Source organism: Coffea arabica, chromosome 2c (assembly GCF_036785885.1).
Source record: "Coffea arabica cultivar ET-39 chromosome 2c, Coffea Arabica ET-39 HiFi, whole genome shotgun sequence".
In the NCBI taxonomy this organism is placed as follows: domain Eukaryota; kingdom Viridiplantae; phylum Streptophyta; class Magnoliopsida; order Gentianales; family Rubiaceae; genus Coffea; species Coffea arabica.
Genome location: NC_092312.1, coordinates 25,726,361 through 25,796,553, shown reverse-complemented (window position 1 = coordinate 25,796,553; position 70,193 = coordinate 25,726,361). Strand labels below are relative to the sequence as shown.

At 35.8% G+C, this 70,193-nt stretch overlaps 6 protein-coding genes across 17 annotated transcripts in view; 3 read left to right on the top strand and 3 right to left on the bottom strand.

The window, feature by feature from the left end:
* LOC113732188 (protein EMSY-LIKE 3) overlaps positions 1–5,881 on the top strand; it is a 6,348-nt gene extending 467 nt beyond the window's left edge. Inside the window, exons 2-10 of the mRNA XM_027257841.2 lie at positions 2,131–2,345; positions 2,440–2,549; positions 2,670–2,922; positions 3,007–3,228; positions 3,305–3,373; positions 4,413–4,655; positions 4,735–4,803; positions 4,887–4,950; positions 5,485–5,881. Of these exons, the coding sequence (XP_027113642.1) occupies positions 2,131–2,345; positions 2,440–2,549; positions 2,670–2,922; positions 3,007–3,228; positions 3,305–3,373; positions 4,413–4,655; positions 4,735–4,803; positions 4,887–4,950; positions 5,485–5,528 (1,289 nt within the window). The 3' untranslated portion in view covers positions 5,529–5,881. The remainder of the gene's footprint in view (positions 1–2,130; positions 2,346–2,439; positions 2,550–2,669; positions 2,923–3,006; positions 3,229–3,304; positions 3,374–4,412; positions 4,656–4,734; positions 4,804–4,886; positions 4,951–5,484) is intronic.
* Positions 5,882–9,070: 3,189 nt separating this feature from the next.
* LOC113732187 (uncharacterized) lies at positions 9,071–15,812 on the bottom strand. Its single transcript, XM_027257840.2, has 3 exons — positions 14,941–15,812; positions 14,133–14,802; positions 9,071–10,367 (listed from the first exon to the last, which is right to left on the bottom strand). Exons 1-3 carry the CDS (start codon positions 15,462–15,464, stop codon positions 9,324–9,326), a joined length of 2,238 nt encoding a protein of 745 aa, XP_027113641.1. The 5' UTR covers positions 15,465–15,812; the 3' UTR covers positions 9,071–9,323.
* A 9,052-nt stretch (positions 15,813–24,864) lies between these two features.
* On the top strand, positions 24,865–28,804 carry LOC140035264 (zinc finger CCCH domain-containing protein 14-like). Its single transcript, XM_072075520.1, has 3 exons — positions 24,865–25,319; positions 26,294–26,354; positions 27,781–28,804. Exons 1-3 carry the CDS (start codon positions 25,241–25,243, stop codon positions 28,523–28,525), a joined length of 885 nt encoding a protein of 294 aa, XP_071931621.1. The 5' UTR covers positions 24,865–25,240; the 3' UTR covers positions 28,526–28,804.
* Positions 28,805–30,413: 1,609 nt separating this feature from the next.
* On the bottom strand, positions 30,414–38,361 carry LOC113732185 (protein N-terminal asparagine amidohydrolase). 5 transcript variants are annotated; one of them, XM_072075516.1, is made up of 10 exons: positions 38,095–38,361; positions 37,824–37,936; positions 35,498–35,686; positions 34,489–34,553; positions 34,289–34,388; positions 34,146–34,184; positions 33,866–34,051; positions 32,083–32,261; positions 31,866–31,985; positions 30,414–30,781 (listed from the first exon to the last, which is right to left on the bottom strand). In XM_072075516.1, the coding sequence occupies exons 2-10, from the start codon at positions 37,875–37,877 to the stop codon at positions 30,631–30,633; spliced, it is 1,083 nt and encodes a 360-aa protein (XP_071931617.1). In that variant the 5' UTR covers positions 37,878–37,936; positions 38,095–38,361; the 3' UTR covers positions 30,414–30,630. The 5 variants fall into 5 exon arrangements, with proteins under 5 accessions (XP_071931617.1, XP_071931619.1, XP_071931616.1 ...); XM_072075518.1 differs by having other exon boundaries at positions 35,498–35,683; XM_072075515.1 differs by having other exon boundaries at positions 37,824–38,361.
* Positions 38,362–42,190: 3,829 nt separating this feature from the next.
* LOC113732183 (uncharacterized) lies at positions 42,191–52,737 on the top strand. 8 transcript variants are annotated; one of them, XR_011839281.1, is made up of 7 exons: positions 42,191–42,931; positions 47,428–47,480; positions 47,586–47,640; positions 48,348–48,425; positions 49,648–49,757; positions 50,977–51,056; positions 52,329–52,418. XR_011839281.1 is itself a non-coding variant. In XM_027257833.2 (7 exons), the coding sequence occupies exons 1-6, from the start codon at positions 42,281–42,283 to the stop codon at positions 51,006–51,008; spliced, it is 927 nt and encodes a 308-aa protein (XP_027113634.1). In that variant the 5' UTR covers positions 42,193–42,280; the 3' UTR covers positions 51,009–51,056; positions 52,329–52,737. The 8 variants fall into 8 exon arrangements, 5 of the variants coding, with proteins under 5 accessions (XP_027113634.1, XP_071931614.1, XP_071931615.1 ...); XM_027257833.2 differs by having other exon boundaries at positions 42,193–42,931; positions 49,700–49,757; positions 52,329–52,737; XM_072075513.1 differs by having other exon boundaries at positions 42,195–42,931; positions 49,700–49,804; positions 50,971–51,056; positions 52,329–52,737.
* Positions 52,738–62,370: 9,633 nt separating this feature from the next.
* LOC113724100 (homeobox-leucine zipper protein HAT14-like) lies at positions 62,371–64,773 on the bottom strand. Its single transcript, XM_072075512.1, has 4 exons — positions 64,200–64,773; positions 63,694–64,049; positions 63,479–63,558; positions 62,371–63,304 (listed from the first exon to the last, which is right to left on the bottom strand). Exons 1-4 carry the CDS (start codon positions 64,618–64,620, stop codon positions 62,854–62,856), a joined length of 1,308 nt encoding a protein of 435 aa, XP_071931613.1. The 5' UTR covers positions 64,621–64,773; the 3' UTR covers positions 62,371–62,853.
* Between the last annotated feature and the right edge of the window lie 5,420 nt (positions 64,774–70,193).

Sequence of the window (70,193 nt, the reverse complement as noted above, 5' to 3'; positions counted from 1 at the left end):
AATTTTAGTGGTAAGGAGTAGTTGATTTTGTGGGTTTTGGTGTTTTGGTCTTTGTAGTTTTTCCAGACTGCGAATTTGTGGTGGGAAAGGGGCATATTGGTTCTACTCTTCTGTGAAAAAGTTTGTTATTGATGTACTTTATCGAGTTAAGCTTTGTCCTGTTGAAGATCAAGTTGATTTTCTTAGTTTTTTTTTTTTAAATGAAGTTGAGCTTTTCTTCTGATAGAGCTAGAAGTAACTCCAAAAAAAGCAGAAAAAAAGGCAAGGAAAATATCTTGGACCTTTTATGGTCATTGGGATTACGAATGACTATGAAGTTTGGTGATTGATTTAGACCCTAACATCCTCTAAAGCTATAGTCAAGTTGTTATTTGGAATATTGAGTGGTTTTTGGTCAAGAGCTAGTTGGCATTATGGGTGCCTTGCATCTATGGTTTCAAAATTTATCATAATTTTTAATTGGAGAGGATTGGGACTTAGCTTGCGAAGAGCTGGTAGTTCGTTGATTCATTCTGATTTGGTGTTCCAAGTTTTTCTATAGCAGTGAGGTGGTTAAGGTAGTCTAGACTACTAAGAGGAAGCTGTCCTGTAGAATGTGGGGCAATTCACATGGAAAGCATTAATGTTGTAAAACTGCCTGTGGGATGTGCACTAGGATGGGGTTGTTGTGCATTTTGGTACTGTACTGTAGTACCTTTGCTTCTATATGTTGTTCTTTGCATGTTTAAATTGTTATTGAAATCTTTTTCCATCGTACTAAAAGTATTACTATCCAAAATCTTTAATAAAAATTAGTCTTCTAATTAGAGTTCCTCAAATACATTGAAGATGTCACCTCTCTGACAGTCTAGTATACGTTGTTGATGGGCTGCAACAGGAACAAATGTTGCAGATATTAAAGCCATAGCTCACATCGACTGTATGCATCAACACCTTTAACCATAGGTGTTTCAGAAAGGAATAACGTTTTTATGAGAAAAAAACATGTTTTAGTAGTAATCTTCATTAAACATGTGATAATTTGAGCTTATGCATTCTATTCATTGGTACTGGAAATGGTTATGTACTTTTCTGAGCCACTGCTCTGTCAAGTATTTTGCTAAACTTTACATGTTTCTCGGGGAGAATGAACAGTAGGAGATTTTTTTAATGAGAAATATATGTTGCTTGGAGGGTATCAATTATTGAAAGGATTGTGGAAAAGTTCAGAGCTTAAACTGGAGTTAAGTTTATTAGTACCTTAAGTTGGCAATAGAAAATATTGATCAGATGGAGAAGCACATTGTGAGATCATCAACTTTTCTGAAATTTGAAATATGCACTGAGGTATTTGATTTTTATATATTACTGAATGTCAATGTTCTGTTAGATGGAACAGGCTCTTCTCCAGTAGAGTAACAGGGTTGGCACTTCTACAGCTAAATTTTTTTACTGTGCTTTTTTGTACTGGTAAATATATCAAGTGAATAGAATGGGTCACTAAATTGATCAAGTAGAAGATAAGAAGGTATAAAACTTTCAGGTTTGTAATTTAGTTTCTAAAATCTCAAAGTGTTTCTTTTCTTCTTAGCTTCACATTATGTGTATCTAAGAGAACAGGACTATAAAGATATGAAATTGCTATTTGAGGAAGTAGAAGAAAGAAACTTTAATGCTAATGCTATTTTTTATGCTGAAGATCATCTGCACTGTTCAATTTTCCTTTTATTTATGGGTATCTTCTGGGTTTGGGATGCTAAAATCCTCTTTTGATGAGACTTCTTCTTGGAAATTTGAAAGCACACGTCTAAGAATTTTGTATTGTATTCTGTTATGTATAGCTATGGTGTTATCTCTAAGCAGATTTTAGGCCTAAAGGTTTCACTGGGATCACATAAAACCATACGCTGCATGGAGAAGTGTACCCTTGATGCTGGCATTGAGTTTAAAGATAATTTATGTAAGATGATCGCAATGAAATCATGTAATAATTTAAGAATACTTTAATGAGTAAATTAGTTGTTCTAAATTGCAGAGCATACTTAATCGTTTGACACCATTCTACAGACAAAGTACTTTCTTGTTCTGTCCTGCTTGACTGCTTCACCATCAAGTAAGATAACTTCTCTGTGAACAATGAATCTTATGCAGGAACAGATGATGATCTCCCTCCATCACATCAGAACAGAATGCCAAGAGGAGGTGCCCGTGTTGCAGGGAATGGTAGGCCACCTGTTATGGGATCTGTACCATATCCTAGGATGATGGGTGAAACGGATATGGAGGCCCAAATTCACCAGCTTGAGCAAGAAGCATACAGTTCTGTCCTAAGAGCCTTTAAAGCTCAAGCTGATGCCATTTCTTGGGTACTTCTTGATTTAGACAGCTGCATCTAATCTCTGTATATTTGCTTGATCAGGTTGAAATGAGTGGTTGCTTAATGAATTGTACTTTCTTCAGGAGAAGGAAAGTTTAATTACTGAACTCAGAAAGGAGTTAAGATTGTCAAATGAAGAGCATAGAGAACTTCTTGGCAGGGTTAATGCAGATGATGTTATCAGAAGAATAAGGTCTGGTTGTTGTAAAACAGAATTCCTTTTGTCAAGAGTCATACACTAATTTTTGACTCCTTAATCAATTAGTTGTACCTGTTATCTTTCATCTTTGTAATGTTTGATAAATGTGATCAGGGAGTGGAGACAGTCGGGTGGGCATCAACCAGCCATGCTTGGTGCAGGTCAAGCTGTCCATGATCCAGTGCCCAGTCCCTCAGTATCAGCTTCTCGCAAGAAACAGAAGATAGCACCTTCATTACCTTCTCAATCTTTTGGAGGTCCTTCTCCTTCCTTCCATCCCCAAGCAGTGGCTGGAACGAACCAGCCATCTTCATCAGCTGGGAAGCGTGGACCTATGGTTGGGACAAAGGGCAAGAAGCACAAATCTGTATGTCAGAAATGTTTGATGTTCTGTAACTTAAAACTTCTGATTGTCTTATTTGAGCCATTTCTCCTATGGTTTTCTTCACAGGGTCAGATGCTACCTAATGCTTCTTCCATGAAAATGCAATACCCTCCCTCGGGTCCAACTGGGAGGAGTCAATTTGGTAATCGGGTTAGTTCTGGTGGTCATGCAAGTGAACCTGCTGAAGCAGGATCATTCAATCAATTGATTGGGAGGAAAGTGAGGACGCGATGGCCAGATGACAATAACTTTTATGAAGCTATTGTAGCAGACTACAATGCAATTGAGGTATATCTGAATTTTGAATCCAAATTCATGTCTCTGCTGGTCCATTAGTGACAGTTGTCTTCTGTGCCATCTTCAGGGCTTGCATGCTCTTGTCTATGATATGGGTACTGCAAATGAGACATGGGAATGGGTCAATCTTGCTGAGGTAGATACAAGTTTTGCTTTTTTTATTCAGTGAATTTGCACAAGAAACTTTTTATCTATTAATCTTGGTCACTCTGCATAATTGTAAGATGTTTATTAATTATTTTTTTCATGCTTCATAACTCTGAGCTGCTACTTACAGACTATGGTAGGATCAACATGTTCTCTTGCCCATTGTGTAATGAGAGGCAATCGTTTCAAGTTCGAGCCCATTGTTATGTATTCATGATTGCAAACTCCCATGCCATAAGATTATATGAACAAAAGATACTGCAGGGATTTGAGGTAGCATAGGGTTAAACATAGAGTAAGGTTAAGAGTAATTGGAAAGCAAACATACCCTGAAGTGTGGTTTATGTCTCTTGTGGCATATCTGTTTGCATGATTTTTATTGTTGGTTGATATTGGAAGTTTTGAGGGATCACCACTTCTTATGCGGCTTAAACAGCAAATCTAGAAACGTTAGCAGAAAAAGATGTTTCAAACTTTGTATTTCGGATGGACCTAACACTGTTGCAGTAGGGTTTGGGTTGGACTGCAGTTGGATTGATAGGCAGCTGCTAACAATATAAGTTTGTTAATGTGTTCAGTTGTCAAATTATGTCCAATATGCTTGAGTCTCTTGGTGAGCATGGATAGGCATCTTGTTTTGAGACCTGATTCTTGTAGCTGCTTATGTTCCACACAAGGTTCTTTGCTGATTTCATGGTGAATTTTTGAGGTCTAGTGGGGTCAGACTGGTCTGGAATTGATTCAAATGTTCCACTTCGGAAATTTTGAAAGTTTATCATCAGTTGGTGACATGCCTTGTGAACTTGGGTATTCCAAGCGCAAAATTCTGGAATGCTCCTTGGCTTCTAGCTTCCTTCAAGGGCGAAAGTTTAGTCAGACAGTATGTTGTGTTTTGTCCTATATTAATAGTCAACAGTGACTGATGATAGATTAGCATGTGATGATTAGTTCTCTCAATTTGAGGATTAATTCATTGTTTTTGTGCTGAGATTATCACGACATTTATTCATCTCTTATTTTTGGATCAGATTTCTCGTGAAGATATACATTGGGAAAGTGAAGACCCTGGAATATCTCATCATGGAGGTTATGGTGGATCAGGCCGTGGAATGAATAGAACTGTTGGACGTGATGGTGGTCCAGGTGCAGGTAGAGGTAGGGGAATGTTAAAAGGTCAGTCACGCAAGGATTTTCCACCATCACAGAATGGCATAGGAAAGAAGGGATCAGATGATATTCAGTTGCTTCACACAGATACTTTAATTAAAGAGGTAGCAACAGCATTTCATCAGTAATTTTACAGGCAAATTTTATAGCATCTGTAGTGTCCTGACTAATGATCCTGGACAGGTTGAGAGGGTTTTCAGTGCTAATCACCCAGATCCTCAAGAGATTGAGAAGGCAAAGAAAGTGCTCAAGGTAAGAAATTATGCAAATTTGGTGGTTATTCTTGTTTCTCCACTTGTTTACTCAGCAAGGATGGGATGTCTTTTTTGGTACAGGAACATGAACAAGCACTGGTAGATGCCATCGCAAGGCTTGGAGATGTTTCTGATGGTGAAAGTGGTAAAAATTTCCTTAAAACCTATATATGTAGTTTGGATTCAAATCAACCATCTTTGTTCCTAAAAAATTCCTTATGTTAACTGTACAAACATTGCTTGAAAATGTTGATGATTGCTTCATTTGTTTCCAACTCCAATGCTGTTTTGGCATCACACGTCTGAATTCAAACTGTGGAATGAGCTTTTCCAGAATATTTAGTCATAGAGAATTTGAGAATAAATTCACATTCTTGATACCCTGAAAGTGTCTTTACTATTCGGGGCACAGTAACTGTTGCCAATGACCAGATTCAAATTTTGGATGAATAGAAAAATCAGTGTGTGTGCGCGCTTATGTTCAGAAGGTGGTGTTATTCCCTATAACCAAGCATTTCAAAGGTCGATGATTTGTTTTTTGCAAACATCAACATGCTTGTCAAATTGTTGGTGTGGTTTTCAGTGCAGGCTACTGTCTTATCTGAAGTTTAATTGGTAGTAGTGTGTTTGAGCAATTCACAGTCTTGAAGTTGATAGTTCTGTTTCCTATTGATGACAGACGGAGGCCATTTCTTGCACGGACAATCAATGGTCAGAGAATGACAGCTCGATAACTGAATTGGAAAATAGTATAATAGCAGATATGGCTGAGAAAAGAGACATTTTGGTTTAGCAGCTGAATGGATCAGACAAATAGGACTGTACCATGAGGGTTGATTGTGATGAAGTGCCGAGTTAAAATCTGGAGCTCTGTTGTATAATGTGGTCTTCCATTTATTTGCCTTAGCAATTGAATTATTGTAGGCCTTCAGTAATTTAGAAACAGGCTAATTCGTAGCTGGGTGATAACAGTTTATCACGGACAAGTGATGATGTAAAATTATAATAGTTGTTACTGACACGTAATCGTGTACAAAAGGTTTTTTGTCTAGAGCTGGGTAATTTCTTTGCCTAAATTTTTGCAGCCCCTTTTTTTTTTTTTTTTTTAATTCAAAGCTGCCCCTGGAATGGTTGTGTTAAAAGTGCACTGTTTTAGACGCCTGGATCCGGGAATTGTGTTGCTTCTGTACTTTTGTATTTTGGGGACTTGGGTTTCGTCGCTCAAGTCAAGGTTTGTGGGCATCTCCAATATTTGGAACGCATAAATGTTATGCTAATTGTTGGCTTGACCATACTTTTTTTTTTTTGGTAAGAGACTAGACTATTGTTACAACAGAGAACCTGACTGAAGAAAGTAGTGTTGGCCCCGTTCGCTACATGCTAAACTCAGCTCTTCATTTTAGACTTGACACTGAAGCCACGGTGAATTGACCATTCATCGTTCTTCAAGTTTTTTTTTAAAGCACATGGTTGTGGAAATGACATACACTATCTGGTAAACAAACACAATTCCCAGCGACAGTCAAAAATCGAAATGAAGGGTTAACATATATATATATATAGTCATAGTTGAATCATGTTAAAATTGACTTTGATTTGTTTAAGACAATGAAGTTGAATCAGAACTTTTAATTAAGTAGTTTGCAATGCATGCACTTTATTGTACATTACCTTCCAACTTACTCCCACGACTAGTTTTGCAATTGAAGATTTCCTATGGACACTACTTTAGAATTACTCAAAATGAACGTTTTCACTTTTCCTGTTCAAAGATAAAGATTTTGATCTTCTTTTGCTTGTTTTTGTTTAGTTCACTACTGGAAAATTGTGTAGAACTGTTTCAAATGGTAAGTTTAGATGCTTCTTCTTGCCGCGACTTGTCACCATGTCTGCTTTGGCTAATAGATATTAATGCTTTTTTCTTTTTATCCCACTGAATGAAGTGCGCCTACTTGTGAACTAAACCTCAATTGATTTTCTAACTGTTCTCCTTCCCAACAAATTCCAGTTTCATAAGAAAATTCTCGAGTACAGTTGGTTTACAAGCCGATGGGGAATTTGTGATTGTAAATATTCTCGAGTAAAAGATTTAGTTTTGTTAATACTATGGACAAATCCGGCCAAAATTATAGCATATCATTAATATGGGCAAGTTAGTCCAATAACTTCAATTTTTTACTAGTAGGAGTAAATCTGTTCAAATTTTTTTTATGTTATTAAGAAAAACAAATTAGTCCAAAATTTAGATAATATTATAGCAAGAGACTAAGTTTGCAAAGTTATTAGAATAAAGCATTATCTATAGTATGAATAAATAAGTCCAAACAGTTATTATCCTACCTCTTACTCATTTCAATAAAACTCGTACCATCTCTTCCGACAGAATTATTTTATTGCCTGTACAGGGGATTAATTCGATTATATGAGAATGAGATATAACATGCAATCAAACATGAGATCACGCAGAATTAGGAATCCAATTATATATCATTCCTTGAACCAAATGAACTCTTTAGTACATTGCATCTATCGTTTGACATTACAAAATATTGAGTTAGGTACTTCGACTGCCACAAAGGTCACGCACGGCTTAGTCTAGCTATGCCAACTTGCCAAGTATGCAACTGTAATACTCACAGTTTAATTCCCTCCATTGTACCCACATTCCAGGTAATATACTCGCGTTTCTTAACTCTAACCTTCTTGCTCATACCAAAGTGATTGGAGCTTGTGTTCTCTTGCTTGGGACAGGTAAATTAGCTAGAACTTATGAAAAAAGTGATAATTTTGAAAATCTTCCCTGAGGTTTCTAACTATTTCACTTAGCTCTTTCAAAAGCTTTACAAATTACACTTATCTTTCTTGATTTGATACTTTTGGTAATCAAATCTTAAAATATGGTCAAAATTTTTAATGTATACCTTAAACCTTATCTTATAAAGTTTAATTTGTTCTTCTAAGTAATTGTAAAGTAATTTGGCACAATTACAAAAGAAATGAGTGTCAAGTTTTTCATGCCAATATTTGTTGTTTGATAATTAACTATAATAATAAATCTATAGTTATAATAGGTTACTTTTTATAGTACTTTATTGGGGATATAGATTCTTTTTAAAATATATAAGAAAGTGCTATCCTGATTTTTTTAAAAAGTTTTTACAATGGTGGAACTAGTATAGTTTGATAGTGATTTTAGACCATTTGTTTTTAGGTTATTGTTGATTTATTTTAATTTTGATACAAAAAAATTGTGTGATATTAAAAATTATTTTTAAAAAAAAGTTATTTTTCTTTTCACTTGGGGCTATTCTAACCTTGCGATTAGACTAATCCCCCTACGGCTGTATAGAACCTTACTCCAATGATACACAGCGAGGTAGCACACAAGAATTGATCACGAGATCTGCTGTTAATTACAAAGTTACGAAACTAGTCGGACTACTCGCAAGGGGCCAAAAATAAATTTATTAGTTGGATGTTTAATCGGAATAGAGGTTAGGGACAATAGTAATAGTTTTTTGGATGTTCCAATGAAATTATAAAGAGAAATAAATAAGAAGGAGAAAGGGAAAAATTATAAAGCCCATCCTTTGTATAAGCATGGTAAGCAATGGAGTTTTATTAGAATATTAAGACTAGTGTTGTCATTTCAAATGAGTGACGGAAGTATGTATAATTTTTGAAATCTCAAGAATGCTAAGTGAAATTGTCAAAAAGCTTAGGAAAGTTTCTAAAATTATTGCACGAAAAAAATGGTGGAGCTATAAAAACATAAAATGGACTTGGTAATTGCATGATTGACAATACGTCACTATATGTTGTATTTCTACTTCAATCTTTGTTGTCTGTACACCGTAGACATGTTTAAAACTTTTTTTTAAAAAAAAATTAATTAACAGTAAGAGTTGGCTTAAGCAATAGAACAACTTTTCACTTGAGCCACATTTCAAGGTTTAACTGTGATCTAAATTCCCTTCCACTTGCACATGCATGTAATGTTGTAAAATAAAAAATACCATAAAATTACTTTTAACTAATGCATTCTGGTCAAGGGAAATAAAAGACAAAATTTCTGGTCAGATGCCGATTTTTTTTTTTAATCATCATTGGTTGAAGAAAATTGGCTTCACAATAAATACATGTAATTGAGGAAGGAGAATTACTTTGGAGAATAGAAAGAGGAAGGAAGAAAAGGCAAGACAAATAGATTTAAATATGTAAAGTGGAAATATAGTGCTAATACCCTCCAATAAATAAACACGAAATTCAGCTTTAATCAGAGCTTCTATATGTTAATTAACATAAGAGTTCTTTTTTTTTCTGGCAAAAAAAAAAAAGAATAAATAAAAGGTCATACAGCCGAAAAAAACACCGTTTTTACATGATACATCCTACAGATCAATAAACCTAAGAAGCAAAATGCACAGCCAACCTAATGACAAGACTAACTTGTGAAATCTAATGGCTACTACAATATACAAAACCATCAATTCTGCAACTTTTTCCATCTAACCTAACCTACCTCGATCGTTTCTTAGGCCGTTTTGAGGACCCTTCCCCTTCACCGCCTTCCCTCCCACGCTTGCCCCCGGTTACCACCACATCTTTCCCTTTCTTAGGTGGCCTCCCAGCGTTCTTCTTCAACGGACTACTCTCCTCCTTTACATGTTTCCGTCCACCTCCGCCACCGCCACTTCGCCTCGCCGGCCCATCTTTCCGTTCATCAACCTTTTTCTTCGGCTGATCTTTTCTACCACCTTTATTACTATTATTTTCCCGTGAACTCTTCAGGGCCTCTACCAGCGTTCCCTTGGTGGGCGAGTTCTTCTTCATTCTCTTCAAGAAGTCTGCAGCACCACTCTTTTTTGTACTGGCAATTGCTTCAGACTTCTTTTTATCCCCTTTTGCTGCCTCTGCTTTATCTCCTTTATCCTTTGAACCCGGTTGCTGGGAGCTTGAGCTCTTGTTGTTGCTACTATTAGGAGTAGGCTCTGGCTTGCTCACATTAGGCCGCCCTTTGCTGCTCCTCCTCATGCTTCTCGCGCCGGTCACCGGCTTTTCTTTTAGCTTTAGCTTTGATGAATCCTCGTCATCATTTGTTGACGTACTTAAAGGAGACTTAATAAGAGTTTTCGAATTGATAACCGCTTTTTCGTTGGTCCGCTGCTTTTCTGCATTGTTGGCCGATGAGGAAGAAGCTTTGGCTGAAATTGAGCTTCTCTTGCGGCTGAAGAAAATGGGGTTTGTGGATTTATGCTTCGCGAGCAGCGAGTCGGATCTTTCGACTTCAGGTTTGGGTTTTGGTTTTGCAGGCAAGGAGGGTTGAGGTGAAGGACCAGATGAGGCGTTCTTGAGCTCTTTCAGCACAAGTTGACGAAGCTCTTGAGCGGCCAATGCCTCGGGAGATGATTTGGGGAAGAAGACAATGGCATTGGTGAAGAGAAGAAAAAGGTCTTTGTAAAATTTCAAAAAGCATGATGTATAGGATCCATCATCAATCCGGGCTTGAACGATTTCAAGATCTACGTGACGTCGGATAGTGCTCTTGTACTTTTCCGTTTTCTGCATTTAAAGTCAAAAGGTTTATCAGCGCATTATTCCACCTTTTTTTTTGTACACAAAGTACGCACTAGTACATGTTGGATGTGAATAAATAAGCTATAACACAAATCTAATGAAGATTTTCGATGTTGGTGGTGACAAGGCATGCGAGACAAATATTGGTGGTTATATATTATATACCTACGTATCTTAAACAATAATGAGAAGTTTTTTTTTTTTTTTTCCCTCAGTCCGACATTCACTACTTCCACCTCAACTACTACTATAATCTTCTATAAACGAAATTATGGAGCCCTTGTTCGTCCAATTGATGGTACTAGTAACTGATTTTAAGGTAAGGTTTCGCTTTTGACCTTAAAGAGTGCCATACTACTAGGTTGGACCGAAATAAAATTTCTCTTAATCCATATATATTATCTAAAGACTGAAGCATCTAAGTGATTAATGACTCCATGTATACCATTTGGCTGGCAATATTATGTGGCATATTAGTAGTAATTATTGATCAGCAAATAATAGAGATAGCTCATACCTTGTTTGGTAGATAGTAAATAATATATTATCCACCTCTATTAGAGAATAATAATAATTAATACCAGTAAATCACATCACATGACATACCATAGGATGCGTGTTGAGAATGGAATGCCTTTACGTCTTGCTAATACCTTAATTTAATATATTGTTTGACATAAAATATATATATATATATATATAGTTCTTAAGACGAAAGAGTAGTATGTGGAAACAAAAGAGTAACTATATGTATTTATATTAATCATATCAAATTATCAATATCCAATTCCACTCCATACATACACTTAAAACAAGACCAGATATTATGTCCACTCTATCAGTTAACTGAAACTCAAAACAAACATAAAATAAAACACGTGGACCTAAACGATGATGTTTTTAGTATAAGAGTTTTGAAAGGATAGAAAATAAATTTCCGATCAACCAAAATGGAAATTATGTTGGAACCTAGAAATTCGAGTAAAGTATTTAGTGTTTCGTAAACAATAATAAAAGAGCTCGAGACTTAAAAATCGTGTACCCCGTTGACTCCTCACCACCTGGACGGACTGGTGAGTGGTGACGTACACTAAATTCCAGCCGACAGCGACGGGTTAAAAAACCATCAAACCCGCTAAACTTGGGTTGCTTTCGTCGGAGACTAAAGAAGCTAGGCCAAGCCCAGTATGAATTGAATGGTATCCACACGGACTTTTGGGTAGGCATTCTATTGGCTCCAATATCCAGCAAAAACCATTGGATATCCATGGACACAAAGTCCAGAACACCTTAAAAGACATTTTCGATGGGGCCCTCAACCCAAAATCGATCTACGCCCTCCGCCACGTGTTTAAGATTACGTAGCGAACGGTCCAACTCTGATCCAACATCCACTGGTTAGCAGCATTTCGACGTACTCTACGGGGTCGCTCCTAATTTCCCCAGTCTTTAACTAACTCTCACCAAAATTCTTTCCAACTATTTAGATATTTTCTTCTTCTTCTATCCTGTTGTTGGGGTTGGGGTACCTGAGCCTATAATCTACCGCTACAAATTTTCCACACAAAGATTGAACCGTACTGAAAAGTCACGAACTGCATATTTCATGCAACTATCACTCATATCAGTGGAATAACAAATAAATTAAATCGAGAAAGCTCTTTAACGGGTGTCAAAGGGGTACTAATTCAGTATGCTAATTTGCCCAAAAATAAACATGCATACCATATTTAATATACTTCTCGAAATTAAATCTTTTTTCTAATTTTACATTTTCGAAAATATGAATTCTAACTTGATAAGGGGCTCATATTGTTATCACACACAACCGGAGCCGGAGGTATTAACAGCCAAGATTAGGTAACAAAATGCAAAATTCAAAGTCCACGATCTACAGCCTAGGCTTTTAGTGTATTTTTCGCTAGGCTATGAAAAAGTCGCAGGCTTTTACATCCTTGTTCTAAAATCATACTACAAATTTTAAATGTTTAAAAACGATTACACGTGCAACCGTTACCAGCCCACAAAGTTAACCAATGCCCGTGGAATATGCTTAGCAGTTTAAACCCTTGAACCAATTAAAAGAAGTCACCATCCAACGCCTAGTGGGGGCTAACTTTTCACTTGCTTCGTTCTAGTCACTAACGTTTCATGCTTCTTCCGCGCGAGGCTACACGATACGACCTGTGTATAGTTTCCTAATGCAAGTATTAATTTTCATGAACCCAGGCACGCAGGAGGAGACTGTTTATAATAATATTTTTAAAAAAAATACCATAACACTTTTATAATATAATATATTATATTTAAAATAAAAGGATAGTTGAAAAATTAAAATATATATATATTAAAAAAAACGTATTTGCAATACAATGGAAACACGTGTGTTTCTAGGAAGCTATCTAACCTAAACTACCATGCTGCTCAATGCCACTTCATATCTACACCAGACTAGACTAATAAGCGTCCTCCACTTGTCACCGTTATCTCTCCTCGAGATTTGAGCCAACAAGCAAAAACACAAAAATACGGTGGCCCCCAAGTATAAAAGATCCCAAAAAATAAAACCATCGAGTTTAGGCTAACAACGGTGAAAATAACTAACTGTTTTGGCTTTTTAATGGAACTAAATGTGAGGTAGTATTTATGATTTTCACAAATTTCAACTCAAAGTCTCAAACACCCTCCTATGGATATCTACCCCGAAATATCCCTTGGAAACAAATCCTAAAGATAACATATTACAAAAGCTTACCCATCCCATAGTCTAAAACACAAATATGTTGATACTTAGTAAGTCCAGATTCCATAGTCCATGCCAGGTACTTCATCTGTACGTGCCATCACGTACGGATCTAGACCCTTTGGGCTTTGATTCGTCCATCCCCTTCCACATACCCCATTTGGCCTTTAAAGTTCACACGCAAATCCCTTCTATCCTTTGTCTTTAGTTTGGTAACTTTTATTCACCATTCATTCTTCTTTCTTAAATTTAAAAAATATATATATATATATATTATTTACCATATTTTCGTCTCTTACAATTCTTCTCGTCTCCTTAGACTGATTTTAAAGACTGACTTTAGAATCCGATTTGACGATGACTCCTGAGTGTTTCTAACCTAATTATGTGTGTTACTTCTTCTGTCTATGAAAAAAAAAAAAAAAAAAAAAAACAATTCTTCTCGTCTCTTACAATTCTTCTCATTCCCGTGAGTGAGGTTTAGGACCTCGACCTAACTTCACCAGTTTAAATTTAAACTTCGCGCTGGCTCATAATTGATTGACATAGCCTGCACCAATAATATTTTCCTTTTTTTCAATAAACTCCTTGGACTGAAATTTTTAATTTCTTTCTTTTAAATCTAAAAGAATTTTCCAAAATAGGGCTAACTTATTTTAATATGGATGGACCCGTCAAATCAACCTTGTCTTTTTTCTTTTTCTTTTTCTTCCCTGAAAACCTATCAAACTTTTTAAATATTTTCACTCCTTGTTTTCTAACTTAGGCATTTTTTTCACGAAGATTTTTATAGTTGCCCCTTTTGTGGATCAATGAATTGGTAAATTTATGTGGCGCGTTTCCTTCCTCTTTTTCTTTCATAAAAGCGCACAAAAGTAGCAAAGATAATCCTAATTCCTAAGTGGGACCGATCAAATAAAAAATAAATCAATTCTATGCCACACATTGGACGATGATTAGGCATTACCAAATTGGCAAAATTGAACCGAAAAGTACTGGATCATTACCTGACTTTCGAGCCGGCGCTCGAACACCGAGCCATGTTTATGCGACCGAATTTTATCTAAAAACCCAAACGCTGACGGCTCTGATTTCACCGCTCCCCCCACGCCACCCTCCCGTTTTATTGGGGCGGTAGCGGGCGACAAAACCGCCACCCCATCTCCACCGCCGCCTCCGCCACCGTCAACTCCTCGTCTTCTCCTCTTCCTTGTCAACAAACTCGCTGAACTCTGCACGTCGCTGCTCTCCTTCGTCCCTTCCTTCGACTCGTCTTCTCCCACCGAGTCACGCAACTCGCGCGAGTCTCCCCCACCCTTCCCCCTCTCCTGGCTCGCTGAACTGTCATTGCACGAGACCTCTTCCCCGACCGGTTTCGACTCGGATTCCGGTTCCGCCTCGGCCGGTTCGTTCTTCGGTTCGACTTTCAATCCGGCTCGCTTGCTCTCCGTCGAATTAGACTCGTTGTACGACATGTTTTCGTCGTTGTCGCCGGATAGAAACTTTCCGGCGACCATCTCCGGCGGGTCTTTACCATCGTTTTTGTCGTTTTCTGATCTCTCCTGCTTTACTTCCTCGTCCAGATCTGGTTTCTTCACGTCGTCGTGTTGGTCGTCGTCCTCCCTCAGACTCTTCTCCCTCTCCTCCTCCATCGTCTTCACTTTCATCTGCAACGACCTGTTCAATTCACAGATCCGATCCACAAGCTCAATTTTTCACGTAAAATATTTTTGAAAACAAAAATATTCAAAATTTCTTAAAAATTTAAGTAAAAGCAGATTAACGTATAAATGATATCATATCCTCGAGATTTACCGGATCGAAAGATCGTATCGATGAACCTCTTGTTTAAGTTCAGCTACGCGGAGTTTTCTTAACTCCTCGAGCCAAGGAAAACAATCACCCTCACCACCACCTCCGCCGCCGCCACCACCACCAAGACCGTCGTTTTCATCATCATCATCAGATTGAGCCTCACGAGGCAGCTCATTATTCTCACTTTCTCCTCCGCCGCCGCCGACACCACCAGCTCCGGCTGTTACGGCAGTATTATTACTAGCACTACGGTGGTTGTTGGTGAAGCGACGTCTAAGGTGTTTGAATTTGTTTTTACAAATTTGGGCGGTGAACAAGGTTGGCGGCAAAGAGCTGCTGCTACGGTGGCGATGGCGGTTCTGGAGCTCCCTCGCCACCGTATCCCAGTCCTTCAAGCCATGCCGCTTCACCGCGGACGCTAGTAATAGTTCTTCCCATGTACTCCATATTAACTCCTTCGTATCCACATCGGCCGCGTTTGACATAATATTTTCCTTCACCCAGATAGCATACGCATAATACATATATACACATATATTTATATCTGTATTTATATGGATTCAAAAGACGCAAACAAACAAGTCCTTGTCTAGAGGAGGATATGAAGGAAGAAAAGTGGAGTCTGAGTCTCCATTTGTTTTTCTGAAAGTTAGGGTTTTGGTTTGGTTCGAGTTGTTGATGTTCTTCGTTTTCTTTAGATTTAGAAAGAATCTTTAGCTCTCTTTACCTTTTAAATTTTGTTAATTTTGGTCGTCTTTTTTATTTTTATTTCTTTTTTGGGTTTTAATTTAAATGTTTTCGAAATAAAAGAGGAGAAAAAACCGAAGAACAGAGGGAGTTTTAAGAATGGGAGTTACGTCTCGGCCTCGCAGTGTGTGAGTGCGTGTTTATATACGAGCGGAGAGCGGGCCTAATTTGGGGGCACGCAAGTTTTTCTTTTTTCCTTTTTCTTTTTTTTTTAAAGTACTATTATATTTTTCTACCGTGTGTTGGTGATTTTAAAGGACGGTTTTGGCCTTGGAGATTTGAAGAATTCACTGCTTTGTCCATTCTTCAAATTGTTCGTAAAGCGCCTGGATTGATATGGTTGGTGGTGTGAATTGACTAAAATGGGTTTGATTGCTATAGTTGTTTTGTCGCCGGGTTCGTTAGGTAAAGTCTTGCAATTGGATGTGGAAATAGGAGAGGCTTTTCCATCAAAAAAAAAAAAAAAGACCAAGTGGATTAGTAAGTTTTTGGTTAATTCAATTAAGTTCTTCAAAATATATACCTAATTTGTTGGAATAGCAAAAACAGCAGGAATACAAGGAAACTTTCTTTGGATAGTGTTTTATTTGCCAAATTTTATTTACTTGCATCATAAACGCATTTTTGAACCGTCTTTTTTTCTTACATACATTATATTAATAAAGTGTTACAGTATTTTATTTCACAAAAGTATCCTAAATAATCTACTATCCAAACATAATAATTTTCTAAATAATGCTTTTGGCAATGATTATAGGTAAGAGCTAAATTTGGATAAACTTCTTTTTACTTAAGTTTATTATTCAAAAGGAATACAAACATATCTTTGGTAATAAGATGGTGTATAATGTATAATATATTACCGTCAAGTTCATTTTCACAAATTTGATTCGGGGAAAAGTAAAAAAAAAAAACTCTTTAATATAACGGGCTGATTAAAAAATTTCATGGATGAAACTGTCTATAATAGCGGAGTGAAAAATTGTAAATTGACATTAGAGCTTTGAGTATATAAAATGGACATGTAAGTAGAATATTTTGAAAAATATATTTCAATCTTAGTACCCCTTCAACAGGAGAAAAGTCAATGCATGTTGTATATGAGATGGGTGGAAAAAAAGTTTACAAAAATAATGGACTATCATGGGGATATTAATGAGTGCATTTCTAAAAAAAGTTACTCTTTTATATTTTTTTTGGACAGCCAACTTTAGAATAAGAATTTTGATACAATTTCGGAAGGTAAGTTACTTTCAACCAAAAAAAAAAAAGTGCTGCCCATGTAGAACTATCTTTTACGTAAACTTGAGATAAATCGTATGGTCTGTTTGTTAAAAAAAAAAAAAAAAAAAAAGGAAAATCCTCAGGATTTGAGCATGGAGCACATGGTAATGTTTAGCTGATTTCTGTTGGGAGTATAAAAGGCCTTGTTAATGGTATTAGTGACTCGCTCCTTCAATTACAACCAAATCTTTTCGGCCCTAACCTAGACCCACGAGGATGGAGAAAATTTTGGGCCGTGTTCAAGAGAAATGGCCCCTTCTTTTGGGTTCCTATTGGCTAAGGAGGAGAAACCGAGTATTTTTTTTTAAAAAAAAATATGTGAGATGTCTTAAATTCAAAAATTCTTATTTACAATTCTATTCATCTTACCACCTAATCCAAATCTCTTCTAAGAAAGTGAGGGTATGAACTTGGGGTGCAAATGAGTCGAGTTTAATCTAGTAGTTGGCAAGCTCGCTTAATCCAAATTCAAACTCGAACTCGCATTGACCAAGTTCAAACTTGAATTCAAGTAATTCAAACTACTTGACAAGTTGAGTTCAAATTTAATATGTGAAACTTGAAAGGCCATCGAGTTCAATCGAGCGTTACATATATCTGTTTTTCTTAATTTTATTCATTTATTAGTATGAAATTTATATTTTGTCTCTTTTTGAAATTATATAAAATATAAATTAATATTTCTTAAACTCGATTAGGTTAAACTAAACTCAATTGAGCTCGAAACAAGTTTGATTTGGCTTGATGAGCATGAGCTCGAATTCGAGCAATGCAATTTATAATTGAATTTGAATTCGAGCTCAAATTTCAAGAGTTTGAACTCTTGACCAAATTTTTTAATTCAAATCGAATTTGAGCACTCAATTACACCACTAGTTTGAATTAGGAGTAGATAAATCCGCTAATCCAAAAATCCGTCAAATATGATCCAATCTAATCTGAAAATTAGGATACCCAATTCATATTATTTGATCGGATCAAAAGAGGATCGGATATCAGCTTAGATGTGGAAAGGGTTAATGTCACATAATTAAAAATTCATAAGTACCCAACTCGCCCCCGCATACACATTTTTTTTATTTTTATGCTCGTACAATAAAACAATAGTTTTAAAGCTAAATAAGCAATATCATTGAATAAATCACATTAAAAATATGGGAGACTATAGTTTGTTTATAAGTTTCATTTGTAGAGGCCATGATCTTATATTTTTTAGAAAAGAGTTTAATTAATGTGGAATATATAATTAAAAAAATGTGCTACTTATTTCAAATTTTTATTGATTTTGAACTCTTTTAATTTTTTTCCTTTTTCTAGTATCACTTCTCATGTTTGTTTCATGATGAGAGACTTTTTTGAGAAAAAATCTTTACTAAATCTTAGATAAATATGTAAAATATAAAATTAAATTAATATAAATTATTTTTAAAAAAAATTAAATGATAAGCAGAGTGGGATGGTGCCCATTGACTCGACCTTATCTCAACGGGCATCCGATAACCAAGTACCCACTAATATGTGGGGTAGGTAATGGTCAAAAAAAGGTTGATTCGCAATAAATGGGTCGGATCAGCTAAATGGAGCATTAGTCAAGTACCCCACACGTGCCCATCCCTAGTTTGAACTAGCAGGGCAAACAGGTCGAGTCAAATCGAATTTTGACTTAATCGAATCGAGTATCAATTTAGTTTTATGAAGTTCGAACTCAAACTCGAGTTTGACAAGTTCAAAATATAAAGTTCGAGCTTAAAAAATAAAAAATATAATTGTTTAATTTTAAAAAATGAATAAAATAATAAATTTTCTTAACAAATAATAATATATATAATTTTACAAAATAATATATATATATAATCGAGTTGGCTCATGAGTTAACGAGTTGAATATCTTTGACTTCGAGTTCAGCACTACTTAACAAGTTCAGCAAATGAATTTTCATTTATCAAACACTCAAAACATCTGAATATCTGAAAAAATTCAAATTCAACACTTTTTTATATTATCAAACAGACCCTTAGTCAGTTCAAACTCGGACTCGATCAACTCACGAGTTGTTCGATTCGATTGCAACCCTAGTTTGAACAAAGGAACACATGATTATCTGGATGATATATTTACTGACTTAACGAGAGTAAAAGGAAATAGAATAGACAAAATTGATGTTCTCCATGTTATTTGGATAGATACAACCAAAAAAAAATGCAAAATGAAATGTTTTGCACGCTACAACAAAGAGAAAAGGAAATAGAGTAAATGATAGCTTACAGTTTTACCTATGCTGGATAAAATGGTATTTTGTGACCTTACTACTTTTTTTTTGGATACAAAGGAGAGGCAAATGCCTCTTAACACGGTACTAAGCGCGGTCTGGGCAGATGTGATTGTTACCCCAATCACATCAGTTCCTAAGTAGTACTGTGACCTTACTACTTTAATAAAGAAACCATTTAGCTTTTTGACATGTTTAACGCACCTGAACTTATCCTCCAATGAAACCAAGCCGAGGTCTATCCTGAACCATTGTTTTAGAAGGTGATACCGACATATTACATGCAAGAATGGAAGAACCGGGGAGCGCTTGCCACCACCCATTTCTTAGATGTCTTGTACTGGCTGAAAGAAACCTTGACAAACAACAAAATAATCCATGAGCTGCAATGACTTTAACACCTGCAAAAGCGCTGAAAAGATGCAGCAAACACATAAATCGAAACAGATACCAAATTGCTTCCAGTTACCTCTTTGATGTTTAGCTTAACTATTATTCTGATTGCCTTCCGTTGGTGATTCTCCTCTATAATCCACAACTGAAACTATTTTCTCCAAGAGTACACTTTCTGGATGGGCGCCATTGAGAATAGCATTGCCTATTATTTGTCTAAACCTCTTGGAAGATTTGTTTCATCAGAGGCTGCAGGCAGGTTCATCCTTGATAACATTCTCCGTGAGGAGAAACGAAAGGTCCAATGCCTGTAGTTAAGCGTTTAAACAAGTCAAAACTTGCGATTGTGTGGCTTGATCGATCAGGAAGCCCCCTTCTAACTAACAAGTTGCCCTGCTGCTCCCGCCGCGGCTGCATTCTGCTGCAGTTACGCAGTAAGAACCATCCATTATTTGAGTCCCACGTTCTTACTGAAACAAGAACTTGTGCTTTTGCTAGGCAAACTCATTCATGACCACTGATCTACATGATCAATGGCTTTCTGGGGTTCATTATTTAGTCACATTTACTCCAGTCCAGAGCCTTTTCTTTTTTCTTTTGGTTTGCTAAAATACATAAATGCTGTTAACTTACGAATGCTCTTGGCTTTGGCCGTTCAAATTATATTATGGTGTGATTGGTGTCGCGTCAAACTAACTGTCAATCGAGTTGTGACTTGTAAAGTGCTAAAATGTACTCCCATATTCCGCCCTTAACGGCGCAATTTGTTTGGTTTTGACCCCGTATTACCCTCAACAAACACACAATCACATTAGTGGGGACAATCACACCGGGGCTCGAGTTGATGTAAAAGCTTGGGCTTCTAGCGTTACTATTGTTTAGCGGCGGCAATCAGGTTCGGTTGCGGGTTGGCAGGTCGGTTGAAACTCAAGTATTCTAAACACGTCAACTCGAATCCGATCCAAAAATTTAAATGGGTCAACTTTTTTAACTTGAATATGACTCGTTAATTTCGCGAGTTACACGAATCCAATCTAAATAACCCGCTTACTTAACTTTATTTTGTTTTTAACCTTCTCACTTTAATAGTATGGTGATTTTTTTATAATGGAATTTCCATAAGAATATAGAAAATTGTAACCCAATCTTGCAGTAATTTTTTAGTTTTTCTTTTTGTACAAAAAAAAATCATAAACAAAAACAAAATTACGACACTTTCACAAATAAAATACCTTATTTTCATATAATATTCATAATTCCGTTCTCATAATACTAATTCCGTTCTCATAATACTAATTCCATTCTCATAATTCTAATTTATAGCTTTAGTTAGTTTTCTTTTTATTTATTTTATGCCTCTAATTTATTAGTTAAATTATAAAAGGAAAAATTGTTTAAAACGTTTTTTACATTTTGTAAAATAACTTTTTTCATCCCTCACTTTTAAAAATGTAATTTTATGTCCCTTACAAATTTTCATTGATTAAATTTGGTCCCTACTTAGGTTTCCGACTAGTTTTTGTTTGGAATTCACCACATGCCTTGCACGTGATCATATTTTAAGGGCAAAATTGTCAAATCAAATTTTATATAATTCGATTCATAATCCCTCACATTTCATAAAATAAATTTTTTCGTCCCTTACATTTATTATCGAGTGTTTATATCGAATTAAATTTGGACAGAAAAAATAAACAAAAGAAAAGTATGACAAAAAGAAATAAGTGATTGGCATTTTCAAAATTTAAGACAATCACAAAGCAAGTAATTTAACTGTTGGTCTTAAAAGTGTCGAGTAGAAATTTCATTTTTAAACTGAAATTTGTTAGCACAATTATAGAATTCGAGTTATGACCTATTAATTAGATGATCTTATTATACAATTCAATAAATTAATTATTGCCAAAAGAGAAATATCACAAATATTGAATCGGTTCAAATGGTTAAATCATATAAATTTATACATAGTTTCAAACAAAATTATTAATTTTAAACCCCTATATATATCTATTAAATAGCATGTGTATAACTATGGTTAGCATATTTAGATGAAATTTAATAGAGATAAAGTACATGTTATTTGTAGTGTTCCGATAAAATCAAATAGACATATACGTGGATTTATAGAAAAAAAAGATATTCATACGCATGATCAATGAGGGATGACAAAATTCATTTTGAAAAATGCGAGAGATGGAAAAATTCATTTTTTTTGAAATGTGAGAAACGAAACAATTCATGTTGTAAAATGTTAAGGACGAAAAAATTTATTTTGTGAAATATGAGGGGCTATGAATCAGATTATGTTAAAATTTCATTTGACAATTTTGCCCTTAAAAATGATCACATGCAAATCACATGGTGGATTCCGGCCAAAAACTAGTCAAAGACGTAGGTAGGGATCAAATTTGGTCAATATGAATTTGTAAGGGACGTAAAATTATACTTTTAAAAGTGAGAGACGAAAAAAGTCATCTTGTAAAATGTGATTGACGTTTTGAATGATTTTCCCATTATAAAATTACATATCAAATGGGTCAACCCGCGTTGACCTGAGTTGGACCTATTTGCTTAGCGGGTCATTCAGGTCTAACCTGAATTTGACCCGAACCCGTAAAGAATAAACTCATATCCACAAATTCGTGTTAAGTTTGAATCGTACTTTCGTATTATGTCGAAAATTACCACCCCTATTGTTACTATTAATTGGAAAATTATATTCGACACTGATTGTAAATGGGGCTCCAATTGGAGACCTTAGAGAACCGAAACCGGTTTTAAAAACTAACCCGAAGGTCTAGTTGGGTCATTGGGCCGATAATTGAGCTTGATTAGCAGGCCGGGCTCCCAAAATGAGAAACTCAGGCAAAGCTCCATAGTTAAGATCTTAAATGGAATTTGGATTTGAGAATTGGGCTTTGATTTTCTCGAAATTTTAAGGAAGCTTCCATTTTTTCTTCTGTTAGGTGTGAAAAAGAAGTCGGTCTGGACTCTGGAGAAGAAATGGATTTTGTTTGAGGGATTTGGTGGACAGAGGTCAGTTTTCAGTGAATTTAATTTCTGAGCTCACAGCGGGAAAGGGGAGGGCGAGGATCGAAACGACGACGTCGTATCATGACAAGAATAACAGGTACTGGGGCGTATGATTGGAGGTGAAAATCCGCAACGGATCTTCTGTCCCACATCCTATGCCATTCTCTGTCCCACTTTTTATTATATTGTTATTTCTCATTCATAAACATCATGTTTTAATTCTTTTTTATTTTCTTAAGATCCAATAACTATTAATTAAGTAAAAAATAAATATAACAGCTTCAAAAAAGCAATATATAATAGAAAATTAAAAAATACAGCAAAAAATTCATAAAAAATCTCATTTTTTATGCATTTTGATTTTTTGAGTTTGTTAAATTTTGTGTATTACTCAATTAATAGTTATTGGATCTTAAGGAAGCAAAAAAGAATTAAAACATGATGTTTATGAATGAGAAATAGCAATATAATAAAAAGTGGGACAGAGAGTGGCACAGGGTGTGGGATAGAAGATCCCTTGCGGTGAAAATCCATCCACGTGTAAGTCCGTTAATTTGTAAATTAGTGTAAATCCATTCACGTGGCATCAATTTCAGCCATTTGTAAGGTTTGGGCCTTCACGTGCCATGGGACAACAAGAATATAAATTTTTTTCCTTTAAAAACAAAGACACAAGAACAATGATTGGGCTACCTTGTATTCCGACTGGGCCAAACTGACAAATCTCTATGAATCCTGATTGGCTTTATTTTCCATTCGCTTTCTTTTTGAATTAGAAGAGACGATTTTTTCGTTTCAAGGGTAAGGAATTGAAACAATTTGATACTGATTGAAGTTAACGTGGAAGAGGAGATTCAAGACATGAATTTGATTCTGGGATGCTTAATTATCTCTTAACCTAGCCATGTTAGGCTTCTCATCCGATTTATTTTACAAGGACTTGCCAAGTACCCGTCTCTCAGAAATTTCATAAAAATATCCACGAGTATTTCATTGTACGTGTCCATTGCATAACTCGCTCATGGAACTAGAATTTTGCTTGTGCCTTAACATGATTTTTTTTAATTTATTGTGAATTTATACAGATGTAAATAATTTAAATAAAAAATTAACAACAATCCTACATATTTATCTATATTAACTTTAAAAAATTAACGTATTTTAAACGTTCAATTATTTACTAATTTTTAAAAACTTGTTTACATATTTTCACTATAATATGGTTGTATACATCAAATTATGTACCCTATATTAAAAACTTGACCGATATTCTTTTTTTACAAATATTTTTTTAGATAATTTAAATTTTTTTAATGACCATAAATCTAGAACTATATATTCATATTTAATTAAGTAGAAAAAATCCAGCAATTCATTTTTCTTCATCGATAAATATTTAGTTTCTAACAATATTGGTAAATCTGTCGGTGCAACAGTTAATTCTCCTTTTTACACTAAGTTAATTCAAAATTCAGAGAAGAAATGATGAACAATTTGAATACTAATCAACGGCGTGGTGGTGAAAAGAAGTAATTTGGGATATGTAAGAATTCAATAATTGTGATTAAATAAGTAATTTGAGATATGTAAGATTTTAATAATTGTGATTTGAAAAAGGTTTTACTATAGTTCTATATGTAATAATTTGATAGAAAGTATAATCATTAAGATTAAATTAGTTGTTTTTTAAAACAATATCATTAAGACAAATTTAGTTTTTTAAAAATTATTTTAAAATTAGAAATAAATTTTAAACATATAATATAATCTAAATATGATTTAATATAAGCAAAACCCAAGTGATCCAGAACCCGTTAATTCTCTTCAATTAGGCATGTCATGTTAGAATGAGAAAAACAACTTTGATTAAAATAATTGGCTTGTTTAATCGAGTTGAATAATTGGCTTGTTTAATTTCTAAATTAAATTCAAATGAGCTCTTATCATTGAAATTTGAATAGTTTGATGTTTTCACCAATAAGCTTAACATTTTATACTCATGCATCTAATTTCAAAGATATATAAAGTTTAAATCTTTTTTGAATACTAGACTTAATTATTAAAAATTAGTATAATTTATTTATTTTTTTAATATAAATGAAAGGTCTCAAATTCAGAAATTCTCGCGTAATCTAACTTCTAGGTTCATCTTTTAACTGCTAAGGCATTATCTTGGTTCATCTTTCATACCATATCTGAGATTGATGAGAAAGGAAAGGCTGCCCAGAAACCTGGTACCAGTTCAGCCGAATTCATTTAAATGGGCCCATGGAAAAGGCCCATACAGATATTTAAGAAAAAAAATCAGCGCGGGATCGAAGTAGCAAAATGAATAAATTTGAATCGAAAATTTGAGTTCCGTGGGAACCGCCTGTCTCATCTCTCTCTCTCTCTCTCTCTCGCTCTCTGCGGCCCTCAGAACCCTACCTAGGGTTTTGCTCTGCGTTAATTTATTTTGATACGAATTTATTGATTTATCTAAAATTTTTCATCTTTACACCAAAGTGAAAAATTGTTGTTAACACAATTTTTCAGAGAGAGTATTTTTTGTAGCGCAGATAAGGGGAGGGGGCGATGGAATTTGGGGGGCGAAAGAGAGAAAGACCAGACGGCGCTTTTACCGGTAACGGAGGCTACAAAAAGTCCAGAGATGGTTAGTTTTCTGGGGATACCACTTTTTCTTTTCTGGGTTTTCTTCGAGTAACTTTTTTGGGGAATACTTTGTAGATTTCTTACGGTGTATACTTTTGAACTTGTTGCCCTCCTTGTTTAGCGGTTTTGCTGAGTTTTGAATTGTAATTTTACTAAAGTCAAGATTTTTAAGCAGAAAAAATGATTTTTTTCAGTTTAATTCATCCATCATAAGACATTGAAATTAATTAAAGCTGTGGCAATGTTCCTTTTTTTAAAAAAAAAAATTTCCTGTTAATTATATAATTTGTTTCCTTTTTTGTAACTCTGTATATATTTTTTTAAACTTTTTTCAGTTCCGTGATATTGTACTTCTTATTTGTTATTTTGCTAAAATTGATGGACTGATTCATATATAGGAGAATTTTTACAATAAGTTGATGACTGCGAGTCATTGATATTGATCAGGGTATTGAGGTTCCACATCTAGCAATGTATGCATTTTAAGTATATGATTGGGTGCCTCACCTAAGCTTAACATTCAATTCTATGGAGGCCTGGATAGTGATGCACTCTGATATATCAGTTCACTGCACTGAAATTAAAAAACTGGCAGGATGACAGAAATAAGCTGATGAAGACTTGTGGTTTTAATAATTTACTGAATACAAAGTCAGTTAATTAAGCCCTTATGAACCTTTTTTTTTAAAAAAAAAGGGTGAAATTGTTGTTTCTTCTTCATACAAACAATATTTGGCACATAGTCATTAGAATACTCAGCAGCAGCCCGTGTCATGTAAAGGTAATGATTACTTGCAGAGGAAATGATTAATTTGCAATAGTGAAAGTTCAGCTAAATCAGTTGAATGAGTTTTAAGTTTTTAATCTGTATATGATGGATTCCTCATTTTCTTTTATTCTTGCTAAATGGCCGTGAAGGTTATCTAGTTAGAAAGCTCAAATTTAACTGAAAGGGATAATCAATTTTTGCAACAGAACTGGAGTCCTTTACAACTGGTGTAGGAAGCAAATCAAAGCCATGCATGAAGTTTTTCAGGTTTCAATCTTAATCCATCTAAAACAAATATCGCTAATTCGATCTTTTTTGTCTTCACATATCTTTATATCTAAGAAATGTTGCACGTATGACAAGGATGATCCTATTGCTCAAGTGGTTTCGTGCTGGTTATCCATGTAATGCTATCGATATGAGTGGAATAACCGGATAAAAGTCTTTCATTACCTGAGGTTGCTGAGTAAAAGGTTATTTCGGATAATGGATAATTCCCTTTTGGTTTTCTTGGTGATTTTGCCTTCTTTTCTTGCATGTTTAGACATGATCTCAATCAGAACAATCAGCTGGTGATGAGTGTGCTTGTACATGCTTTTTTTTCCTTTTCAATCTGTAATCTTATCTGCACAGTGTGAGTCATGCTGATGGTGGGCTTTCTATTCCATAGTTACATATGTAGGATTGATCTCATATCCAAAAAATTGACAAGCTGGCATTAAGTCGAAGTTTCGTATGGCCCTGTAACTAATATCTAGAGTAGGTTGAACTTTCGTGTTATTCGATATTCAAAACATCAAATGCTTAATTAATCCCATTTACTCTTGGCTATATTGGCCAAAATATTGGACCTTTGTAGCAATTGTTGAGTGTGTCTTTTGTTTGCCTATGATTTTAGTGTTGTAAATTCTTGTTCATTGGCTGTTTTGCAACATCAAATTGTTTAACCAGTAAACCTAAGGTCTTAGATTTTTTCTCTTAATTCTATCTCTTCTTTTTTCCTGAGGATGGTTCAAGACTTGTGTTCTTTGGGTAGGAAAAATCACCTTAGCTAATTATTGCAAACAAGATTCATGTAGTTGTGTATACTAGTGCTAGAAATTTTACATCAACTTTAGGTGGGAATTTTTGGTGTTTTTAACTTATATAATGGACCTTCTTTGCCCTTCCGTTCTCCCAATAGCTTTTCTTTGTTCCCGGCTGCAGAAAGTGGAGCAATTAAATGGACATTAAGCTGACTTTATTCATTTCAACCACTTATCTTTTCTTTTACTTTCTTCCATTTCAAGGAGTACTCCAGTATAATGTTTTGGTGAACTTAGTTTCCTGAGATCATGGAATGGAAACGTTTTTGTAAGAGATTGTATGTATTTGAGTTTCCTAGTTCTAGTTACCAATAAATGAGTGAGGTACGCGTGACAATACGTGGTATTTTTGTTGGAACATTCCAACAAATAAGGTTTCAGTACTTCGTAGAGGTTAGTAAATGTTGATACTGTTAAGGATAATTTTCTAGTTTGGAAATTTTATCCAGCCTAGTAAGGTGGCTTTTGCTGAAAAGCAATTTCGAGTGTCATTTTTACCAGGGAGCAGTTAGGATTTGTGTTGACTCTTATTTTTAATTTGTTCAACTTTTGAGAGAATACGTTCTCATTGCATTTATACAAGTTTCTTTTTCTGTTGTGTAATGCAGCACATCTGGATGCCAGTTTGGTGAGGGATGTCATTTCTTGCACTATGTTCCGGGTTATAGTGCTCATTCACAGTTGGCAAATTTGGGTGCAAATCCAGCTGTGCCAGGTGGTAGAAATGTGCCGTTCAGTGACGGTCCTACTCTAACTGTCAAGACCAAGCTCTGCACCAAGTTCAACACTCCGGAAGGATGCAGGTTTGGTGACAAATGCCACTTTGCCCATGGTGACATGGAGCTGGGGAAGTCACTGGCTCCTGGGTATCAAGACCCACGATCAATGGGACCAATGGGCAGGCTATCTGGACATTTTGAACCATCCCCTCCAGGCTTAGGCGCTGCAGCTAGCTTTGGTACATCAGCGACAGCAAAGATCAGTATTGATGCCTCCCTTGCTGGGGCTATTATTGGAAAGAATGGGGTGAATTCCAAACATATTTGTCGAGCCACAGGTGTCAAGCTTTCTATAAAAGACCATGAAACTGACTCCAATCAGAGGAATATTGAACTTGAAGGATCCTTTGATCAAATTAAGCAAGCTAGTGGCATGGTACGTGAACTCATAGCGAACATTGGTGGGCCTACAAGTCGTACCAGTAATACATCCGGTTCCTTTGGTCGTGGTGTTCCTCCAGCTAGGCAATACAAGAGTAAGATGTGTGAAAATTTTCCGAAAGGTTCTTGCACATTTGGGGATAGATGCCATTTTGCTCATAGTGCTAGTGAGCTACGCAAGCCTCCAACATGAGCAAACACCCTGTGCCTTTTGTGTTGAGCTTTAAATTTTACATAATAGCAGCTTTGGAAGAAAGATATATGGTAATTTTTACTGTATTAGAGCTCATTGAGTTGTTTAGTTGCTTTATCTTTTTAAGCTTCTATTATTCGAGCCTCATCTGTTGCTTTACGGGCATGTAGCATTTGGAACTTTTTTGTGGTCCTTTTGGAATCTTGGGGATCTAAAATGCTTCTATATTTGTTTCAGAGGGAACCTTCCTAAAACAAAATATTATCCAAGTTTCGCCAAGCTAATTTCAATTGAGAAGTTTACTTCCGTGTAGCCGTATGATTTGTTTCTAGTCTACTTCTAAAAGGCCTTTGTGCTGTTGCAAAAACTGATAATCTGCGAAAAACTCAATTCACTTCCTTAATATTTGGTATGGTGATATCTATTTCTTCATCTAGTACAAATAACAACCGCTTCCAGCGAGAAGTGCCTCCTTTAAATATAAGTTCTAGTTGCAATCTCCAAAATCTTAAATCACAAGTCCAGGACACAATTCATTACTTTCTCTGCCCTGAGTTGATTATCTTAAGAAAAAAAGAAAACAAAAAGAGTTGCAAATCAGAAAGATGATACTAGAGCAAGGTGGAGAAAATGAACGCCCATGGGCTAAATTGAAATCTGAGGAGATAGAGAGAAATATGCGAGCCACTACTAGAAGGCAGGCAGATGCAAATGGTTGATTTAGAATGGTCAGAATCAATGCCACATGTTTTGACTTTAGGCGGTCATGCTAGTAGTTTCACCTGGGAAGGTGCCAAATCTCTTGGAAAGACATGCTTTAACTTATAAATTTACGTATCTACCCTGCATCACATTATCCCTCAGCATGTTCACCAAGCTGATCAGGTGGTGGCGGCGGCGGCAGTCAACTGCACCAAAAGTGGCTAACAGCCAGCCACCAAAATTATGTTTCAAAAAATGGAAAGCATCTAATACATAGACACTGAAATGGGCTTATTTAGAAAATACTGATCTCCTATTCCCGTGTTCGCATGACAGGAACAGAAAATATCCTACTCAAGCTGCCAAAACCAACATGGTAGACGGCAATTCTTCACATTAACTTGTCGAAACTTTGTACCATAAGCTTCATGTATTGTAATAGATCATAATTTCCATTATCAAATGAAGAAAAACTGTGAAGCTCATGTTTAACAGTCTCTTTCTTATGGGTTGAGTGTATCCTGATCCAAGCTAAGAAATGGTACACTTGCCATATGATCCGAGAGGATAATATGAACCAAGGGTCTGTTTGGTTGGAAGTAAAATGTTTTCCTTAGGAAAATATTTTCCGTGGAAGTAATTTTTCATAAAAATCATTTCCCTTTCATCATTTTCAGGTGTTTGATTAGCTTATTGAAAATATTTTCTTACTTCATTTTTCTGGTGTTTGTTTAACTTTTGAAATATTTTTACTTTTATCTCTATCTTTACTTTCTACACATTATAACTACATACTTCTTCCCATGTAAAATAAGAAAATTTATCTCATTGTTTAACTTTAAAAAATCTTGGAGAAATGTATATATGAATAAAAAATATCTCCTTAAGCAATAAACAAATTGCTGGCCATTTAGTGTCAAATATCAATCACATGCAATGCTTATTATGACATATATCTTGCACTCTCACTGCTGAAAGTTCTCTAGAAAAGAATTATACATAATTAATTACTAGCATAGGATGAGCAGGATGAGGTTTTTTTTTTTTTTTTTGAATATACTAGGGGGAGGGTTGGGTTGGGTTGGGTGGTATGAGGAAGGGAGTGTAAGGAAGAGGTCTTAGGTTCGAGTCCTCCTGTTTACACTAAAAAAAAAAAAAGAACATACTATAAGATGTTTTCAGTAAATTTGGAACATACTACAGGCGGGATGCATGCATTTCGGAAAACAACTTCAATAAGTTTGAAAGGGAAGTTGTTTTCCATAAGATGAGTGAAAATATTTTACATAGGAAATTGTTTTCAGTAACTTTTGTGCAACCAAACACGGGAAATTAGGAAAATATTTTTCTGGAAAACATTTTCACCCGAAACAAACGGACCCCAAGTCATAGTCATTTTCATGTTACTCTGTGGTACACAGTTTAGATTCAGCATCTGCACGCGCAACTGGTGATCTCTTCCATCTTCCAGAAGGAGTTCTCTCAAAAATTCGCGGCTGCTTCATTGGGAACGTTTCTTTCCAATCTGGGTGTTTTTTGAGATAGTCCCATTGTCTGCAGGAATTAACAATTCAAAAGTTCATATTGTGTCGAGATCTGAGTTAAACAGCTATTAACATCATGTACCTCCTTCCATTAGCCAAATTTATAAAGAGCTTTCAAATGATGCACACAACAAGAAATGGAATGTAAAATGAGAACATTTGGAAAGGCTAGCATTGAAGAACCAAAAAATTATACACCATTCCCCCACCATGCCTATGAGGTTTTTGAACGTGATCAATCCATCTAAAATCTATTTGATCTACGATCAGCTGTACAAGTCCAATCCAAAGTCACGTTCCTCATGATGGTGATAGATTTTTACAGTGTGCTCATTTAGGATTTCATCTTCTCTTTCCCAGCACCATATTAACATCTCTAATTGTTAAATAAAACCCTGATGGTTACCAAGTTCACAACTTCAAATATTGTTTACAGAGAAAATTTTGCTTCATGGATGGAAAAGGGAAAGGCTGGAGAGGGATGAAAGAACTTCAAAATCTATACCTGATTGAGGTGAGTAAAGCTATTTTCTTCAGTACAAGAGGCGAAAAAGAGGCAACCAAAAAAGTCGAATAGGAGTATCAGGGAAAGGACCTTAAATTCCTATATTTTACTTTATAAAATGAGGATGATATTGGTGACATATAAATCGATAATATTGGTGACTTATCTGCTCCAGCATTTACTTCTCTCCCCTCTTTCCCTAATTCATAGAAATAAAGGATTGAGCTCCTTTTACTTCTGCTCATTTCCAGAAGTCTTGTCAATCTATTCAAAGTAACACTCTCACACTGTAACACAAATTTCCTAGACAACAATTTCAGAATGAGCCTTTAGGCTGAATACTTGTTTTCCATAGATGGACATGTAATTAACAAAGCAATGAGCAGTTAACTACGACCTGCTGTGTCTCTATGAAAAGAGTTACTAAACAGGTGATAATTTCCAACAGATCATTCTCTGCTTCTACCTCTCTTTTTTTTGGCATAAAAATTATTACAAAGCCACTATCCGTACGTTGATGCTTTGGGAAATGGTAAATGATGTCATATGTCATGTTAGGCTATTAAAACCACAAAATGCATGCAGATACCTTCTTTCATTTTCAACAAAGTCAGGAGCCTCGACAGAAGGTGAAGTGGAACAGATGTGAAGGATTTCTGCATCCGATAGGTTTTGCAGCATCATAGCAATCTGTAATTGGTGTATGGTCCTATGCGGTATGAAACCATTAACACAATCAGCAAAAAGATCGACACCATCAAAGATGAAACAGTTAATAAAACAAACAGGAGAAAAGAGATTATTACCAAGCACATGGAGCAATAACGAATCGATCAGTTGGAATGTCATAGGTCTCCAGCAACCTGCCATTCCAACTTGGGTCTTCGTAAGATGAACTCAGACGGATCCTCCTTACAACTTCATCTGGACATCTAGAAGTTCTGTCAAAATTGGCAGGAAATATTGACCCGGTTGAAGGTTCAACCTGAAGATAATGGTTTGAAAGTATTTAAGGATTTCCATGAAGGAAACTTTGAGGAAAACAACAGCTATTCATACTGGTACTAAAGCCACTACTTGCATGGAATCCTTCAACCAACACGTGCAAAATCTAAGATGGGTCTCACACCGTCCCCAGATTTAAGAGTTTTAACACAGTAACCTGGAATACTTGGCAATGCCAATCCACCAAAAATATTAGCTCAATTTCAGGAATTTAGTTTTTCATTACACCGCTGCAGGTCCATATGTGGTTTACTTAGTAATCAATATTCAGATAATTACACAGCCTTTTCTCCATACAATCAGAACAAACACGAACAAAAAGAATAGAACTCCTATGAGCAACTATGTTTCTAGAAGGGACTTGTGTTTACAACTGCAGCAGTTATCAGACTTTCAAACTGCAGCTAAATTTTGTATATCAGTTGTCACCAATAAACAAAGCGCCCTGTTCAAAATTGATTGACCTAATTTGACTATGCAAGAATATTACAAAAGAATGGTTCAAAGAGAAATCACAAATTTTTGTGGACCCCCATTTTAGAAATCTGAAATTTAAAGAGATGATGAGGACAATGTGAAACAACTGCCTTTTTTGGTGAAGTATATAAAATGAAGAACGTGTCAAAACTTTGAAGTCCATGTAAGAAAATGCGTAGTCATCAACAGAGTAAAGGGAAGCTAAGTTCATTTAAAAATATAGGTGGTAATTGATATCCAGTTGCAACAGGTGTGCATGTACAATGTGAGATCTGTTTATTTGCCACTTTTTGTTAAATGCATGAGACTGAAAAAAATGAAACGTTTAAAGGTACAAAACCAGAGCAAGCATTAATCTACATAATGGGTATTTTCCTGCATATTATTCCAGATAAATTATGAAGGATTTAGTGTAGCAGTAGCAGTGCATTGGGTCTTGTGATATTGTTGGGTTTGCCATTTACAGATGCTCCTTCCCATCTGAATGGCCAAAACTAGCATCATCTATTTTGCCATTTAAGGGCCACTACCAATCTGTGATCACTATAGTTGAGAACTTCTAACCTCTTATTCAATCGGTTTTCTGCCATGTTACCCAGACTCGAGTACCAGAATCCCCACCGACGTGGGGGTATGGCAAGGCAAAGTGAAGAGTCCAGGTAATATAGATTTCCTGTGGATGGTCACTTCAGCACCTCTCACATTGAGTAAACCCAGTCAGAACTCTACCAGCATCATATAAAAACCACGTTTTCCATTTTGGTCTTTACCCGAGGCAAATTTTAACTACTTAGTACATCTTAGCAATGTCCACTATTTTTACAGAAGCATGACCTTCTTGCTTACCAGCCAAAACTTTTGAATTCTCCTCGAACTACTTAAATTTGATCAAAAGTCAATGAAATCTGTAAAGTTTATTTCCTCCAATGAGCAAAACATATCAAGGTTTAAATGATAATACAATATGAACTTCAATAATGCACTAGCAATGTAAGCAATAAAATCCTTGTTTTCAGTTACTTCCCACCTCATAAAACGTGAATCTTAATAGCCAAGAAAGACTGGAGGAATAAGGGAAAGAAACTAAATTCAAAATTCAAGCCTCACCATGAAGCCATTAAAGATTGGGTATGCATTTCCTTCAGAATCTTGCCTGGTATTATTCTCAAGAACATGGAGAGTTTGAAGGTGAAACACCATATCACTCTTCTCCAGGGTCTCAACTATCTTGGCGCACAAAGGAAAGGAAAAGCCACTGTGGTCTGTATGATTGCTTATGACACTATCCATACCCTGGGTTAAAAAGTCCAAGAGATATCAGTGTTAATATTCCTCCTAGTGAGTAATCTCTTGAAATCATAACAATGCAGGCGTCCCAGGCTCAGACCTGTGGAGAGGAATCATTATAACCACCAACTAGATGCACCTGCATATTGTGAGCTTTGCATGTTATTGTCCATGATGCTAACCATCACTGAAGATTATTTACATTAACATACCAAATCTTTTAAGGATTAAAGAATATAGTACCTCCAACATCTCATCAGAATTTTGGTCTACAACTAAAGATAACATCTGAGTAAGACCAGTTTCAACCACATCTGGTGAATCCAAATGGCCAACCGAAGTCCTGCAATCAAGGCAATAGGAAAGCTTAATTGGAGATTCAGAGTTAGACACTGGATCTACAGATCTTAAAACTCCCAAGTCTAAAGAAGTTTGATTCTTACATTCCACTTTTATGGTTCCGAATTGCCAGGCCCACGCAGGTTGTAGCCTCATCAGTGCCAACTAGCTTTCCACAAACACAGAAAAAATGTTAACTAAGTTTAAATGAGAGAGAGGAAAAAATAGTCAAAAAAACAAAAAATGGGATCTGGAACTCAATATCATCACCACCCTGGGATCTCAATTAAAAGTCAAGAGGCAACCAAATTAACTATTGGAAGCACATCACAACAAACACAATTTTTTTTTAATGCAAAAATTTTGCTGTCAAGGAGAAAATGGGTTCATAACTGGATTCCTTCATTTTGTTTTTAAAATCAATGACAGGAATGATATAGTGAAAGCAGATAGCAAGAAAGACAATTGGGCTAACAAGGAACATGTAGTGCCTTCCTGAGTACAGAAACTAAACTTTTAAAACAAAATGCCAGAATACTACTTGAGCCTGAAAAGCAAACTGTTTCTAATAGAAGAAGAACAACTCAAGTCTAATGTCTTTAGGTATACATGCCCAAGAAAGGAGTAAGCTGAAGCTGCAGCCTAATTAGACAAGTATATTAGCATCCAGATAAAGCAGAGAAATTACATGGCTTTTTTTTTTTGAGATACTTAAAATTAGATTCAATAGTTATAGGAAATTATCAAGAAGAAATAAATCTGAAATCTCTGGACTTCCAGAGAAGTATAATACATACATAATGTATGAACAGTATGACATCACGGTTTATTCCTCTTTGGAGGCTACTCCAACATTTTGTCTTTTCCTCCTCTAAAATTGTTGTGGCATAACTTACCTTCTTGCATACGTCAAAAATTGCATTCAAAGCTAGAGGCTATCATAGTTTTAAATGTGAGACCCACAATACGCTGCATTGCTCAGAAAAATATTAAAAACATATTCTAGACAACTAGGTTTCTCAAATCTTCCTGTTGTTTTCATTTTTATGTTTAGGAATTAAGGTTTATTCCAGATAAATTTCAGCTTACTGCACAAACATGATATGAACATACATCCACAAGAGCAGGATCAACTGTTGCATACTCTCTTTGGAAAACATAGACCCATTTACATCCTGTCCCTCTCTCCAAACCAGAGTCTTCAGAGGCTGAAAATTTTCTCTCAGGCGTAGACTTAAATGAACACGAGGCAGATACCAAAGTAGGATGCTCCATCAAAGCAAGTAGGATTTTGCTTCCCTGCTGATAACAATTGGAATCAAATTAAGATAGCTAATCTCCACAGAAAGCAAGAAGAAGGGCCTTTCATTAATAATGAAGAAGAGCACAAATTTCTACTTATTCAACTTCCACTGAGAAAGCATTTTGGCCACATAATGAGATGAACAGAAGAAGACGATTAAGTTGCAAGTTGTGGCTTGGAAGATAGAGAAATATTAACTTTTCTAGCCAGAGAATTAGTTTTCCAGAAGAATAGATGCATTGAAACAGGATTACTTAACCCAGCAGGCTATAAATGGATATAGCTTTTCACTAACATTATTAACACCCTACAACGAATGTCTAAATTGGGGAGGGAAATGATGGATGGTTCAAACAAAACAATTGCTGAAGCACACAAAATCAGGTACCAGCAGAAGCTCAATTCTTAAACCCAAAGCTGCAACGTGGACTTAACTCTTGAGATAAGCTTTATACTTAATAGTATCTTTTTAATACTTCACCGGTATGATAGTAATCTTGAAGCCAAAATCTGGTACCAGCAGTAGCTCAATTCTTAGAGCCAAAGCTGCAATTTGGATTTAACTCTTAAAGATAAGCTCTATAGTTAATAGTATCTTTTTAATACTTTACCGGTATGATAGTAATCTTATGTTCTCAAAGAAAAAACAAGTTTTAGCTACATAAATGCATGTATGATCTGTAACAGGTTGGCAATCAGCAAGTGTGAACTGCAATACTTTTGAAGAAATCTGTCTATTTAGTTGCTCAAAATGCACATAGAAAGAGTAACCAAACACCACAACTAGAATTTTTTCCCCTGAAGTATATCCCATGACGTGTTCATGAAGTTAACAAACAACAGCGCTATCAGCAAGATTTGTCGATGCTCATAGTTGCTTCCAGAACATTATGTCAGACAAATGTCTAAGACAACTTTATTGGTAGGAAATATTTTATATACATGAAGCAACCAAATAATAACCAACTCGAGGATACGAATACAGGACCAGAATGAACATGCTGTCACTTCCACCATATATACAACTTAATTACAGGATTTTTGTGTTGCAATACGGGGAATAAATTAACTTGACATGACAATGCCTGTTCTTCTAAGATAGGAAACTGTAATCAAGCCCACCCACCAACTAGAAAGCGACTAGTGCACTTGTTCTACATAAGCTACAACAGCCATTGCCAGCCCAATCTGTACCCATTCAACAACCTAGAAGAAATTGAATATGAAGAGCAATGAAGTCATTGATTAATAATCAAAAGAAAGTGAGATGTCATACTTATGTCAACAAACTGTTCCATTCAGAAGACTGATGCAAATGTGTTACATAATCTTTTGGCCCTTAGGCAACAGTTGAACGATTGTATGTGAGAGTACGAACATATTAATTTAGTCCAAATTTTTTAACTTGGAGAAATTCAAACTCCATTGCAGATAGAGTCCTTCTGACATATATTACCTCAAGATACCCTGATCCTCTCTATAAGTTCTCTCACAGTTATCAACCTTATACTCTGTGCGTTTGTGTTACATATTTTATTTTATTCACTCAAACTCATTAGCTCATCAGATTCAGCTATTTGGGATTCCTACCACCTTGTTTCATTCAAGAAACTAGTTTCTGCATCATCAGAGTGTAAATAAACACTGCACTTAATATCCTGCATGAAAACTAAAAATGTACATAAAACGAGAAATTCCTGAATTTTTACAGCTCACGTCAGAAAGGTTCTTTCCTCACTTATATCCAGGTTTATAAAAGATACTAAAACCTAAGGAAAAAAGCAGGGCCTAATGTTTCGAATACACCCCATCTTCAATAAGCCACAGAAATCCTTAATCGAGTTCGTCAAAACACTAACAGATAAAGTATTCTAATAACAGTTGCTTCTTGAATATGATAAAAATGAATCAATCAAAAGGGTCTCCAGCACAGGGTTTAGGTAAGACAATCATGCAGTCCTTGGGGCCAGATAGGATATAATCCAACTGGGTTCTGAGAAATCGGCTACTTTCAGATAAAGTTATGAACTTGTCGTTGTATCCCAACTACATGATCACAAACACTCATGCAAGATTTCATTATGTTGCTTTCATACTTCTTGGTTTGAAGACTGTGGAAGTGGAATTTGAGGTTACCTCGGAGGAAGATGGCCCATCACTCTGAAAGGGAACTCCACCAACATATATCATCTGGTAATGAAGAGAAGGGTAGAATGAAATGAAGACCTTGTGACTTGCGCCTGCAATCTCTGAGGGGAGAGTCAAAAGGGATGCAATTAAATTGTTGATTGAGCTCCAGATATCAATTTCTTAGGTATGTCTGCCCCAATAACGCGAAAATTACAGAACTTGGGCGATAGAATCTCAATTCTAATCCTTAAACTGATATAATCAGGAGTCTTCGTACCAGCAGTTTCCTCTCTGACCAGAGTCCTGACACCGACACCAACATCTCAGGATTCAGGACTCTGTTACAAAGCGTGGAGAATAATCTCAACCAAGGTCCAATAAAAAGGTGTATTTTATGGGAAGTTTGACCAAACACAAGTTTATTACCCTAGGCCATAAGAGTCGGTCTCTTAATTGTCAAAATGAAGAAGCACGCAAAGTTAATTATCGAATGTGATTAAAAAATTGCCAAGTATATTATTGCTAAAATTGTTGGTGTTAACTACGTATGTGTTGTTAGCTAATGACTTGGATGTAATTTATGATACAAATATTATTAAACTATCTATATGGGATAATTTCATAAACGTCCCTTGAGGTTTCTAAAAATTATGCTTAAATGTCCTCTAATATTGGAAATTATGCTGCCCTCCTCCTGAATGATATATTTATAATTATTTTAGCCCTTGTCAAGAAAAGCTTCCTTAAAGTTTGAGACAAAAGTATTGACACGTAATTTTCTACCAAATTTGCCCTCATTGTACGTAAGAGAGCACACGTATCACTTTTTAATGAAATTAATAAAACAAAAAAAAAGGAAAAATATTGTCCCTCCAATGATCCTCTCTTTTTTCCATAGACAGAATAAGTAACACACACAATTATGTTAGAAACACTCAGGAGTCATCGCCAAATTGGACCCTAAAGTCAGAGTCAAATTGGACCCTAAAGTCAATCTAAGGGGGACCCACAAACTAACAACATCCAATCAATTGGTGACAGGAGGTGCGGCTGGGGACCTTACACCCAGAATAACTACCCCACAATCTTTCGATGTAGGATGGTCCAATGATCCTCTCAGGATAGCAAAAAATACATATAAAAAAAAAAGTCAACTTTTGATTGTTCAAGTCAAGAAGAGCCGCTGCATTATCAACTACAACGGCTCTATCCTATCCTGGCAACATATAAACTAGAGAATGTGTGAAAAAACATGCATTCCATTTTTCAAAGAAGGCATTTTTGCGTGAAATGAGTTATGACCTCATCAAGTATTAGAAGTACACATTGACTAGTACAACAATTGAAGAACAAGTATGTCTTCATCAAGTTATCACGGGAACTCAATTCATGTAGAAACATTATTGAGGATCAAAAATAGAAATTGTTACTGCAGATGCAATGCAACAGTTAGAATTTTAGAATGTGAAAGAAATACGGATAGATTATAGTTCTATTGTGCCAAAATGTGACTATTTCAAGTGGTATAATGGTAACTAAGAAGCAAAAGTGAGCAGATGAAAACGACAGTTAGTTTGATTTTTCATATTAGATGAAGGATCGCCAATTTTGAGAATGGATTGGTTTATTGAGTTCTCTCTCATCAAAGCTAGTTTGGTTTTTTTTTTTTTTTTCACAATAATGGCACTGTATAACATCTTAACTCCTCAAATTGTTACAATGCCAGCAAAAGGGCACCAAGAAGTAGAAAAAAAATTATATTTGACTCAATTTCATTTTCTCAATAGCAGAAAATGCACAACATTTGGTCACATCTATCTGAAAAAAGAGGATAGTGTAATTTTCAGCATTAGAGGGTATTTAAGTGCAATTACTGGAAAGATTTCTAAAATTATCCCTATTTATATTTGTACAGAATCTTCTTATATTTACGTCATGTTAAATTGATTATATTTACATAGAACCTACTTATTTTTACATTGTTGTTCAGGGTTTATTGCTGGCAAGATTGATGAATTATTTAGCATAAAAAGGCTTACAACCTGAAACAATACATTTTTGCAGTCTATGCTGCTGGAGTTAGTTTTACAAAAAATACTAATATTTACCGTCATTTTGAGAATTGTTGGTTACTTCTTCTATTCTACTTTGTTTTTGGACCTTGGCATTCTGAATGATCTTCAGCTACTCATTTTTTGGAGTGCAAATTGGCTGTTTCTGCTATACTATATTTTTCAAGAGGAAGATTGATGGTAATTGAGGTGGAGTCCTGTTCAGATTTCAGTTAATGTGTCTGGTAGAGGTTAAGGAAAATCCAATGAATTACCACCGGTTCAGACGAATGCATAGTTGGCAAAACATTTTCAGAAAAGTCTGGATATTCAAATGGGATCTATACCCAAATAAAGTTTTAAAACTCTCTTACTGGCGAACTACTCTAGGAGTAATTGGTTCTTTTTTTTTTTTTGTCGACATAATAGATTTTATATTACAATTACTCCTACTCTGCACTAGGAGGAAGGAGAGTTAAAGAGGTCAAGAAGAGGAATCCAGCAAATCAATCACCACCCAGCCAAGGCTGTGGGCTCTTAATGTTTGGTGCTTTTTATGATGATGACGATACTTCACTAAGCTGAAGATGGCATTTCAAGTAGTGAATCAGAGCTTGGAAAGCATCTTATTATATTTGCCCTGTTTGGAACCTCAAGTTTTTTGCAAGTTTTTATGATACTATTTTTTAACAACTTCTGTTACAGGAACCTCAAAAAACTTATCAAAGTTTTTAACCTACACATTTCAAATCTAATACACAAAAAATTTCCCTTCAACTTTTTTTCTTTTTCCTCCCTCATCCAACCCACCAGCCACCACCTCCACCACCGCTCCCAGCGCCAACACCTATTGTGGCACTGGAATTAGTGCTAGCCTTCCTCTTTTTTTTTTTTCTCTCTTTCTCCCTCACCCCTATCCTCCTCTTCTCCCCTCCCCTCTTCCCCTCTCCCTCCCCCGCCACCCTCCCCCTCCTACTAGCTGCGATTTGGTCGCACATCTAGGGGAGGGGGAGGGTGGCGGGGGAGGGGAGGAGAAAGGGAGAGAAAAAGCAAAAAAAAAAAAAATATTTCGTGGCTGCAAGTTCTAATACAAGTCGAAGTGCGAGGGGGAGGGGAGAGGAGAGGGAGAGAGGGAGAGGGATAAGAGGGGAAGATAAAGGGAAAAAAAAATTGCAGGCTACTAGGCGACTAGATTGCAATTAGGGGGAGGGGGAGGGTGGCGGGAAAGGGGGTGGAGAGTGGGGAGAGAAAAAGCAAAAAAAAAAAAAATCCATGGCTTCACCTATTCCGGCGTAAGAGGGCGACAGGGAAGGGGAGGATAGGGAGAGAGGGAGAGGGAGAGGGAGAGAGAGAAGAGGGGGAGAGAAAAAGCTAAAAACAAAAATTTCCCATGGTTGCTAGTTCTTCTACATCAGAGGCAGAGGTGCCGGGGGAGGGGGAAGGGAGAAGAAAAAGAGAAGAAAGAAAGAAAAAGAAAAAGAAAGAAAAAGAAATCTACAGTAATCTGTCCTAAAAATTTTTCTTACAACTTCTACAGTGATTTACAGTAAAATTTTAGACAAACATCCAAAACACCCACCTTTCAAAGGGGGCCATTATTGTATCTTGTGGTTTTGTTAAAACTCTTAGCAGAAGTCATATCCAATTTCTAATGCAAATACGAGACATTAAAGACAAAGAAGGATAAGATAGTCAAAAGCCCAACAAAATGAAGAGCAATGTGGACAAAAAGATAGAACACCAACCAGACAGAAGGAACCCTACAAACTGACCTTCATCCCAAATTCTCCAATACACAGCACCCCCTTCCCCCCCGGGGCCACCAAAAATCCCTAGCCCCCGCTCACCCATTTTTGTGTTCCTCTCCGTTGGATTGACTATTTTTTTAAAAATAATGTTATAATAATATATAATAATTTAAAAAATAATTTATTTATATAATATATTAAATATATTAAAAAATTTTATATTAAAAAATTTTCAAATATACTGCTACGATAAAATTTTTCAAAAATAATTAATCCAAGAGTTATTGGGTCTGTTTGGATAGGAGTTTATTTGAATGATATTTGAGATAATTACTGTAGGATTTTTTTGTAACGTGATGTATGTGAAATAAAAAGATGATTGAAAAGATAAGAAGGTGATTGAAATTTGTGAAACAAATTATTGAGACGGAGTCTTGTTCAGATTCCAGTTGCTGTGTCTTTTTTTTTTCGAAATCCAAACGGACCCACAACATACTGTCGTTTGCGCTGCTCATTGGAAAGACGATGTCGTTTCTTCACCCAAAACCCGACACTTTGTCCACGCCAAGATTTATAAACTACAAAAATTTAAAATTTTCTCTCTCCCAAAACCCGAGAACCTGAAAAATCAAAATTCCGCGCCACCAAACTCCTCCCTCCGGAAATGGCCCTCTCCGCTCCTCCACCACCACCACCTGATCCTGCTCCGTCGTCGTCCACTACCACCGCCGTTGCCACCACCTCCACCACCACAAGACCTCCATTTCCCCCTAATCCCCGAAACCCACCTACTCCTCCTCCTCCTCCTCCGCCTCCTCCTCATTTCCATCCCCATCCACTACACCCTCACCATTACCCAGCACCTTTTTATCCCCAGCCGCATCCCCATCTAATAAATTCCAGACTCCCCGCAAGCCCTAACTCCAATTATCCTCCCCCATCCCATGACGTCACCACCACAGCTAATGCCACCACCACTCTCTACCCTGTAGCTTCCTCCGGCAGAGGGTTTCTTCAAAAACATCCCCATTCTTCTGTTCCCGTTAATAATTCTATTAACCCTAATTCTCATTTGTACGCAGCTGGGGCAGCTCGTCCCGGGGTTGGGATTTCGTACCCCAGGCCGTTGTTTGGGTACTCTCATCCGGATCCAGGTCTGGTTGCGGGCACGGGAATGGGTATGGGTATGGGGTATGTTAGTGGTAGGTCCATCCCGCATTTGCAGCACCCGGCTGGTGGTGGGGCAACTGTCATGCCGGGTGTGATTAAAGGTGTCCCAATTTCTGCTTCTGCTTCTTCACAGCCTCAACACAAGGTTTTTGGAATTTTTTGAGGAACTATTTTCTGATTTCTTTAAATTTCGTTGAAATTCATTTTTTCAGCATTAGAATTCTCTCTCTTTCTCTTGTATGTTTTTTCCCATTTTTATCTTTCTTCACTTGCATTACTTGGGAAATATTTTAAAGTTGGGTTAGGTATCTATGTATACTTGCAAATGTGTAAATAAATGTTGGTTATAAAGAATGAGTATTAATAGGAATCTTAAAAAAAAAAAAAAAACTTCTTGAAGATTCTTATAATTTCTTTAACCAAAAAGGGAAAAAAACCAGAAGAAAGGAAGGAAGGCTCTTAGAGTAACTTCTTTTACAAGTTTTCATTTACAGTGAGCTTGATTTGCATTTAGCTAAATAACTGTGTGGTTTTCTGTGTTTTTATTTAGCTAAATAACTGTGTGGTTTTCTATATTTTTCGTTGATGAGAATTACGGTTATTTTGGAAACTGGTAGGACTTTATTACATTAAACTCCAGCCTGACCTTTTAGTAATCTGTTGAAATGCTGAAATTCTGTCCAGAGTAGGTGGTTTTGGTTTCAAAATTTAAGCTGACCTGCATCACTTTCTGTGCTTTATGCTTCATTGTTTTGGCTATCTAAGTTTTTATATGCGCTTGATTTGAAGAGAACAGTACAAGCATGAGTTATAACACTGAACATTCTTGGAGTAGCTGATTATAAGATGCATATTTTACTACATTTATTGCAAATATATGCATTGTTTCTCTTTGGATCCAAAATTTTTGTCTAAGCTTGGTCCTGAAAGCATTCTTGCTTATCCTTATATCTAATTCCTTTCTGATTTTTGGTTACTGATTGACCAGTAATGCTCATGCAGTTTTGTGCATGACATATATGGAGGTATAACTGTGCTTCAATTCATAATCAATTTAAGGGTTTGAAGTAAGATGAAACATTCATTTGCATGCAAATGTCATAGTGAAAAACCTGTATTTGTATTTGACGTGTCTTGTCTACCTTCGTATATCTATTTTTATTGTGAATAGGATTCAGCTTTGTCACTTTTCTAAAGGAATTCTTTTGTCAGGCATTTGAGGTCCCAACAGAATGATATACAGTTATGCAAAAACAGTGTACTCCCTGATGGTTATACTAATAGGAGATGGAAATTTTATCACTTGCCAATTAGAGTAGAGCAAACACTTTTTTTCCATTTGTCAAGATTCGGAAGATTATGAGTTATTAAAAGCTCAATTGCAGTGGAGATATAATCTTTATCCATTTGTTCATTAGACATTTTCAGGAAGAAAATGATGATGCATCAGCTATTACTGGGAAATCCTTTACTTTCTCTACTTTTGGACCTCTCAGCAGCTAAATCTTCTTCTAAATTGCAAAGTTTCCTAATGTCTGAAGAACTGACCTTATTGAGTCAACAGATCAGGCAGATTTAACATTTCTATCTTCGGGTGTAAAGCTGCTAAGAATGGAAAGTAACTGACCAACTTTGAGCTTGGATGGAGATTTGAGCATTTATATCTCTTATGGGTGAACAAGTCGGTGAATTGAAAGTTGCTTGATTCAAGTGTAAGGAGCATGGTATTGAGTATTACCAATTTCAGTTTTCCACATCCAATTTTAGATGGGCAGGAATTGAACTAGGGGAGACATCACATAAGCAGAAGTGTAAAATAATTTTTTTTCCTTTGACAATGATAGTTATCCATGCTGCAAATATCTGTTAAATGCTGCATTTAAATATTTATGGCCTCGCATATAGACTAAAGCATCTACTGGTGTAACTTTGGATCTTCTAACCTTTTTTGGCCAATTTACTCACTATTTTCAATTACTTACTGTTTATTAATTCCATGTTTAAAATGGAGTGTGGTCAACCAGTTCAAATCACAATTCTGATAACCTAGTGGCTGCAGATCTGTCTTGTGAAAATTGACTTATCATTTGTGCATGATATCTGAATCTTTTAATTTCGATCATTTTTTATGTTTACTTTAAAACACATATTTGGGGCTCCTCCCTAATCCATGAGAAAAAGAAAAGAGAAACTGAACTTTAATATAGAATTGTATTTGAACGTTGATCAACACTTGGGACAAAGTGTAATTAGAAGAACAGAGACGAGTCATCAGATAATGACATCGTTTTTTTCTGAGACACCTCTTAAGCCTTGGAGCTCAATTACTTGTGGTGAACCAGCTGTGGTTTCTTTGACTTTCACAACCGTGATAATAACGAGAACCTTGTTAGTGATCTCATTAGAAGATCCCAGTTAATAAATGCACAAGCTGTTTAAATATAAGCACTATAACGTTTCCTGCAACATTGGACATTCTCATGTAGAGCACCTTGCATAGTTCTTTACACCTTTCCCAAATGGCTAAGATTTTTGGGGCCTTGACCATGTACCTTTTTTTTTTGCTTGCAATTAAATAGACAGGTTGTCCCAATAAACATTTTTAGAGAAGCGGCTTTAGGTTTTAGTGTATAAGGTGTATATTTATTTTGGATCCTATCATCATTGAATTATTTTTGTGAATTGTGGGAGATACGGAGAGTGATAGCATTTTATAGCATGAAAAGGCACTATGAACGTTGGAAATGGTTAGCATTTTCTGAGGTACTGTTTTCTACTCAGCACTGTGAGATGTTGTTTAGGGGGATAGGAGAAGATTCACATTTTGGAGCTATTAGAAATCAAATCTTTTAATGTGGTAATCATTTTTTAAGGCACAAAATTAGCATTGTCAATCTTTTGTTCAGGTATCTGAAGATAGGGTAATGTTTCATGCTGAGGAGTTTTTTTGGGTTACGAACTTATATGAACTAAACATTACTCGAAGTAGTTAAGCACTTTTGGTATTTGCTTTATATATTGGAGGACATAGGGTCTGCTTGGAAGCCCTGTTTTTTGAGGGGTTTTTATTAGACAAGTTTTTTAGCAACTTTGTCTAAGCAACCTCAAAAAACACCCCAAAGTTTTATAATACAGACCTGAAGATGGTGTGTGTTATGTTTTAGGGTCTGTGTTTTAAAACTTTGAGGTGTGTTTTTGGTTACTTAGACAAAGTTGTTAAAAAATTTGTCTTTTAAGTTTATCCATCGCATCTCTACATGCCCTCTGTAGTTGGAGTATGATTCTTATCACAATACTTTTTCAGCCAAGCTGCAGCTAAAAACACGTGCAACTTATCACTAAGTGCATGTGCTGAAAAGCAACCTTTTTGTACATTTTTATATCCACTGGATCTGCTTTATATCCATTGGATCTGCATTAGGGTCTTTGGTTTCTACTGAGTTGTATAGAAAATGCTTAGGTTGAGTAAGCATCAGATTATTGGTGGAAATTAGGGTTTCCTTTTTGTTCTGTGTAGATCATTGCTCACTCTCTTTGCCCTCATTTTCTGGAATTCTCATTTTGTTCTGACTTCTGATTCGCTTCCTACCTCCTCTCCTGCTTGTCCTTCTCCATCATCTTTTCTTTTGTTTTCCCCTTCTATTTTTCCTTTCCTTCCTTCAATATCACCCTATGCCTTTCCTCCCCTTATTCTGTTTCTGTACTCATTTAGCTTTGTGAGGTTCTTGAAGTGAATGCTTTATTATTTTCTGAATTTGTTGAAATATGGAATCTGAAACTAAATATCCTTCTGCGTCGGAAAGCTTGAGATTTTTCTGGAGAGTTGGTGAAATGAGCACAAACCAGGTTATACATGGGGCGTTTCTTCTTTATTTCCTGGTTTACATGTTTGTTACCCAGTCACTGATTTCTTGCTTGTCCTAAAATGGCCACATCCTACCACAGGAGTTGGCTATCTTCCAACATGACCCCATTACACTGTTTTAATGTAGCCTCCAGTTTTTTAATTTCCAGTGGACAATTATGAATCTCTTCTGAAAGTAAATGAACAATTTAGTATTGTTGAAGTTCTTGAAAATGGAAAAATGATATCCAATTGCTAGATTTCCCTGGGGATAGCTTGCTATAAAGCCTGCTACTGGTTAGAAATTCACATTTCATAAAGGTTCTCAATTTTTGCTAGGAAAAACATGGAGATCTCATTACTTGCATTTGGTAATTGTCTAAATAATCAGGTTTGTTGTTTTCGTAAGATAATTTGCAATTTTTGAACTTCTTGTGTGATATGATTGTCTGCTGAGCTTCACGGTGTCTTTCAACTATTTCTTCCTCATCCATTTATTCTGCTAAGTGAAGTGAAAGATTTCTAGTTGTGCAGTGATGATAATATTTCACTCAGAGAGTATTTATATGCATTATTTTTGACTTAAAGACAGGATTAATCTATCATTTTGTGTTGTTTTGTCTTAGCTTTTTTTGTTTATAGTATTCCCATATCAATTTGACTAGGGAATTGGATCCATCTTGTGAATTAATTGCTTGGTGCATAGACCAACAGTGTATGGAATCCTATGATGTAGTTCCTTGATTTTGGTGCTATCTTCTGAACAATTTTGGTTTTTTTTTTTTTTTGGGTGCTAGGTCTCCCTTTCATCTACTCCAGTTTCTGATAGTAATGGCCACAAAGAAATGAGGTAAAGCTGCACTTTTAACTATTTTTGCTTATGAATTAGTATCCAGGTTTCTATTTCCTATGCACTTGTTTCTTTGCAGAACAAATCATACATCTGCATTTTTAGCTTTTGCAGGGAAAGAGGCAGGGATGATTCTTTTGTAACTATTAGAGACAGGAAGGTAAGTAAGCTCTGAGTCTTTTCATTGCTCTTAATCGCGATAGTGGATGCAGTTTGTATGCATTATATAACCATTCTTTTGGCTGCAATAGAAAATTGTAAGGATTTTAATGTGATAAAGAGATTATATTCTGTAGACAATGTTTTGCATTTTCGACTTCCTGTGATGTATGAAAAAGTTGGCAAAAAAACATTAACAATTGCTGAACTTCCTAATTTTACATCTCTCTCTCCATGGAAAAGGCACAGAGATAAATTTGATGTACATCTCTCTCTCCATGGAAAAGGCCTTGACAATTTTGCTGTCTAGTCTAAGGTTGTACATCTTGCCTTTCTTTCCTGCACTGATAGTTGAAGTCTCATGGCTTGGATTTTGGATTATAGTTTTCATTATGCTGGTCAATTTTTAAATGAAAGATAACTGGGTACTCCATTTGTTTAATGGGATATTCCTATTAGATGAAGAAAGTCTTTATTTGGCGAAGGAAGAGAAGTAGCATAAGCATCAAAGAATCAGTCATCCATAGGATAGTTTCAATATAGGGCAGATTGTCCTAATGACTTGCCTTGATCTCATTAATATGTATCACATTTCTCTTTTTGAAAACTTACTACCACAACTAAGAGTGTATTGGGACCAATTTTGCTGCATTCAGACTATCACTTGTAGTATTTGTTGGTGATTTTTACCTCTTTATTCTATGATAGGTCCGAGTATCTGAGAGTGCTTCTCTTTATGCCCACTGCCGATCGTGGCTGAGGAATGGTTTTCCTGAAGAAAGTCAGGTTTGCAATTATTTGGAGCACATGTTTTGATGCGCTGCTATGTTGCAGTACTTTTTTGACTTAATAAATATCAGTGGCTGGTGTTCAGAGGACTTAGATTTAGATGTTCATAAAAGATATTTAATGATCTAAAATGATTAGCTCTGACACTAATCCTTTTTTTAGGAGTGAGTTTAGTGTTTATCATTCTTGATTGGATTGCAGTTTCTGTTTCACATTTATTCAACTAAGGATTCAAAATTTGTTTTGAGGAAAGTTGGGTCCCATTCAGCTCTGAGTTGTTTTACTGTTTTGAAGAGATCAATACTAAAGGCCATTTTCCGTTTTCTTAGTTACTTCTCAAAGCTAATTCATTTGAGATAAGAATTTAGTCCTATATAAAGAAGAGCAGAAACTTAATTTTTAAACCAAAGGTTTAGGATACAAACCCCAAAATAAGAAATCTCAAACATTTGCCTTATTTGTGACATTTATTTGATCCCATTAGTCTACTCCCACCATACTTATTCTTTTACACACACAGGCTCATGAATATGAACACACACACATATACACTCTGAATCTTTGACGTGTATTTGATTATCTTTCTTTTTTCCCCTAAAATTTTCAATTTGGTGTTAATCAAATATATATAACAGAAGTCAACTAAACCAATGTTCTCTTCAAACTGTTTACTATATGATTTGTACTTTCAGCTTAAGCATAATTATAAGATCAAAATCATTAACCCAAAAGGTCCTTAGTTTGGTGGAATAGTTGTAGAACTCCTTTCCTACCATGTGACTCTAAAATCTTTCTTTTCTTTGAAAAAAATTATTTAAATGCAAGTTGTAGTCTCAACTATATGAAAGATGATAATTTGTTGGAAAAACTTGCAATTCTTCTTCATTATCCTCAAGTGATGGTTTGTATATTGTGGCCAAAAGCCTTCTGAAAAATGTATCTTGTGTACAGATCACTGATTGTGCAAATACCTGTTTATGACTTGCCATTTGGTTTTTTGACAATCCTAGGATACTTAATTTCAAGATTGTGTGTGTGTGTTTTTTTTCTTTTTCCAGCTCAAATGGATACTTTATGTGTTTGCTATCGTCAATTATGTTTAAATATGCCATTAACTTCCTCTGCAAAACCTCTTTTTTGAACGATGCATAAAACATTTTCCTATAACTTCTTGATATTGAACCATTTTCTTCTCTTTCTTCTCTCCTCTTTTGAGCAGTGTATTTTTTTTTTTGAGGTCTATGGTGGCATAATTTATAATTTGCTGGCAGCCAATAAACATGGATGCAGCTAGGTCTCTTCCCCGACCTTTGCCATTACCTGCCCAAGGTAATGTTTCACCCGTGAAAAAGGACAATCCTAAGGAAGAAGAGGAGGTTAGTTTAATCATGCACTGCAAATGTAGCACAAGTTTTCCTTTCTATGAAACATGACCTTTATATATGACATTTCAAGTGTTTCCTTTTGTTGTCATAATAGCTCAAATTTGGTTGAACATATCATCTAATTGACAAGGATTGATGTTTTCAGCTGATAAGTTTCTTTCATGGTGGCATAGAGGAGCTTAATTGTTGCCTTTTTGGTTATGAAGAAGAACCAATGTTTAGGGAACATAATTTGTAGCTATTCAAAGGAATCCAGATAATAACCTTTGGATCTTCTTTGCTATTACAAGAAGATATTTTGAAGGAATAAGAACATCTTCTTTGCTCTTTGCTATCCATCCGTTGGATTCCCCCCCCCCCCCCCCCAAAAAAAAAAACACGCCTTTTCTTTCCCTTGTTGTCAAGGAATATATTTGAAGGAATGAAAAGTTTAGAATTGCTGTTCAAGAATTTTTTTTCTTTCTTTGTTAAGGTGGTAGAGCTTGAATGCCCGTTTTATTTTTCGGTTTTGGGCTGGGGGTGGGGGTGGTGGAGATACAAGTTAGGAGTTTTTGCCAGAAAGATTAATCACTTCAAGCACCAGGTGGACTTGGATCTTCTCTGCTGCTACCTTACGAATAATGTAGCTCATATCTTTTGCTAATATTCACATTGTACAGGTACTGTAGGAATTTGTTTGTGTCGGCTCTAATGACACCGGTGGGTAGTATGAATAGGTTAGTGACATTTGAGGTCTTCTATGCATTGATGGTTGGGTAAGTAAAAGGGAATAGCTCTTTCAGAGCAGATTCATAGCAGTTTTGTTAGAGCTCAGAAGCTCAGAAGTTTATCGCAGCTTAAATGATTGTTATACCTCTAAAAGATCTTTATGTCTGCAACAATGTGAAGTGCGTATCCATATCTGCTAGTGTCATAGCAAATCATAATGAATTGTGATATATTTTTATTGGAACATCTAACCAACATTTTTCTTTCTCTGTCTCTGGGAATTCAATTGCAGAAATATGTGTCATCTTTAACTTTGTGTATTTTTGAGTGTTGCACTTTAATAATTGCTGATTTATGGAAATTTTGTTCAGTGTATGCACACATCCGTTTCAACCCCTGTATCGGTACATTTTTCTGTCTGTTAACAATCTGAACGGATTTGCTCCAAGTTTCAGGTAGAAGGATCTGTGGACAATTTAACTTCTGAGGAGCTGTTACAAACACATATCAAGCGTGCTAAGAGGGTGCGATCACGGTAAGTGTCCTTTTCCCCCTTGATTTCTTATGATCAAATCTGTCACTAAATGATAATTATTCTTCCCAAATGCCTCAATGATATATGCATTGCTAATTTTGTTCATTTGGGTTATTGACATTCTGGAAGTCACCTTATGAAAAATCTTTGTTTACTACTGGCTGACTATATGGACTTGATAGGAATATCCTTTGCAACTTAATGGTGCTAAAGGGTGCGTTTGATAAAACTGAAATTTGAAAACTGAAGTCTGAAATTTGAAGTCTGAATCTATTAAGTTATTGAATTTGTTAAATATTAAATCTAATACATTAGAGTGCATATCACATTCAGTAATAAGTGAATAACTTATTACTTAATTTTGGGAGTAAGTTTTGCTTAGAAAATTCAATTCTACTTAATTAATTCAGATGTTCAATTTTTGGTTATCAAATGGTCTGAATATGTTAAGATCTGATTCCATTAAGTTTAAGTGTTAAATTGGGTTATCAAATAGGGCCTCAATTTGAATCCTGGTGGTTTCCAATTTGTGATTTTGAGAATTTAACTCCAGCGAGATACAATTTCTTGTGCATTAGTCCTGTGGATAGGATAGGTCGCTATAGTGCCCTAAAAACCAAAAACTCTCGTGCTACATATTTCATTGGAGCTGGTAACGTTGAAATGATAAGCAAGTTGATTGTACTCTAGCCTTGTTCTCACAGTGTTTTCTCAGCATGCGCTCTCTGTATGCACCTATCTGTAGACAATCTGATTTTGCTTTTTTCTTTCTACATTTTAGCTTCCAAGCACCTTTAATTTTTATGGCTTGACATCTCCAAGTATTACTGCTAAGCTTTCCCTAGTTTGTCTTCAAGAGGAAACTATTAGTAAATCTCTTCTGCTTTTATATATAAAAATTTGGGCTCGACTTTCTTTGGCCTAGTGTGATTATTTTCCTAGGTGATGGAAAGAGGATCGTTACTTATGTGTTGAACATTTATAGATGGTGCTAGTCAAAACTAAAGCATCAATTACTACATTTTAAATCTTTCAACAGAATCTGAAAGCAAATAAATTGGAAATGAGATTACTTTCAAAGACAAATTCAGCATGTGTAAGGTTCAAATTGGAGCGGGTACTGTTTCGCTTCACATTTTCTTATTAACAATTTTACAACTATCTACTCTCAACCTGCTGCATAGTTTGACCATTCTCCGTGAATACCTAATTCAGTTCACCTTTTAATTGGAGAACACTAAAATCTGTTCGGCTTTTTACTGGATGTTGCAGATTAAGAGAAGAAAGACTGCAACGAATTGCGAGATACAAAACCAGATTGGCACTTCTCTTGCCTCTGATGGTAGAGCAACAAATGAGAAATGATTCAGCCTCTGGGAACTGAAGTGAGCTATTTGGTCTGACATCCTCCTAATCAGAGTTGAGGTTTAGGCCATTACTAAACATAAAAGGGAAGTTTGATATGGAGGTTTGTTGAAGCATTAGAACGTCAATATGCTTCTGGATAATTTTCATATTGCTTTGCATAGATGATATACTAGACTTTCTACAGCCTTGGCCATGAAACTGAGTGCTTTACTAGAACATAGGCGGTAAAGGATGGACAGCTGATGAGTTCCTTCTCTGCTGTTGTAAAATTGAGGGTTTTTCGCTAAAATATCAGCTAATTGGTGATGTAACATTTACATTCTTTTTCTCCTCAAATGTGGTATGGCGTCTCTCTCGGTATGTTTGTGTGTGTGTGTGTGGGTGTTTTGTGGGGAGGGTTTTGTTACAACGTATTATTGTACTTGAGCTCTGTTTGGATTATAAATTATTTGAGATATTTTTACTGTAGCACTTTTTGTGATGTGATGTATGTGAGATAAAAAGGTAATTGGAAAGATAAAAAGGTGTGTTGGAAATTGTAATGATGATGTAAGCAAATAAACTTTGGCAAATAAACCTCTATCCAAACAAACTTGTTGTTAGAATGTGATTCTTGTATGTTCCCTGAATCCTGTTGGATTGTGGGTTGAAATTGTAACAGGCGTGAAGAAGTTATGGGCCTGAAGAAATTTGTTAACCGGGTGCCAGTGAGAAAACTGAGAAAATTCCAGCATTAGCTGAACTTAATGCATATTTTGAAACCTATGTAATTTGTATATGATGAAGCTACATGAAGCTGTAAGGAATATGTGTAGAATGTGGACCCCAAAGTTAAAGACTTAAAGCTCATGGCCATTGTCCTAGTGGCTCAAGCTCCAAAAAATCAGAGCTAGAGTTGACCTGGAGCTCCGGCTACATGTCAATACATCAAAATTGAGTTGAAAGTGTGCTATTCTTGGCAGATTCCGGTGATACGGGTATGTATTTTATATTTGGATTCTATACTTGGCGGCAATTATTGCAGGGAAATATACCCAAAAGACTCCACTGCTGTCTCCCTCCGGGGTTACTGTAAACCAAAACCTTTGACCACCTGGACTTGGAGAAGGATTAATACTGATTGGTGCAGTTGACAATTCGGGTATTTCTCCTCTAAAAGTTGAAATTTTTAAAAATTTAGCCCCGCAAAAGATCAAAAATATTTTGCTTCCTTTTTAAGAAGTTTGACTTGTTAAAGACGTGACGGATTTCATATTGATATTTGGAAAATCCATTAATTGTCCTTAATCTGCTTCAAATTGGTAGCGGGAGACCATATGTATTCTTGTCAAAAACTTTGGGAACTAAAAATGCACACGTGCTGGACGTTGAGAACTAACTTTTGCCGCAACTAAATTTGATACATTTGAATGCATATCATACTGAACAATACGTGAATAGACTATCATTTAATTTCGAGAGTAAGTTTTGCCTAGAAAATTCAATGTCACCTAATTAATTCAAATGTTCAATTTTTAACTATCAAATGCGTCTAAATATGTTAAGATCTGAAAATGTCGATCAAGCAGGGCCTAAAACTGCATTTGCCCCTATTTTTTTTTTCTTCCCTCAAAGATGCATGTATTGTGTGTATGCTGTTTGTATATTTGCAGTCTATACTGGCGGCAGCAGTTGTTCCATGAAAATCAACCTAAAGAACTCCAGACTGGACCCGCAGTCTGACTTCGGGGTGGTTGTGGTGTGCAAACAAAACCCTTTGATCGCTGGGAGAATGGTCATTTGTGGTACTTAATATAGGAATTAGTAAAAGTTGACCATTAGATTATGTTGATTCTCCTCCAGTCAACCATAAAAGAATTAATAAGAAAGTCAACTGTATACTTCTCAACCACTTTTTTTTTTTTTTTTGTGACAAAAAAAAAAAAGTATACTTCTCAACCACTTGGGCAACACCTCCTCTTCTTCTTCCCAATGCCCACCACATTGTTGATGATAGCACCGGAGAAAATGCATACTTCAAGAATTACTTCCTCCTCAAGGCATGTTTCTGATTTGATGATTGTTCCTTCAAGTCCTCTTTAATACTTGTCATCTTTGGGCTAGAAAAATATATAATTGTGGCGTTATGGTGATAAGTCAGGAATACAAGGATTAGTGGTGGAGAGCAAAGGATTTACTTTTTCAAACATGCAATAATGACAAAGTAATCATCAGTCGTCAAACAAGGAAAATTTTCTCCCAGAAAAATATTAGAAGATCACGAACACGCGTAAACGGTATTATTGAAAATTGCTTTGTCAACCTAAAAATCCATCATAGATTGCGAAACACGGTGGACCAAATCCAATTTAGCCCTTCACATTTCGTGGTCATTAAGTTTTTTGACCTTTCGGTTTATTTGCACATTTGGCGATCATCTGCCTCCACTACATGCGAATTGTGTGGAATGCACTTGGCTGATAAGAAAGGAAGTTGAGATCTTTTAGTCTTGTTAAATATATTTAATAATTACAATAGTTATGTCATGAAATATCCGTACACCGAAATCGATAGGATTAAAAGACGAATCAAACTACTCAATATTCGAATCGAGTTGGTAAGAGATCATTAGAAGTTGGTTTGCCAATTAGTCACAACAGACTTGAACGGCATATTACGTTCGATAGCTTTCAATTTCGATAAAACTCGGTTCGTCAAATAAATAAGTCATATTTAAACAAAACTTTAAATTCGTTAAAATAATCAAATAAGTTTGAACACTAGAACGTTCGACTTGATTAGAATCGTTTACGTTCTTACTAACCGGTGCTTAATGAAAACTTATTAAGAGGAGTCTTAACTATTAGTTTTTTTTTTTTTTTTTGGAAAAAAATAAAACTAAGCACATAAAGTGTTTAAATGCGAAAAAAAGTAGAAAAGGAAAATGAGTATGTGCATACGTATGATAATTATGGCGTAAATGGCACGTCGGAAGACGTACCTTTTTTCCACTCTTGAGTTATTTTGATTTTGATATTTTGGACTTCAACTGCATTACATGATATTTTGAAATAAAAACTAAAGTATAACTAAAACTTTGTTTGTGAGCTGATATTTCTAAATTTGCACATGGCATATATGAAGAAATGGTACAGTAACTGCATTAAGCTTTGCTCTCTAATGATTCTTGTTACATGGGAATAAGTGTGTAATTAGTGCGCTTGCAAATTTTTCAAGAATAATGATGGTCACATTATATAACATTCTTCTAACGAGTCCACCAACTAATTATGCTGCCGCCTCAAATCTTCAAATATACTAACAAAGTTTGGTGCTTGTTCTATCCAAACTCAAATTTTCTTTCCTCGAATCATTTGTTTATACATGAAATTCAACGGATAAAAGTGGGTTGAAGTCTCGTAGTCAAACCAGTTGTAAGATGGCTTTTTTCTCCCTCAAATTTCAACTCTTCAATAATATTTCTATTGGGAGTCCAGATTGTGTATTCTCCTCCAATTTTCTACTCTTCAACGTCTTCCACTGGGAGTCCAGATCATTATACATTGCGTATGGAAAGAGCCACCTTTTGTCAGGCCCCATTAAGGGGGGCTGCATGAAAGTTTCCTTGAGCTTTCGAGGACATTCACATTCCTGTCTTGTTTCGTCATTACATGGATTTTTCAATCTTGAAAAGATAGGTTTAAATTCTCTTTCCCTTGCTAATTATTATTATTATTATTTTTTTTTTTTAACAAAATAAGATTGATTTGCAAAATATCTCTTGTTCATTGATTCATTTCACACAATACCTACCTGGAATATATATACTCAAATCGTGGCGGTTCGATCTATAAAAGAAGTGTTGTTTAAATACCGCCTTGTGCCTCTTGGAGTTGGTTCCGATGGTTTCGAAATAGTCTAGTTAAGTCCCGAGATCGTGTGTTTGAGTCACCTCTCTACCGCTTGTGTATCCTTGGGAAGCGGGATGCACAGACGTAGGGAGATTAGTATGGCAAAACTGAGATTGTCCCTGTGTTTTAAAAAAAAAAAAAAACAACGCCTTGTCAAAATTATCATTTGAATGCACAAACTCATATTTATTGTTTCTCTTGTATTTAATTAGATACTCATTTGATGTGATCTTATAGTATTTTTGAAAAATTAACGCCTCAAAGTCATCTTGACGAGTGTCGAGTGTCAAGAACATAAACATTGAAATATCGCGCATTGCTTTAAGGTTTCATTATCCAAGTGATTGAATTGCCACATTCAATATTAAACTTTATTAATAGATAATGTGCTGTATGTGATCAACATCAACATGGTTTCTTTATGGCTGATTTTTCAATTCTGGTAGGCATTTTCCTTTCACAACTTTTCAGGGCGGCAATCTTCTTGGTGTGCAACCTGTTATCTTATCCAAATCAAAACAGTCATAGCGTTGTTTGATATCGTGAAAAGTAATGGGTAGATGGTGGCATGAAAAGTTTGTCAACAATTAGCAAAGGGTTAAAAAGCTCCTTTTTCTTTGATTTTTTGTTTTTGTTTTTGTTTTTGGGGTGACATATAATTAATTACATAAATAACTAGAAGCTAAGACATGTCTACCATCCAGCTTATTGACACAATTCGAACTTATGTCTTTTTAACTTTTTATTTTTTTTATCATTTTATCGATGGCATGGCATTAAAAAGATATCCGTAATTCTTATATTGTTTGCAAGGCCGTACATAGTGACAAACTCAAATATTAAACAAATTTAGTGACCTAATTCGAGGTCACAACGCAATGAGTAGAAAGGTAAATTAAAATGAACAAGAAGCATGATTTCCTAATTGGGTTATTTGAATAATGATTTAACTAATTATATTGTTCTCATGTCTGCTAGTGAATTCATGATTAGATTATCAAAAATAAAACTAAAAATAAAAACTTTGTGGCATACAAATTTTATATATGCTTGTCACCTTTGTAAAAGAGCAGAAGGCAAAACGTAACTATGGCTAGTCATGCAGAAAAAGGAGATGTATCACACTAATTGATTGATATGATTAAAAATCATTTGTTATTATTATGGACGCCCCCTTAGGGAAGAAAAGGACTAGTTGTGTGTGTGTGTGTATATATATACATATATATATATATAACCTCCAAAGAAAATGTATAATACATAATAATAATTAAAAAAAAAGCTATATATATTTGTTCTCTTCAAATTGATGATGCCTTTGCAATCAGTGAGATAGACAAACCAACGTAGCACAAATGATTGGATGACATGTAATAATGGCAGTTGAACTTTGCAATTTGGATGACTAGGTTAAGTCCCTTTTAACTACTAATTCCAGATTATGAGATGGGGTCCAAGGTCGGTTCTCCATATAACTAGAGCACTAATAAAAAATAATCATGACCCTCTTCCCATGAGTTTCGGTTTTTCTTGATGACTTCCCACACCCACACAGCCAATGCATGTGGTGGTACACGAAATCATGCAGTTTCTGGTGTTTAATCATACAAATTATAACTGTTTGTAGTTGAGTGTAATTCATGGTAGGCAAGGCAACACATGATGATGGAAGACACTACATCTACATCTACATGACATGCAATTCTTGTTTTCTATTTTCCTTAAGTTTCCTTTCATTTCGAAGGTCCAATCAATAATAATAATATTTCTTGGAAAAGAAAATGTGCTTTGGAAATTGGAATTGCCCCAATAAAAGGTATGTCCCAAAAAATATTCTTTTAATTGTATTACTCCCTCACTTTTTTTTATAACTGACGTTTAAGAAATTTGCTCTAGTGTACTTTTATCTGTCGTTTTATTATTCCCATACAGTATTAATTATTTTTTTTTACAATTTTACCCTTTTATCTCTCTTTTCAAATACAGTGTTCTTAATTACTACTCCTAGTAATTATTGCTTTTGGCCTAGTAAAACAGCACCATTTAGTACTCTAGTGAGAGAAAACATAGGTGAATTGGACAATTAATGAGGGTACAAAAGGAAAGTAGTGTACAGATTTAAGCAATGAAAAACTTTTCTTAATTAGCGTGCAAAACTTTAAACGTTAGTTATAAAAAAAGGGGTTATGTAACGAGTATGTCCCCCAAAAAAAATTTATCAAATGTAAAAAATACTAAAATTAATTGCTTTATTTTTGTTTTATCTTTTTACCTTTTGGAACAAAGCCATTCATTCATTTCCATGGATATATATATATATATGTATGTATCTAAAAGGATGTGCTTTATTGAGGAATTAATGATGATGATGTCAAAGAGATAGACATGTTGCAATTTGGAGCATTGCCTCAACCAACCACCAAGCAAATCATGCACCTACCTCTTTGCATATTTGTTTGTAACATTCCTACGTAGGGTTTTGATTACATGTCTGCAAATGAGTTCATGATTGAAGCGGCCAATCTCATAAAAGATAATATATTATGAATGACACTTAAGGATGATGAAGGTTGATGATTAAGAGAAATAGAAAGCGATCATTTTGTTGCCTTATGACGTTGACCATGCATAATGGACCTTGAGAGGAAACAATAATATATATATTTTGGATATCAGTACAAAATTGATGTTAAACCCAAAACAAAACAAAAAAAAAACAAATTTGGGCATATCCTTTTTCCAGATGTTATATAAAGAAATCTGAAGGATACTTAAAGCTAAAATATCATATCTTGTTCCCATTTCTTTCCCTATATATTTTGGTTGGTTAGTTGGTCTTGTTTGCATTGCTTATTGTCGTCGAAAAATATTATCGTTTTCCGTGATCACATTTTCCTATCACTTTTTTTCCTCACATATATCAAATCGCTACAGTAATTTTTCCATAAAAAATGACGAAAAATGCAATCCAAACACAACCTAATTTGCATGCAATAAGCTCCAGTATAGACATGAACTAGCTAGGGATAACGATTCTTTTTTTTTGTAAAAGCCAGGATTATCTTCTACACTACCGGGTACCATCCCAGTTATGAGACCCCACAAGAGAAAAGAAAAAACTATAATGAATATAGAAAAATAGGACCAGGAATTCAATTACGTGCCTCTCATGTAATTAGAGATTACAGAAATACTAAAATGAAAATGATGATGATGATGATGACATGGTAAATGTAGTAATGGTCAATGATTTGAAGGTACTAATAAAATAGTATCACATCGAAAAGCATTTGAATTCCGAGCAGCAAGAATCTGATATTCAACTTAATTTGTGAATCCTAAAACCCTACTGTGCTCTTTTCTTCCGTCCATCAATCAAGGATGAGATGGAGAAATGTGAGGGGATTCAAATCAAATCTTCACGTCCTGAAAGTCCAAAAAATTTTCTTGAAAAGGGGTGGCAAATAATGGTCAAGAAGAGGGATTATGATCAGAACCAAATGATTACTTTTCAGCCAAATGATAAATCTCACTGTGTTGGCACCCCTCAAAGTCATTTAATGCTAAAACTTTGAATAAGTTTTCTAGAACTTTTACAAAAGTCAGCTTGCATCTGCTGTTGAATACCTTTTTTTTTTTTTTTTTTTTGTCGAAGCTCATTCAAACATGACATATATGTATACACAACTGTTGTTCAACAAGTAGACTTTTGTTAGTTTAGAATAATATGCAAAAGGAAATTAGACCCTAGAATTATGTAGGATTTTGACAGGTTTGGTCTTCTTGATGCAAGGAAATTTGGCGGTGTTTCACATTAATTGTATATCATTTTGTACTTTGTTGATTAATTGTTTGTAAAACAACTTATCAAATTTATACGGCTAGCATTTCATGGCCGTTGTATATGGTATACTAATCATAAGTAATGGTAAATTCTTTTAGCATGTAAACTGTGAAGTTTTAGCATGAAAAGCTCTAATTCATACCTATGGAATTCCCCGTTCAACTTTGTTTAGTATTTCGCACCGGACGATTTCTAGCTACTCGGTTAAGAATATTTCTTTTTATGAAAAAAAAAATTGCACATAAACTGTTTTTTTTTTTTAAATAAACATGGAGTGTTTGTGTGTGTGTGTTTGTGTGTTTTTTTTTTTAACAAGTGCTTATTACCAATAAAAGATCCCACTGAGTTGTTCACAGAATTTTTGCTCCGTTTGAATTAACTGTTTTTGGGGGTATTTTTGAAAAATTTTACTATAGCAGAGTTTTTATAGTATATGTTGAGATATTTTTAGAATATATTTCGGGATATTTAAAAGTAACAGAGTTTTTAGAATATATTTAGGGATATTTTTTAAACATTAAAAAAAAATTAGACTATTTTTTAAAGTACCTTCTAGAGCACTTTTTAAAATTTTTTTTTTATAGAATTTGAAAAACTAAATTTTGCAAAATTGATGGATCCAAACAGAGACATATAATGAAAATTAAAAAGAATACGCCTCATTGTTATTTAGACATCATGTTTTTGGTTCGAAAGTTGACTCGTACGAGTCCACAGAATATCTATCAATTGGAAAAGACCAAACTTTTAGGTCAAAGAAAAACAAATAAAATGTGCTTGCAATTATACAACGTTCAACCATCCCCACACAAACCTGATAACTAATCTTAGAAAATTGATAGTTCAAATTTTCCCAAATTGAGCTTTCAACGACTAATTCAATGCAGGAAAGAAGGATAAAGAAGTAGCAGTCACGAGTGTTGTCAAAACCCACAAGAGTATGAAAACGTTACCAGGATAACGAAACCCTGGCAGTCAATCCCAATTAATGAGACTCTTGGGAAATGCAAGAACAACGTCCAATTTCATTCAACATTATTGAATAGTCAGTCATCTACCATTTTCATTCCTTTAGCCCCTTCCATACAAATTACAATACAATCCGGTTGTGTTTTCCTTCTCATTAAAATAAAATAAATAAGAATTAATCTTCTTCTGTATATTGACAGTGTTACACACTTTCATCATTTTAGATGCACGACACATAATTCAAATTTTACACGTGTCATGCATCTAGCCGTAATAGTGTATATATATATACACACGCTGTCAATATATATAAGATTAACTCGTAAAAAAATAGAGGTGTTTTCATTTGTCTTTTAAAAAAATAGAGAAGAAAAGAGTACAAAATAAATAAAAAGAACCGTGTGGTATATTCAATAATCACCTAAAGATCTAGACGAGCACATTATTTATGATGTATGATGCTATGAGAAATCTCCACGTTAATGTAAAATATTGACGCATGTTTGTCAAATAAAAACTAGGAGAAGAAGAGACCAAAGTGACATCATGCTTAATCATAAATATGCACTACTATCAAAACGGAGGAGGAGGGGCGTGTATTTATTAGCACTTCCCATCCCAAGAGGAAATCCCTAATTCCCAAGCCAAAAGGACGGAACTAAAGAAAGAAGGAAAGAAACCAATGCAGGTCACGTGAGAAGTCACGTGCCCCCAGCAACGTTAGGAATCATCATCAATAATGAAGAATGTACTTGGCCCGTGTGTACTCATAATTGGTGGTCATAAAAGGGTTCCTCACTTTTCCAGACACATTCATCAATATGCCATCTTCGTCCCCCCCCCTAACACAACTGCCATCAATACTAATTCAATTCAATTGGCAAAGCCAATCAAACAAACAAACAAGTCGTCAGAGTCAGATTTCCCTCCACCACCCAACCCACAAAGCCCCCCACCACCACCACCACCACCACCGGGATCCCCCCCCCCTCCCCACGCCTCTCAGTCTCATCAATGTGGTTTTGAATGAAATCATTAAAAAGGGCACAAATAGACAACCTTTCTTAAAGCATGCCTTGAACCACGGGACACACAAAAACAACACTACATGATACTACTTGCTTACTCTCTACAACTAACTGCTACTATATTGATTGATAGATAGCTACTACTACTACATCATGCATCCATATCCATCCTTCAATACCCAAAAAAAAAAAAAAAAAAAAAAAAGTAATATACATTGATTAAAGAAACTTCACATTAACACTAGTATTAATATTTGGTAAGAAGTACAAGTAGAATAAAGAAATTTCCCCAATTTTTTACTCCCCAAGAAAATCAAGAAAACAAAGGAACTTCTTGTAAATCACCACTCTCTAAGATTCTACCTCCTCCTAATGTTTTCTCTTTCTCTTTCTACTGCGCCTAAATACTTTATATAGAGTATGGAACAATAATTTAATACAACATCCATGAGCTAAAAAAATGCTCCAATTTGAGAAGGAAGAACCCTTCTTCCCCCGGAAAATGAAAAATCAATCAAGCCAACAACCAAAGATTTGTAGTATGTACACGTGAGGAGACATACCATCCACTAGCTGGTAAGGAGTAAATGCCAAGACAAAGTCACAAAGATTTTAGTAATATTAATATCTCCGACTAATAATACTAATATTAGTACTCGGGACCATTTTGGGATTCTTTTCTTGTTTTGTGTCCATATTTATGAGGCTGCAGACTGGTGGTGGTGGTGGTGGTGGTGGTGGGGATGGTTTGTATGTGCAGCAGCAGCAGCGGCAGCAGCGAAAGGGTAGAACCTTGGTCTAGAGATGGGAAATGGGATGGCTTTTGGAGCATTGTCACTAGTTGTGGTGGTGGCCGTGGTGGTACTTTTAACATTGGTGGCAGGCGTCGTGGTGGTGGTTGAGGGAACAGGGGCCGCGGCGGCGGCCGTGGTGGTGGTCGTCGAGGGGGCAGTGGAAGTTGTTGCCACGCGTTCACAAGAGGGACACATGGTGAGCGTGGTGGCCGGGAGTTGCATGTAGAATGGGTTGGAAGTCTTGAGGGCTCTCAATTCTTGCAGTTCCTTGTGCAGCCTTCTGTTCTCGTCTGTCAAAGTCTCGCAACACCTCTTCAAGTACTCGCAATCCACCTCCGTTTGCTTCAACTTTGTCCTGCAAATTTTACAGACAAGAATCATAAGAGGATCTAAACATGGATATTCAAGAAACTCAAACATCAATCACCCCAGAAATCTCACGCAAAAATAACAAAAAAACAAGACGAGAGACGATCAGAAAAGAGTTGGGTTGGATGAAATGTCCAATTAATTGTAAATTAGTACACACCTTGCTCTTCGGTTCTGAAACCAAACTTCAACCTGTCGAGGCCTAAGATTAAGCTGTTTTGCAAGCGCAAGCTTTTGCTTCTGCCAAAAAATCATCAAAGGCAAATATACATACATCAGAAACTAATCATCAAACAAGATTTTATTCTGATTTTTTAAACAGGAATAATAGAAAAAGGCAAAATCTATCCAGTTTTTTTTTTTTTTGTTCTTTACCGGATTGAGGGTGTTGTGCTCTTTGAAGCTTTCTTCAAGATAAGCAGACTGTTCTTTAGACAGTCTAAGTTTCTTCCGAGTATTAAGACCATTTTCGTCCTCATCACTGGCTCTTGAGGATGTTCTCTCAGCCTCCACGACGTCGTTTCCACCAGCAGCTCCGAAGTCCCTTTTGTTTCCACCATTCCCAAGATTTCCACCGCCTCTGAAAATGCTAAAATCCATCTGAAATGACGACGCCACACTGTTTGGCGACGACACCTCCTCCGCAACCCCACCTACCGCCGGCACCCTGTTCACGTCAAATCCCCTCCCCACCACCGGTAACCCCACGTTCCCCGACGACCCAGAACTCCCTACAAAAAAAAAGCCAAAAAGAAATAAATATTAGTACATCACCCACAAGGTAGGTAGGTAGCAATGGATAGTACGAGTTTTCAAGGCAACTGTCTTAAAATATATATCTGTATATATATATCCCACAAAAAATAAATAGAACCATGTACCGTTATCAGATGACCAACGGAGTGGTTGGGTATGGATTGGTGTACGACGAGGGACAGGAGCAAGCGGAAGAAGATTAAGCTGAAGAGGGGTATCAACAGAGATCCCTCTTCTTCGATCATCGTCATCTCTAGTGTGTTCAGAAGAAGTACGATCATCATCTTCATCTACATCATCAGCATCAGCATCCATACCATCATTGTCTTTAGATTCACTATTTCTCCTTGATTCCCTCGTCTCATTTGAGTTGTTGTTGATGCCCAAGGCCATGCAGAACCCTAAGCCAAGTTTAGCAGATGAGGAGGAATCTTTGTTGTTGGTGTTATTAGGATGGTTTTGTTTTTCAGACGACCCATTGGCTTTTGCTGTGAACCCAAACGGTTTTGACGGATTTTCTCCTCCCAAGCTCAGGCCCAGCTCCATAACTTCATAGCAGGAGAGCAAATGAACAAACACTTGATCGGTAGACCAAGAAAGAAGGAAAGAGAAGAGTGAAGAGGAGAGAAGGCCAGAAGGGAAAAAGGCACGCGGAAGTTGGGAAGGATAAAAGATGGAAAGGATTTTTGGATTGAATGCACTGGAAAGAGTCTTTATAGAGATTCTATCCAATCTGTGAATTCTTTAAATTATTAAATGCTGGTCACAGTGACGACGGACGTGGGATGGAGGGAAGGGAGGGATGGGGGCCCACAGGGAGTGTGTGACTGTGTGTTGTGCGGTAGGCGTAGACCCAAACAGCCCCTTTTCTTTGCTTCCCTTTCTATTTTGTTCTTTCTTCCTTTTTCTCTTCTTCTCTTCTTTGTTCCAATTAGGCAAATGTTTTTTGGTTTTATTATTTACTCTTCATTTTTGGTTAGAAGCAATCTTTCTAGCCAAGTGTCGAAATGAAAGTTGATGAAATTGGCCCTATTCAATCATACTGCTACTGTTCACACTCCTCATACCGTTTCTTTCTTTCATTTTCTTTCGATGTCACTCTCTATTACTACCATTTCTAATCATACAAATTAGACAAGGTTTTTTTTTTTTTCTTTTTTGGTTGCTTTCGTATATGTAAAGTAAAGTATCCCGTCAACTAAGCTGCTGATTACTTGGTTTAAATTCAATTATGTCAATTTTATTTGAGAAAACATCATTCAAAGTTCTAATATTACGATTTAACGGTTTATCTCCAAGTATTTGATGAAGGTGAATGATATTGCCAGAACTCAAATATTAATGCAATATCAATCTTTGCAAAAATAAAAAATTTTCGTTTTTAATTTGGGATTTTGCAATCCATTCAAAGCTATAAGTTTTATTGTCTAATGTTCAGTTTGGATTGTTATTTTTTGAAGTTTTAATGAAAAAATATACTATAATGATTTGATATATATATATAATTAAAAAATGTGTTTCAAGAAAAATGTTAATTATTTTTAAAAAAAAATTACAATCCAAACAAGGCCTGACTTCTGATATTAACGTTACCCTTTGATAGATATTCTAATGCTCGAGAGCGATTTATGAAAATTTGATCCTTAACATTGATGTCTAATATAAGTCTAATTAATTGCTAGCGAACCCAAATGTGAGAGTTTAGTCTAGAAAAAAAAATCTAATTCTCTTTGTTCTTTAAATAATTGAAAAAAAATAGTAGGAGCATCCAAAACATTTCATTAAAAGAGGAATACAATAGTATTTTTCTTACATGACGTATATAAAAGAAAAAAATAATTAAAAATGGGTTGATAATATAAACAAACAAATTCGTGCATATAATTTAAAATCCAAATAATTCAATTCGAGGTGGCAGTGGCATGTTAGTCTTTTTGGTGGCACTACTGAGAAAGTATTCCCTTTCATAACTCACAGTTTTTTGTATGAGTGTTTCGATAAATGGACTCTGCGAAGACACTTCAAAAGCCGGCAACTTTTGAAGTGCTCCGCAGCACTTAACTACTAAATACTGAGAAAGTATTCGTGTCTTATGATTTGTGGAATTCTATGTGTTTGACCGACAAAAGCCAAGGTTGACAAACACACGTGAAAGCTCTATTGCTTTTTAAATCTTTTAGAGCGAGAGGCAGAAGGACCTTCCCTTCCATCAAGATCTTGGGGGACCCTTTGGTCCTCTTCTTTTCTTTTACTACTACTATATCTATATATATATATATCTATATATATCTATATATATGTGTGTGTGTGTGTGTGTGTGTGTGTGTGTGTGCATGCTTGGGTTTTTAGGCTTTTGGTTTTCTACCCATATTCGACTTTGAGGTTGGTTAGGTAAAACACTACTACTATTACCACTTGGATCAGTTTTTTATCGATGCAAGAATTGCTTTCTTGTTCTAATTCTTTGCCTTAAGGCATTATATCAATGGATGGGCGAATCTTGGTTTATTCTTATAAGTTGGGCGCCCCTAATGATGGAATGTGTGCAGAAATTCTGTGCATGTTTCATTATCATATCTGCCAACCCAAAATAAAATAGAATAGGAAGAGCAAACACTACTGAAATTTATAGGAGAGGTGGACTATGTAGCATATTAATTTTCCTTGATTATGCATTCAAATGTACGATGGCAAGTTGGGGTTTTTTTTTTTGGTTTTCTTCCGGTATATCTTGGGTTTTTTTTGGATAGAGTATTATTTGGAATAATTATTGTGGTACTTTTTGTGATGTGATGTATGTGAGATAAAAAGATAGTTGGAAATATAAAAAGGTGGATTGAAAAATATGTTTATGATGCAAGGGAAATATTATTTGGGATAAGTTTGCTATCCAAACAAAGACGGTCCGAGTCAATAATTTTCACTTGCATTGGATTATTTGGGATTAGTTTATGATGATTATTGAATTGGATGGAAGGGCACATCAATAATTTTCCTGGACGGAGTGCTTAGTACCAACTATAAAACAAGATAAAGATCCAACATTAATTGTCCCTATGTGCAAGGAAAAAGCGACTTAGTCACTTTTGTTAACCTTTGTTGTCTTTTGATTTGTACTTTTGATGTCAAAAATCATGCTGCTTTTTTTTTCCCCACAATTTACATGACTTTGCAATGTAGTTTAAAATTTGCCTCTAGAAACTTTGCACAATTTTTCATGCTTTGCATAAAGGGAAAAAGGTGAAATTGGTGCTTTTGCAAGTTGAAAGTAGAATGATCTACTTCATTCTCACTAAATTATCTATCTCCAAAAAGGGAAAACATAAGGGGTCCTCTTATAATTCAATTGCAATTGAATTGTCAACTTTATGCTCGTGGAATGAAACAACTTTGTCAATTCTAAAGTTAATCACAATTAAAGTCCAAATTGAGGCACTTCTGATGTCATCTAAATACAATTCACTCTTCAGAAAATTCAAACTTTTTTTATTTTTTCCTGAAAATTTGATTTTATGTGATCCAAAACTGGATCACCTGATTTTTAAGTTTCATTTGGATCACTAATTAACCTCTGCCATTACACTTAAATAACTACGTACGGGCCCTGAACACATCAATCTAATGTATGCTATATGTGAAATCGCTTTCTTTCTCTTATTCCTTGTTTGGAAAGTCATTTTCCACCAAAAATTTTATACGTTTTCGTTAACACATTTCTCAATTATCTTTTTATCTCGCACATATTAAATCGCTACAATATATTTTCTCCAAAAATTTCAAAAAATTGCAATCTAAACAGGAGTTTCACCCATAACAAGTAGAACCTAAAAACTAGAAGTAAACATTCATCTGGGCACCTCTAAATTATTAACCACAAATTACTACACAATATATAAGTTTTAATCGTATTGTTTCTTTACTTTCTCTTAAATATTTATTTTGGAAAAAGATAGGAATTAATCCCTAGGACATGACCCGGACAAGAGTATTTTTCTTCATTGGGCAAATCCTTTCTAATTATTTAAAAGTAATAAGTTTATCAAGCTATTTTTAGATGAAAAGATTTAGTACCTAAATTTTGTTTCTGTTGACTTCGACAAAAATAGCTACAATGATTGATTGATTTTTTTTACAAAAAGAAAAGGATTGATTAATTTTTAACTGATTTGACCATTATGCTAAAAGTCATTAATATGAGGTATTTGAGTGCTACAAGTTATAGTTTAAGGTGCAAACCACTAATTGATGACAGTTTAGAGGGTGCAAATTGTAATTAACCCTTTCCTTTACTGGTAAATATGAAACACTCTGAATTTGTGAATCCACCAGACCCTCAATGGCAATTCCTTAAGTATTAAAATCATACTCCATCCATCCCACTTTGATAATTCTGTTTCTTTTTTTATATAGTTTAAGAAAAAATAGTTAACTTTGTTAGAAAAATAAATTTAGATTGCTATTTTCCTAAAATACCCTCACATTAAATATGGTACAATTTTATGGGAACTTGAATTGATGGTAAAAAAAGAATCAACTCTCATTAAATGGAGTATATTTATAGTAACAACTACTTACATTGAATAAGGGTATTTTAGAAAAATTAAAATACAACTACATTCTTCAATTGGAAAGTAGACTATAATTTAGGACAGATGAAAAAAAATACAGGACAATTAAAGTAGGACGGAAGGAGTAGTTGCTATTTAAGGCTCATAAACGTGTTAAAGACCTAAAAAGTCGTAAGATTATAAATGCATTTAATGCTTAGTCTTTGAAGGTTATCCTTTTCTATTTAGTAGATATCTTTCCCACTTTATCTAAAGGGAAGTAAGGCAAAATGAATAAGAAATGAACAACGACTTTGCTTGTAGCAGCCAACCAATGATCACGAGGAGTCCTCATCAATGATCAAAGTCAATTTGACCTTGGCCACCACCAATTGACCAATGTATAATGTATTGTTTTCTTAAACCATATTTAAATTGTAAAAATGTTTGTCCTCATATTACTCCAATTACATCCAAGGTGAAAAAGATAAAAGGTTGAAACGTTACCGCAAGTCAATAGTTGCAGCCCACAGTTGTCCTCAAAACCTTAGCCTTGTTTGGCAGACAGGTTTTTTTGCCAAGTTTATCTGTTATAAGTTTTTTAGAAACTTTAGGGCTTGTTTGGAAGTGAGTTTTTTGGCCAAGTTTTTTAGCTACAAGTTTTTTAACAACTTTAGCTACAGGAACCCAAAAAAACTTATCAAATTTTTTAACCTACACACTTCAAAATATCTAATACACAAAAAACTTCTATCTTTCTTCTTCTTTCTCCCCCACCCCATCCACCATACCTTCATCGCCGGCCACCACCTCTACCGCCGTTTCCGGCGCCGGCCACTTATTCCGGCACCGGCGTACCCAAATTTTTTTTTTTCCTTCCTTTCTCCCTCCCTCCCCTCTCTGGCCAAACTCCCCCAACCTATGCAGCAACAGCGGTTACTTTCTTTTCTGCTCTGGTTTTTCTTTGTCCCTCCAGTAACAGCAATGCTACGGTTGACGGGGGAACAGAGGGGGTGGGGGTGGCGGGAAACGGGAAACGGGAAACGGGAAGGGGAACAGGGAAGGGGGAAACGAGAGGGGGGACGGCTGGTGGGAGGAGGAGGTGGCGTGCCGGGGGAGGGGCTGGGGGGCAGCGGGGGCCGGGCTTGCAGAGGGGAGGGGGAAGGGGCAGAGGGGCTGGCAGGGGAAGGGGGCTGGCAGGGGGAGGAGGCAGCGGGGGAGGGGCTGGCCGGGGAAGGGGGAGGCGGGGGCCAGCGGGGGCCGGGCTTGCAGAGGGGAGGGGGAAGAGACAGAGGGGCTGGCGGGAGAAGGAGGCTGGCAGGGGGAGGAGGCAGCGGGGGACGGGCTGGCCGGGGGAGGGGGAGGCGGGGGGCAGCGGGGGCCGAGCTTGCAGAGGGGAGGGGGAAGGGGCAGAGGGGCTGGCAGGGGAAGGGGGTGGCGGGGGGAAGGGCTGGCGGGGGGAGGGGGAGGCGGGGGCAGCGGGGGCTGGGCTTGCAGAGGGGAGAGGGAAGGGGCAGAGGGGCTGGCGGGGGAAGGGGGGTGGCGGGGGAAATGCAGAGCAGAGGAGAAGGG

Excerpts from the sequence above, each read along its gene's own strand:
- LOC113732185 (XM_072075515.1), bottom strand. The coding sequence starts at position 37,877 with ATGATATATGTTGGTGGAGTTCCCTTTCAGAGTGATGGGCCATCTTCC. Across the intron at positions 34,185-34,288 it reads ATTCTGATGAGATGTTGGAG|GTGCATCTAGTTGGTGGTTA; the intron begins GTACTATATTCT and ends CACAATATGCAG. Across the intron at positions 31,986-32,082 it reads GTTATTGCTCCATGTGCTTG|GACCATACACCAATTACAGA; the intron begins GTAATAATCTCT and ends CATACCGCATAG.
- LOC140035264 (XM_072075520.1), top strand. The coding sequence starts at position 25,241 with ATGGAATTTGGGGGGCGAAAGAGAGAAAGACCAGACGGCGCTTTTACC. Across the intron at positions 25,320-26,293 it reads CTACAAAAAGTCCAGAGATG|AACTGGAGTCCTTTACAACT; the intron begins GTTAGTTTTCTG and ends TTTTTGCAACAG. Across the intron at positions 26,355-27,780 it reads CCATGCATGAAGTTTTTCAG|CACATCTGGATGCCAGTTTG; the intron begins GTTTCAATCTTA and ends TGTGTAATGCAG.
- LOC113724100 (XM_072075512.1), bottom strand. The coding sequence starts at position 64,620 with ATGGAGCTGGGCCTGAGCTTGGGAGGAGAAAATCCGTCAAAACCGTTT. Across the intron at positions 64,050-64,199 it reads CCGTTGGTCATCTGATAACG|GGAGTTCTGGGTCGTCGGGG; the intron begins GTACATGGTTCT and ends TTTTTTTTGTAG. Across the intron at positions 63,305-63,478 it reads TTTCAGAACCGAAGAGCAAG|GACAAAGTTGAAGCAAACGG; the intron begins GTGTGTACTAAT and ends TAAAATTTGCAG.
- LOC113732187 (XM_027257840.2), bottom strand. The coding sequence starts at position 15,464 with ATGTATTATGCGTATGCTATCTGGGTGAAGGAAAATATTATGTCAAAC. Across the intron at positions 14,803-14,940 it reads CGATACGATCTTTCGATCCG|GTCGTTGCAGATGAAAGTGA; the intron begins GTAAATCTCGAG and ends TGAATTGAACAG. Across the intron at positions 10,368-14,132 it reads AGCGCCGGCTCGAAAGTCAG|AAAACGGAAAAGTACAAGAG; the intron begins GTAATGATCCAG and ends CTTTAAATGCAG.
- LOC113732183 (XM_072075513.1), top strand. The coding sequence starts at position 42,281 with ATGGCCCTCTCCGCTCCTCCACCACCACCACCTGATCCTGCTCCGTCG. Across the intron at positions 47,641-48,347 it reads TAACTATTAGAGACAGGAAG|GTCCGAGTATCTGAGAGTGC; the intron begins GTAAGTAAGCTC and ends ATTCTATGATAG. Across the intron at positions 51,057-52,328 it reads GCTAAGAGGGTGCGATCACG|ATTAAGAGAAGAAAGACTGC; the intron begins GTAAGTGTCCTT and ends TGGATGTTGCAG.